The sequence below is a fragment of the Pongo abelii genome, chromosome 6, assembly GCF_028885655.2.
Source record: "Pongo abelii isolate AG06213 chromosome 6, NHGRI_mPonAbe1-v2.0_pri, whole genome shotgun sequence".
In the NCBI taxonomy this organism is placed as follows: domain Eukaryota; kingdom Metazoa; phylum Chordata; class Mammalia; order Primates; family Hominidae; genus Pongo; species Pongo abelii.
Genome location: NC_071991.2, coordinates 51,985,715 through 52,046,169, shown reverse-complemented (window position 1 = coordinate 52,046,169; position 60,455 = coordinate 51,985,715). Strand labels below are relative to the sequence as shown.

Below are 60,455 nucleotides of genomic sequence, written 5' to 3'. Positions count from 1 at the left end.
GACCCGAGATTCAAAGCTAGGCTGCATGATTCAAGTCTATGGTTTTCTTTCTTTCTTTTTTTTTTGAGACGGAGTCTCACTTTGTCACCCAGGCTGGAGTGCAGTGGCGCAATCTCAGCTCACTGCAAACTCCGCCTCCTAGGCTCAAGTGATCCTGCTGCCTCAGCCCCCAGAGTAGCTGGGACTGCAGGTGCACCACCACGCCTAGCTAATTTTTGTATTTTTTGTGGAGACAGGTCTCGCCATGTGGCCCAGTCTGCATTTTCTTTTTTTGAGACAGGGTCTCACTGTGTCGCCCAGGCTGGAGTGCAGTGGTGTGATCGCAGCTCACTGCAGCCTCGAACTCCCGGGCTCAAGTGATCCTTCCACCTCCGCCCCCCAATTGGCTGGGACTACAGGCATGTGCTACCTTACCCAGCTAATTTTTAAAAATTTTTTGTAGAGATAGGATCTTGCTACATTGCCCATGCTGGTCTTGAACTCCTGGCCTCAAGCAACCCTCTGGCCTCAGCCTCCCATAATGCTGGAATTACAGATGTGAGCCTCTATGCCCCGCCCAGAGTCTATGATCTTAACCACTCTGCTTTACTGCCTTCTGTCCTCCTACCAAATTGCTTCCCAGTATCACTTCAAATCTTAGGAACTGCCATATTATCTCAGCAATATAGTTTAAGTAGTATGAGCAGAAAGGAAAAGGGGGTGATTTTTCTTCTCCCTTCTCTCTTTTTATCAGGTAGGAAAAATATTTCTCAGAATCCCAAACAGAGTACCCCTTATGTCTTCTTGGCCAGGATAATGAGATTGTTGTTATGGTCTCCAGTCATTAGTTGGGAGAGAGAGAGGAAAGAGTTCCCCTTTCTCTGAGCACATTCCTTTTTTTTTTTTTTCCTTCAATCTGGACAACATCTTGGTTCTCTCAGCAAGGAAGAAGTAGATGAGACCACCAACCATGTTTCCCACAAAGGCAATCAAACCACGAGACCCACATAGGAAATGGAAGTGTATAAGTAGCAAACTGAGTTTTATCCTCAATCTGCCATTCAGTAGCTATACGATTCTGGCAAGTTATTTAACCTATCTGAACCTGGTCATATTATGCTGAATGAATGAGTAGCTGGGACTACTCCCGGGTTCAAGCAATCCACTCGCCTCAGCCTCCCAAAATGCTGGGATTGCAGGCATAAGCTATCATGCCTGACCAAGAATAACTTATCTTTTATGCTCCCCCACGTAATTTCGTCACATTTTCACAGTTTACTGTTCTTTGTCTAATCCAGAATGGAAGTAACTTACTCTAACTGCTTCTTGGGGTCTTCATTTCTTTATAAGGGTTCCTGCATCATATAAACCTTGTAAAATCACTTTGAATGCTCTTCTCCTATTAATCTATCTTATGTCAACTTAATTCTCAGGCCTAGCCAGGACCCTAAGAGGGTGAAGGTGGAGTTTTCCTGCCCCTATAATATCTTAGCAAAAAAAAAAGTTTAAAACAAAACAAAACAGCACTGGACAGAAGCCTGGCTCTGCCAATTACTAGACCCATGACCTGAGGCAAGTTACCTGACTTAGCCAAACCTCAGTTTCCAGGTCTATAGAATGAAAATAATAATAGTACCTACTTCCTGGGTCTTTTATGAAGTTAAAATGAGGTAACTTGGCAAAGTATTACTTTGTCTAAGGCTTAATTCTTCCTAGCTTTAAGGGGAAATACTCTAATTCTAAAAATCATGAATGTCCTTAGTACGTTATCTAGCAAAATTGTTACTGTGACAATGGCAGAGATCAAATGTACTATTTTTGATACTTGGCCACATATTTTGTCTTTTCAAGGGGAAAACCCTGTATTTCAGGAAAATGTTTTAACGGGCATACTTATTCTTAAGATGAGGGCCTACAGGCTGGATGAGACATGCTCTGCATGAGAAATGGACAGGAATTTCTGAGGTTCTAGTAAAAAAAAGTTAGCTGAGCGGGTAGAGAAAGGGTAGAGAGCAGTGTGGCTGAATTCTAAGAGAAAATGTCTTTGTGGTGGAGACAATGGAAGCACTTTTTAGAAGAGGATTTCTAAGATTCATTTTTAAATTGTTTGCTGGCCAGGCGTGGAGGTTCAAGCCTATAATCCCAGCACTTTGGGAGGCTGAAGTGGGCGGATCACTTGAGGTCAGGAGTTCGAAACTAGCCTAGCCAACATGGTGAAGCTCTGTCTCTACTAAAAATACAAAAATTAGCCGGGCGTGCTGGTAGGTGCCCTTAATCTCAGCTACTCAGAGGCTGAGACACGAGAATCGCTTGAACCCGGGAGACAGAGGTTGCGGTGAGCCAAGATCTTGCCACTGCGCTCCCGCCTGGGTAACATAGTGAGACTCTGTCTCAAAAAACAAAATAAAATAAATTGTTTGCTGTACTATTCTGTGATATAAATACACTCCAATACTGGCCTTCCTGGCCACGATTAAACCGCTAGGTGCACAACTTTGATTCTGTGTCCAAGAGGGTAAAGAGAAGGGACAAAGTCTATCAGTGCAGAGCATGAGAAGGGAAAGCCCTTATTGAAGCACGTAAGGGAGACCTAGGACTCAGCCAGAAACAGGAACTTGAAATCAGAGATCTAAAAGGAAACATGTCCCAGGTATCCAAACAGATATTTACAAGGGATGATGGGCCTCCCAATGTGTATAGAATGGGGGAAAGAGCTAAATTTTATTTAAATCTCAAAGTATAGAATGACCCCAGCTGATACCTGAGTTGGGTTGTGTAAATGTTTTTACATTCCAAGCCATACTTCTCATAAAGCCCATGATCTGACAACCCATGGGTCATTAATTGGTATACAGGAAAGACCTTTGGAACAAGACCTAGGAGAAGTGGATTTTAGTTCAACTCTTAATTAGCTGTGTAATAATGGTGAAATATTCATTGTTTATTCTCTTCTGATCACATGTTCCCAATTTAGAAAGTGGGATGATCACTGAGAAGCCAGCTTTGGGGTCTATGCTACTTCTAGAACACCTCCTTTCAAATTTCTAAAGCTAATTGTGGTAGCTAGCTTTAAAAACGGCCCTTGGTAGTCCAGGCATGGTGGCTCATGCCTGTAATCCCAGCACTTTGGGAGGCTGAGGCAGGTGGATCACTTGAGGTCAGGAGTTTGAGACCAGCCTGGCCAACACGGTGAAATCCCGCCTCTACTAAAAATACTAAAAATACAAAAATTAGCTGGGCATGGTGGTGGGAGCCTGCAATCCCAGCTACTTGGGAGGCTGAGGCAGAAGAATCACTTGAACCCGGGAAGTGGGGTTGCAGTGAACTGAGAGTTGCATTGCACTCTAGCCTGGGTGACAGGAGACTCCGTCTCAAAAAAAAAAAAAATGCCCCCCAGTGTATTTTCAGCCTTGTGTAGTCCTCTCCACATTGTCCAGTTTGGTATGTGTGACCAATAGAACAGGGCAGACGTGATGGTGTATCACTTTTGATGTTAGGTTATAAAGACTGTAGCTTCCATCCTGGGAGCATTCTCTCTCTCTCTCTCTCTACCCCCACCTCTCTAGCTCTCGCTCTCATTCTCACTCTGTCTTTCTCTCTGGGGTGTTTTATACCCACCCATCCCCATTCCCTCTCTTTCATCACTTGTACATGGGGAAGCTAGCCCCCATGTCATGAGGACACTCACACAGTCTTTGGAGAGGTGCAAGTGACGAGATCTCTAGTCAACAGCCAATGGTGAACCGAGGCCGACCAACAACTTGAGCGAGTTTGGAAGCTGATTCTCCGGCTGCAGTCAAGCCTTGGGATGACTACCACCTTGTGACAGACCCTGCACCAGAAGCACCCGGGTGATCCACTCCTCAATTCCTAACCCTTAGACAATGTTAGATAATAAATGTTTGTTTTTGTTTGTTTTGAGATAGGGTCTCACTTTGTCACCCAGGCTGGGGTGCAGTGACATGATCATAGCTCACTGCAGCCTTGAACTCCCGGGCTCAAACAGGGTTGAGCCCACCTCAGCTTCCTGAGTAGCTGGGACTATAGGCTCATGCCGCCTGCTAAATTTTGGGATAATTTGCCACATAACGATAGGTAACTGGCTGGGCCTGGTGGCTCACATCTGTAATCCCAGCACTTTGGGAGACTGAGGCAGGCAGATCACTTGAGGCCAGGAGTTTGAGACCAGCCTGGCCAACATGGTGAAACCTCATCTCTACTAAAATACAAAAATTAGCCCAGCTTGGTAGTGTGCTCCTGTGGTCCCCGATACTTGGGAGGCTGAGGTGGGAGGATGGCTTGAGTTTGGAAGGCAGAGGTTGCAGTGAGCCAAGATCACCCCATTGCACTCCAGCCTGGGCAACAGAGCAAGACCATGTCTCAAAAAAAAAAAAAATTAAAACTTAAAAAATAATAGATAACTAATATATTAATGAAATTCAAAGATACTTCACATTTGTTTGAACCTATTAGTAGTTGGCAGTAATATGCAAACAATAATCTATAAATCTAACCATTCAGGTAACAACTATTTACTGAGTTCCTATGTCTTCCTAACACAGGCTATTTTAATTACAGCTGTGATAGGATTATTTTTCTGGCCTTGAGCCAGAATTGTAGAGATCTGGTTGAAATCCTGGTGTTCATAGTTAGAGAGAATTTGGAAAAGCTCCTTAATATCTATGTGCCTGTTTCCTCAACTATAAAATGGTGATAATACAATATTATGATGAATAATCAAGTTCTGAACCTTATTCTTACCTTAAAACATAATTTGAAAGTCAAGGTATAAATAGATTTTTAAAACTTAAAGTATCTTGCCCAGACTATAAACAAGACTATTTGTTATTTTGCTAATTATTTTTCTTTCCTGCAGCCATTGGAAGATCATGGTCCTTAGATGAAATAAATAAATATAGCAATTTAAACAGGGTCAGCTATGTTTTTAATATACTTGCTTCCTCCACTTGCCATTTATTGCTAATTTTTCAATCACATGTGAAATCCCTGATAAGGATCTGCACGTTACAAATATCCACAAATTTCATATTTTCTCTCCTAATTATTAGAAGTTCAGATACAGGCTGGGTGTGGTGGCTCATGCCTGTAATCCCAACACTTTGGGAGCCTGAGGCGGGCGGATCACGAGGTCAGGAGATCGAGACCATCCTGGCTAACACGGTGAAACCCCGTCTCTACTAAAAATACAAAAAAAAAAAATTAGCCGGGCGTGGTGGCGGGCGCCTGTAGTCCCAGCTACTCGGGAGGCTGAGGCAGGAGAATGGTGTGAAACTGGGAGGTGGAGCTTGCAGTGAGCCGAGATCCCGCCACTGCACTCCAGCCTGGGCAACAGAGCGAGACTCTGTCTCAAAAAAAAAAAAAAAAAAAAGAAGTTCAGATACAATTATTATAATAGAAACTTTATTCTACCAAAATATGTGTGTGTATACATGAATACACACATTTTTCAGTGACAGAAAAATAGTGACAATAATATGAAAAAATGATATATAAATTCAGTAAAAACTAGAGAAAGAAAAATCTGAAACTGTGAGGTTATTTATCAAGTAAATGAAGAGAATATCAAGAATCTTCCCAGCACTTCTTTTTTTTCTTTTTTTTGACAGAGTCTCACTCCATCACCCAGGCTGGAGTGCAGTGCCAGTGATCTCAGCTCACTGCAGCCTATGCCTCCCAAGTTCAAGTGATTCTCCTGCCTCAGCCTTCCAAGCTGGGACCACAGGCACACGCCACCATGCCCGGCTAATTTTTTGTATTTTTATAGAGATGGAAGGGGTTCTTACCATGTTGCCCAGGCTGGTCTCAAACTCCTGAGTAAAGGCAATCCACCCACCTCGGCCTCCCAAAGTGCTAGGATTACAGGTGTGAACCACCACGTCCGGCCAGCACTTCTGATCTATAAATACAACTGTCCTCAACCAACAGTTTACTTCATTTATTGTAATACATTCATAATTCAAAGATGTGATTGCTACTGAAAAGTATTTTTCAGGGGAGGGGTTGGGAAGGGGAAAAAATTATTTTTCAGAGGAAGTTATTGGCTGGGTGAGGTGGCTGACACCTGAAATCTCAATGCTTTGGGAGGCCAAGGCAGGTGGACTGCCTGAGTTTGAGACCAGCCTGGACAACATGGTGAAGCACCATCTCTACAAAAGACACAAAAAATTAGCCAGGCATAGTGTTGCGTGCCTGCAGTCCCAGCTACTCGGGAGGGTGATGTGGGAGGATCATGGAGCCCAGGAGGTCAAGGCTGCAGTGAGTTGTGATTGTGCCGCTGTACTCCAGCCTGGGTAACAGAGCAAGACTTAATCTCGAAAAAAAAAAAAAAGTTATTTACTGTGAAGAGGGGCAGAATATGCCACACCAAAATATGCCACTTTAGTATAAGGATTATTTTGAGCTACTTGAAAAACAGCAGATGCAAGAAGGGCACCCTGATCTCTTTTCTTCCCGAAAACAGGAAATAAGAACTCCCACAAGAAAGATGCCCTCCTTGTACCAGGAGAAAAGAAGCATTCTTCAATGGGACATCATAGCTGAGAGAATTCAGTAGAAATGACCTTGTTAAAATAATTATTATTTTGGCGGGTGCCTGTAACCCCAGCTACTCGAGAAGCTGAGGCAGGAGAATTGCTTCAATCTGGGAGTCGGAGGTTGCAGTGAGCCAAGATCGCGCCACTGCACTCCAGCCTGGGCGACAGAGCAAGATTCCATCTCGGAAAAAAAAAAAAAAAAAAAAAAAAAAAAAATATATATATATATATATATATAAAATTTGTAGCATCCACACATAATTTAGTCACTTTTCCACAACTGCCTCTCGTTATTCAACTTAATATAAAAGCATTTAGATTTCGCCACTTCTCTGGGTGTTCATTTCGTTATGAGGGCTCTAAATGATTCAGGGCAGGTGAGCCCCAAAATTCGGGCTTAACCCAGGAAGTTTCTTGGCTTCACCCAGCAAAGAATTCAAAAGTGAGCTGGCGGTGTTAGACAGCAACATTTATTGAAGCGGCGGTGCACAGCAGCAGCAGAAGCACTGCTCCTTGTGAAGTGGGGCTATCCAGCAGGCTGTGTGCCCAGAGTAGCAGCTCAAAGGCAGGTCTGTAGTCATGTTCATATCTGCTTGTAATTATATGCAAATTAAGGGGTGAATTATGCGGAAGTTTCTAGGAAAAGTAACGCAGACGTTTCTAGGAAAACAACCCCGGTGGTAGGGTCATTACCAGGAAAGGGGTGGCAACGTCTGGGTGTTGCCATGGCAATGGTAAACTCACATGGCACATTGGTGGGCGTGTCTTATGGAAAGCAGTTTCCTCAATCTGGTCCCCTTTTTGAGCCTTGCCTTTGGAATCCCACCTCCTACCTCACCGTGTCATGTAAAACATATAAATTTGTATGCTTTTCTCGTTATTTTTTTTTATTTACGGCAATTTATCAGGCTCAGCCAAAAACCCTCAGGGTAGAGGTAAACTTTTGCATCCCCTTTTCTGAAACAGAAAAACTGGCATTCGTATCAGATAGGCAGATAGGTTCATTCTATCTGCGAGATGATAATTTTTTTTTTTTTTTGAGGCGGAGTCTTGCTCTGTCGCCTAGGCTGGAGTGCAGTGGCGCGATCTCGACTCGCTGCAAGCTCCGCCTCCCGGGCTCACGCCATTCTCCTGCCTCAGCCTCCCGAGTAGCTGGGACTACAGGCACCTGCCACCACGCCCGGAGAATTTTTTGTATTTTTAGTGGAGACGGGGTTTCACCGTGTTAGCCAGGATGGTCTCGATCTCCTGACCTCGTGATCCACCCGCCTCGGCCTCCCAAAGTGCTGGGATATATATTAGCCGGGCGTAGTGGCGGGCGCCTGTAGTCCCAGCTATTCGGGAGGCTGAGGCAGGAGAATGGTGTGAACCCGGGAGGTGGAGGTTGCAGTGAGCCGAGATCACGCCACTGCACTCCAGCCTGGGTGACAGAAGGAGACTTCGTCTCAAAAAAAAAAAAAAAAAAGAATCTTGGATCTGATTTTGGGCTGGATGTTGTGCCTCATGCCTGTAATTGGGAGGCTGAGTTGGGCAGATGACTTGAGCCCACGAGTTGAAGACCAGCCTGGGCAACATGGTGAAACCCTATCTCTACAAAAAAACACAAAAGTTAGCTGGGTGTGGTGGTGCATGCCTGTGGTCCCAGCTACTCAGTAGGCTGAGGTGGGAGGATCACTTGAGCCCAGGGAGGTCAGGGCTGCGGTTACACCACTGCACTCCAGACTGAGTGAGACTCTGTCTCAAAAAAAAAAAAAAGAATCTTGGATCTGATGTTGATACACACGAAAAGGGTGAAAGCAAATGTTCCCCAAGACAGTACAGAGATGTAGAATAATTCTTAGACCTTAGGTTACTGTTAAAAGTTCCACCATGTATGGGTGGATCTTTCATGTGAAACTTTGAAAACTAATATGAAAGCCACTCATATAATGTAGTTCTATTGCTGAACATGAAATTCTATTAAAATTGAGATTTTTACGTCCTGAAGCTCTGGTTCTGATTGCTCACTCCGAACAAGTTTTCTTTAGTACACCTATTGGATATATTGCTTTACCTGGTTGAACATCTACATTAAAAAAATGTTTTACAGGCCAGGGGTGGTGGCCCACGCCTGTAATCCCAGCACTTTGGGAGGCCGAGGCAGGCAGATCACCTCAGGTCGAGAGTTTGAGACCAGCCTGACCAACACGGAGAAACCCTGTTTCTACTAAAGTTACAAAAAAATTAGCTGGACGTGGTGGCACATGCCTGTAATCCCAGCTACTGGGGAGGCTGAGGCAGGAGAATCGCTTGAACCTGTGAGGTGGAGGTTGCGGTGAGCTGAGATCGTGCCATCACACTCTAGGCTGGGAAACAACAGTGAAACTCCGTCTCAAAAAAAAAAAAAAAAAAAAAATTGGAAGTTTAACAGGCGAAAGAAAAAGCTCTCTGCACAGAGAGGGGTCCCGGAGAAAATGGGTTGCTACTGCCGCAATGAAATGCAGAAGGTGTTTTTGTTTGTTTGTTTGTTTTTTGAGATGGAGTCTCGCCCTGTTGCTCAGGCTGGAGTGCAATGGTGCGATCTCAGCTCACTGCAACCTCCGCCTCCTGGATTCAAATGATTCTCCTGCCTCAGCCTCCCCAGTAGCTGGGATTACAGGCGCCTGCCACCATGCCCAGCTATTTTTTGTATTTTCAGTAGAGACGAGGTTTCATCATGTTGACCAGGCTGGTCTCCAACTCCTGACCTCGTGATACGCCCATCTCGGCCTCCCAGAGTGTTGGGATTACAGGTGTGAGCCGCCATGACCGGCTGAAATGCAGAAGGTTCTATAGATGAGCTTGAGGAGGTGGTGTCTGATTTACATAGGGCATGAAAGATTGATCTGACCAGGTGTGTTATTTGCATAGCACACGAAGCTGGCTGCCCCACCCTAATCTTTTATTATGCAGATGGGTTTTCTACCTGGCTGGCACCATGTTGCCTGTTCCTTCACTGTATACGTGGTGACAAAGAAAAGGGAAGATGAAGCCTCCATGTTGAACATGCCTGGGCCTCAATTAGCCCTTTTCTATTGGCACACCTGTGCAAGTGTCCAGCTTGCTTATCATGGATTACATGGGATTTTGTAAGTTATCCCAGTGACTTTACTACTACAATGTCCCAGTTTAGAGGTGAGTACTGGAAGCTTAGCTCATCCAGTCAGAGAGCAAGTGGCACGAAAGAGTCTTGGTGTTGAGTATCCCTGCCACCCTCCAAGCCCTTGTGCTGGGCTGTTAAAGAGCAGTCCCTTAACTCAGAGGCCGTTTCTGCCCTGCAGTGATCATAAAGACTAACTAAATTCAGGCAAAATGTCAAGATAAGGCCTTTAGCTTCATTATAAAATGGAAACTAAAGATACATTGATAGTAATTCTCTGTATAACTTATCTTGCATCTATTACATGAGATATTTCAGAAAATGTTTTGATTTCCGTTATTTCCTAGGAAACATTGCTGAGTTGCACCTAAAGGAAGACTTCACTAATGCCAATGTCATGTTAGGAAGATCTTTCTTCATTTCAACTAACAAAGCTCTAGTACACCAGCGAACAAGTTAAATAATGGGATATATAAAATCTTTTCAACTAGAAGTTTGTTTGTTTTTGAGATGAAGTTTCACTCTTTCACCCAAGCTGGAGTGCAGTGGTGTGATCTCAGCTCACTGCAACCTCCACCTCCCGGGTTCAAGTAGCTGGGACTGAGTAGCTGGGACTACAGGGGTGCACCACCAGACCCAGCTAATTTTTGTATTTTTAGTAGAGACAGGGTTTTACTATGTTGGCCAGGCTGGTCCCGAACTCCTGACCTGGTGATCTGCCTGCCTTGGCCTCCCAAAGTGCTGGAATTACAGGTGTGAGTTACCGCGCCCGGCCTCAATTAGAAGTTTTAAAATAGTAAATGGAATTGCATGTCTGTGTGATTCTTAAGCCATTTTATCTTCTCGCCCAAAGTGACTCTATCACTGATACCAAATCAATACCCATCATGCATGTTGCCATATGTACTTCTGCCTCACCTCCAGGGAGGCTTAGCTAAGGGGAAATGATGGGGTCAAATCAAGCCGAGGGATGAATTGTAGACAGATGGGAACTGCCCTGGGGATGGGGTCTATGTCCTATTCATTTTTACAAATAAAGACCTGACACGTAACACTGATAATAACACTGACAGATGTGGGCAGCAGTGATTTGGAGTATCATATGTTTTTCCCCTTCAACCATTGTACACTCTAGAAACAAAGAAATGTTTGTTTAGTAAACACAACTTCTTTATACTCAGAACCTAGGACTTAGTCAATTGACACAATCATCTTCCAAAAAATACTAGAGGTTAAGTTGGTGACTAGGTGCCAAAAAGGTGTAGTGTGGTTGAGGGGTATACCAAGGTTATCTGAAAGAACTTGCCATTGTTGGATTCATGGTGTTATATATGTGGGAGAGGACAGAGGTGCCTCCAAGAACTCCCTGGGTGGTAGACTGAAAAGGATGGTGGTGCACATGGATGGGTCCCCTGCATGTCACCTCTAAATTAAGCTGTGATGAAGACGTCCCTGCTACGCTATAACTCACTGTCCTAACCAAGCACCTTAAAATAGGGTTTGAGGAGATGGTGAGAAGTGATAACAGTGTTGCCAGATGACATCCCAAAGGCAAGCAGAAGATAAGAGCTTTTCCAAAGCTGCTCTCCTGAGAAGGCCTCACTTTTTGCCTAAGTAGTACCTACCTCAGTACTTGGTTTAGAGACTCCAGGAAACCCTCTCTAACCCAAGGCTAGATTAGGGGAACCTGCTATGATCCTATAGCACCTGTTATTACACTTTGATAACCTATTCCAGGACATGACTCTGGAGACTCACGGCCTCAATTCTGTCCTCAACCAGACTGCATCTGTTCCTTAGCACCGTGGTTATTGTAGTCCCTGTGGCATCCCCATGGAGTAGTTAGTGTGGAGCCTGGTGCAGAGTATACACCCAGGTACTTGTAGAATGAATCATGTAGTCTTAACCTTAGAGGACTCATCTGGCCTTGTCCCTGTTTCCACCAGCATTCCACACCAAACAGAACACGATGTACAGAGGCTGAGATTAGGAACGAGTTGGCCAGAATCACAGAAGGTTGGAGTAGGAAGACCATAGTGAGGTTCTTGTGAAGGCTTCCTGATTATAGGTGCCCAACATCCTTGCTTCTGTTGTAGGATCTGGAAAGGCATTCCACTTTCTATTAAAACCATCCAATTCCTACTTCCTTAGATTACATAGCAAGATGAAAGGGAGTGGATTTTCCTTAACGTGTTTGTGTGAAGACATTGAATCTGATTGCCTTTTTAACACTTGTACAATAGCAGTACAAGTACTGTGGAAAAAACTGACTCAATGTTAGTAGTACTTAGTAGTTACTTCAATGGACTGGGGCTGTCTTTACAGTAGGAAGATGTCAGGACTCTAGAAGGTTGGAAAAATTGACAGTAGGTGGATAAGAAGCACAAAAATAGAATGGGGCCAATCAGTGGATACTTCTGCTTTGTATTTCTGCCCATAGTTGGACCTTTGTCCTAGAGGCTAGATGAAAAGTCTGGTTATGTTTGGAAGCTGTTGGACTCCTGGGGCAGGTAGCATGTGTGGTGACAAGACTCTGAGATGGAGATTGTGGGAAAATTCACATTGGTGTTCTTGGGAATAACATCTCAGAGGGCAAAGGGAATGTGATTGGGCAGAAGGAGAAGTTGGGCTCTGAGACAGTCACAACAAAGGCCTCAGCCATTCCCACCTAGGGCTTTCTTGCCAGTAACAGGGACTACAGGCATGTGCCAACACACCTGGCCAATTTTTCTTTTATTTATTGTAGAGATGGGCTCTCGCTATATTGCCCAGCCTGGTGTCAAAACTTGTGGCCTCAAATAGTTGATTATTTTAGATTCATCTTGTAAGTGGTATCATAGAGTATTTGGCCTTTCGTGTCTGGCTTATCTCACTTTGTATAATGTCCTTTGGGTTCATCCATGTTGTCATAAATGGCTAGATTTGCTTCTATTTTAAGGTAAAGGATATTCCATTATACATGGATAGACCACATTTTCTTTCTCCATTCACTCATCATGGATGTGTAGTTTGCTTGCATGTCATTGCTACTGTGAATAAAGCTGCACTGAACCTGAGCACAAATATCTCTTCAAGATTGATTTCAATTCCTTCTGATATATACCCAGAAGTGGGATTGCTGGATCATATGGTAATTCTAGTTTTAATTTGTTGAGAAACTTCTATACTGTTTTCCACAGTGTTCACACCACTTTACTTTCCCATCAACAGTGTCTAAGGGCTCTTTCCTCACGTCCTAACCAACATTTGTTATCTTTTAGGTTTTCTTTTTTTTCTTTTTTTGTTTTTTTGAGACCTAGTCTCACTCTGTCGCCCAGGCTGGAGTGCAGTGGTGCCATCTCGGCTCACTGCAAGCTCCGCCTCCCGGGTTCACGCCATTCTCCTGCCTCAGCCTCCTGAGTAGCTGGGACTACAGGTGCCCGCCACCACACCCGGCTAATTTTATGTATCTTTAGTAGAGACAGGGTTTCACCGTGTCAGCCAGGATGGTCTCGATCTTCTGACCTCGTGATCCGCCTGCCTGGGCCTCCCAAAGGGCCAGGATTACAGGCGTAAGCCACCGTGCCCAGCCTGGATTTTTTTTTTAAACAGTCATCCTAACAGGTATGAGGTGATATTTCCTTATAATTTTGATTTGCATTTGCCTAATGATTACTGCTGTTGAGCACATCTGCATATACCTGCTGGTCATTCTTCTTAGGAATCAATGTCTATTCAGTTCTTTGCCTATTTTTTTTTTTTTTTTTTTTTGAGACGGACTCTCACTCTGTCACCCAGGCTGGAGTGCAGTGGTGCGATCTCAGCTCACTGCAACCTCTGCCTCCTGGGTTCAAGCAATTCTCCTGCCTCAGCCTCCTAAGCATCTGGAACTACAAGGCGCACGCCACCATGCCCGGCTAATTTTTGTATTCTTAGTAGAGATGGGGTTTCACTATGATCAGGCTGATCTCAAACTCCTAACCTCAGGCCAGGCCTCCCAAAATGCTGGGATTACAGGTGTGAGGCACTGCATCCGGCTCTTTGCCTATTTTTTAAATTTTATTTTTTGAGACAGGGTCTTGGTCTGTTGCCTCAGCTGGAGTGCAGTGGTGCAATCATGGCTCTTACTGCAGCCTCGAACTCCTGGCCTTTTGCCTATTTTTATAATAAATGGATCATCTGGTTGTTTGCTATTGAGTTGTAGGAGTTTATTGTATTTTGTAGATATTAACCCATGATTAGATTTATGGTTTGCAAACATTTTCTCCCTTTCCACGTATTGCCTTTTTGTTTTGTTGATATTTCTTTTGCTGTGCAGAAGCTTTTTAGCTTGATGCAATCCCACTTATCTATTTGTGCTTTTGTTACCTGTGCCTTCAATGTCATATCCAAGAAGCCACTGCCAGGCCAATGTAGTCTTTTCCCTGTTTTCTCCTACAAGTTTTACAGTTTCAGATTTTAGTTTAAGTCCTTAAGCCATTTTGAGTGGATTTTTGTGTATAGTGTAAGACAAGGGACCAATTTTATTCTTTTGCATGTGCATATTCAAAGGTAATTTTAGTTGCTACCACTGGAGGATGTACTAGTAGCATCAAGTGGTTACAAGCCAGGGATGCTGCACAATACCCTACAATGCACAGAATCGAACCCTACCACTTAGAATTATTCAGTCCCTAAAATAAATGAGTCCAAGGTTGACAAAACTGCTGTCAAGGAGAGAAAAGTGCTAGATAGAAACATGGGATCAAGGGAGGATTTTATTTTTTTCAGAGACAGGGTCTCACTCTGTTGCCCAGGCTGGAGTGCAGCAGTGCCATCATAGCTCACTGTAACTTCAAACTTCTGGGCTCAAATGGTCCTCCTGCCTTGGCCTACAAAAGTGCTGGGATTACAGGCATGAGCCACTGTGCGTGGCCTCAGGATACTTTTTTTCTTTTAAAGGGAGACTTGAGCTTGTTTAAATGCTGCTGGATATGGAAATGGGCCACTTTATATACTGTAAGAGAATGGGTAAATTGGTAGACTCTTTTGGAGGGTAATTTGGTAGAATCTGTCAAACTTAAAATATGTAATTCCATTATTAGGGAACTATTCTATTGAAATACTTGCATACGTACATTAAGATATTTACTCAAGGCCAGGTGCAGTGGCTGACACCTGTAATCCCAGCACTTTGGGAGGCCGAGGTGGGCGGATCACAAGGTCAGGAGATCGAGACCATCCTGGCTAACACGGTGAAACTCCGTCTCTACTAAAAATACAAAAAATTAGCCAGGTGTGGTGGCGGGTGCCTGTAGTCCCAGCTACTTGGGAGGCTGAGGCAGAAGAATGGCGTGAACCTGGGAAGTGGAGCTTGCAGTGAGCCGAGATCGTGCCACTGCCCTCCAGCCTGAGTGACAGAACGAGACTCCGTCTTAAAAAAAAAAAAAAAAACCAAAGATATTTACTCAAAAATTTTTATTTTCAGTCTTCTTTGTAGGAATGAGAAATGGGAAACAATTGCATTCTGATAAATAGATTAATGGTTAAACAAATCATGGCACATTCAAGCCAAGGAATTTTGTAGCCATTCAAAGCTTGTAGTGAGCAGTAAGATTGCCAACATATGGTGAGTGAAATGAAGTCACAGAACAGTATTACTAGTGATTATCAGTTATGTAAAGCTAACCAAAAACTGTGCATTTACATGTGTGTGTTTGCTAATGCATTTTGATCAGGATCTGGAGCACTGTATCAAAACATCATAAGTAGACTCCCTTTTCACTTTTTATTCTCCAATGGCTCAGAATTGTGAACTCTTTATGGGCATGTATTTTACAATTTTAAAGCAATTGTTTTTTTTTTTGGCGGGGTTTGGAGGAGCAGGGTCTCAACTCTGTTGCCCAGGCTGGAGTGCAGTGGCATAATTTCTGCTCACTGCAACCTCCGCCTCCCAGGTTCAAGTGATTCTCCTGCCTCAGACTCCCGAGTAGCTGGGATTACAACAGGTATGTATCACCATGCCCAGCTAATTTTTGTATTTTTGGTAGAGATGGGGTTTCACCATGTTGGCCAGGCTGGTCTCAAACTCTTGACCTCAAGTGATCCACCTACCTCCACCTCCCAGTGTTGAGATTACAGGCATGAGCCCAAACAATTTTTAAATACTGGGGCTAGATCACAATAGAAAGGAACAGTTTGAAGACGTGAGTGACATGGGATAAAGGAGGAGGAAGTTCCCTGAGGATTAGATGATGGTGACAGCAGTAGCAGCAGAAGCAGGTAACATTTAGAGTTGAGATGTGCCACACCCTGCTCTAAATGCTTTATGCATATCAAGTCCCCTTATTCTCACTAGAAGTCTGGGAGGTAGACATGATTAGTCAAGGACATGGAGGCACAGAGAGGTGGAGCAACTCCACAGCTAGCAAAGCTGGGACTCAAAGCCAGGCAGTCTGGATGCAGGGCCAGTGCTCCAGCCACTGCCCCCTACTGCTGGCTGACAGTGGAGTCGAGAGCACAGGTGATGGACTGGCCTGAGAGGAGGAGGGAAAGCTCATTAAACCTCTGGATCAGTTTGTTGCTGCATTAACACCTTCCCACAAATATAAAAGCTCAAAACCACCATCACTGATTACCTCACGGTGGTGTAGGTCAGAAGCCTGAGCAGGCTCAACTGGGTTCTTGATCTTGCATCTCACAAACCCCAACCCAAGATGTCAGCAGAGGTGGGCTTCCATCTGGAGGCTCTGGGGAAGAATATGCATCCAGAATCATTGAGGGTGGCAGAATTCAGATCTTTTCAGCTGTAGGACTGAGAGCTCCATTTCCTTGCTGGCTGTTAGTCAGGAACCTTTGATGAGAGTTTGCTTCATCCCTCACCATGTGGCCCCTTCAACTCTAAAACCAGTAATGATGTGTGGAATCTTTCACAGGCTTGGACTCTCTGACCTCCTCTTTGGTTAACAGCCAGGGACAACTCGAGTTCCAAAGGGTTCTCATGATTTGGTTAGGAACACCCAGATGGTCTCCCTTTCCTTGTACTGGTAACACAATCTAGTCATAGCAGTAAAGTGCATCCTATTAACAGTCCTGAAGATTAGTGGGAGAAATCATGATGCCATTTTAGCCTGGGTAATTTATAAAGAAAAGACACTTGCCTGGCTCAAGGTTCTGCAGACAGTACAAGAAGTGTGGTGCTGGAATATCTTTCTGGTGAGGCCTCAAGAAGTTTACAGTCACGGTGGAAGGCAATGAGGAGCCAGCATATCACATGGTGACAGCAACAGCCAGAGCAAAAGAGGGAGGGAGAGGTGCCACTCCCACTTAAACAACCAGATCTGGTGTGAACTGACTCATCACCAAGGGGATGGCACTAACCCATTCATGAGGGATCCACCCCCATCATCCAGACACCTCTCACCAGGCCTCATCTCCAACACTGGGGATTACATTTCATCATGAGATTTGGAGCAGACAAACATACAAACCATATCAGTAGGATGTCTGACACTCATCATACGATGTCTGAGTGAAGGGAGGTTTGAGGGCTTATTTTGTCTCCCTGGATAGGAATGGAAAATGTGTATCTGAAAGAGATGTCTGAAAAAGAAAGTTTAAGTGGGTGACTAGCACACTTTTGGTTTGCTAGTGGGCTTTTTGAGCTCACTTCTCATTTGAGTTTGGAGATGGATTTGTAGGGGCTCTGGGATTTTTCCCCTGTAGTCTGTCTATAGGAGCACAGCGGAAGATTTTGATTGATGCTTCTTTGGGGAAAGCTGGACAAAAGGATCACAGATCAGGGGAGATGACAGGCCAAAGTGATATTCCTTGGAATCTAGGCTAGAAAAAGAGGAGAAAACACAGAATGAGGGAAAAGGGACAATTCACTTGCAAGGGCTACAGGGGTGGATGGCTGGATTCCAGTTAAAGCAGGAAATGGAAGAAGGCTTCAGTAAGAGGGTAGAGATCTAGAGCACAGGTTCTCCAAGTGGGGTCCCCAAATCAACAGTGTCAGCATCACTTGTTAGCAAGGCAGATTCCCAGGTTCACCTCAGACCTAGGGAATGGAAAATTCTGGAAGTTTGTGAGTCGAGGACAGGAATCTGCATCTTAAGCTTGCTAGTTGATGTGGATATCTTGGAGGTTTGAGAATCATTGATGCAGCATCTTTTGTGTTGTATAAGAATGCTTTTATCATGAATGGAATTGCGGAGGGACAGTAGCCAATTCCTGGAAGAAGAGGACCGGCTGTACCTGGGTGAGAAATGCTGAGCATATGGCAGAGGACAGATGGCCTGTGTTCTGCGTGCTGAGGAATGATGACAAGGATAAGTGTAAGGCAAGGCTGAATCCATTGGCCTTACAGTTTTCAGAAATAGTAAGTCCTGGCCATTCTAATCTCAACCGATTATTTTCCTGAGGTGGTATTCCAAGGCCAAGAACAGGAGCACTGGCTGATGAGACTTGAAGAAGGGTCAGTCTGGGCCTGGCTTGGCTGTTCCTTAAAGAAGTGCAATCCAAACTCCATGAAAAGTGGCAGAAAATGGGAGTGAGTTTCTGGGACCCTGACTGAGTGCCTAAAGCAGCAAGAGACCAGTGCTAGCCACAGAAGGACACACTTGCCTATGAGCAAGATCCAGCTTCACTTTGGCTCAGCAAAGGATAGACTTCCTCTCCTCCAGCTGCAGACACACCCTGGCCTCCTGAGATGCCTCTACTGTGGCCTAGTTTCAGCTACAAGAGCACGGGTGGGCTGTGGTCAGGCAACCGGAAGAGGAAGAAAGGGAGGGATGGATTTTGGGATGTGGATACCTGACCTAGTACAGAAATCCCCCTATATTCCTAAATCTTTTCTGAGTCAGTCACTCTGTGAAAATCATGGGACTTTGGCAGTAGAAAGCAAGTGAAGTAGAATGCAGACACAGAAGATTTTTTATTGTTGTTTTAAGAACTCCCTAGCCCCCAAATCAACAAATCATGTCAGGTAAATATAAATATTTTAGCCAAGCAGTGGCTCTCGCCTGTAATCCCAATGCTTTGGGAGGCCAAGGTGGAAGGATCACCTAAGGCCAGGTGTTCAAGTCTACACTGTGGAGGGCACAAGCTGTGGGAGGGCCTGAAAGACACTCCTCAGAGATTCTCCCAGTCCTGCCACCCTGCGGGAGACACTTCAAAGGAATCGTAAACTCATGTGACCAGCAGGGAGGACAACACCGAAGAAACTTTCCTGCCTAAAATCAGCTGCCGTCCAGAGCTAGCACCTGGAAGGAGACACTCCCTCTCCTGGGGTCACATCTTCACTGGAAGGTGGGTGGGAACTCACTGCTGTGACCCACATATCCTCCTCTCTCAGCATCTCTACCCTGCTACTTTCTCTGACTGCATCTTCCTCTGTTCCTTGGCCACAGTGTTTGATTCTTGAGAAGAGAATGTTGAATAAATCATGTCCTTGTCACTCTGAGTCAGAACTCTCATTTGACTTGGAAGATTCATGCTTCTGTTTTTTTCTTCTTTTTCTTTTCTTTCTTCCTTTTCTTATGCTTTTCTTTCCTCTTCTTTTTCTTGTGTTTCTGTTTACCTTCAGAGGAACTGGAGCTGCTCCCATCTTCATCTGAGGTAGAATCCTCCAGTAACTGTTTTACCTACTGTATCCTAAACATTCAAGATTGATCAAAGAACAGTGAGTTTTTGCTTTAATTTAAAAGTTTCTTAAATAAATTTGTCATTCAAAAGCAGTATGGAAGGATCATGAATAACTACATCACAAAGACAGTACTTATTTTTATTTTTACCTGTTTTCTCCATTCTTCTTCACCTGAATGCCTGTTTTTATGTGTCTGTAACCAGTGTACAAGCCATTTTTGTATTATTTTCCTTGTCCTAGTCATTTCTGTAGGTTCTCACAGTACTTACAATTATAAATTCTAACAGACGCATACTTTACTAAACCATTCCCCAACTGCTCAGTTTCCTAACAGATAATCTACATCCTCAACAATTGTAATTTAATGTAACCAGTTTGAAAAAACAAACTCTCCCAATTTTTCACTCTCTAATCTTGTCTAGGTATAATTTTTAACAAAAGCTCAGATCCTTAAGACGTTAGAGGAGATAAACTGAATTACATCAAAGTACCAATTGTACCATGCAAGTAGACAGCACAACATGGGTTGCTAATATCAACTGCAGTGGTCAGAGAACTGGACCAAGCCGACAGCTTTAAGCTAGCCCAAGGAGGAGGAGGCTGGCCTGCTCATTCCCCAACACTGGTCTTGTCAGCCATGACTCCTACCCAATAAATATTTCACAATTGAAATACCATGTTTACTATATCACTCTCCTAGTGCTAGAAGGTTTTTTTCCAACTTTATAGAAGTTAAAACTTTAAATAGATATTATCACCAGGACAACCTCACCTTACATCCTTTTCATGTTGTTTATTGTCTCGTATGATGTCATACATGAAATCCTCATGTGCCTTAAGGGACAGAGAAGGTTAAGGTTTGGTTAGGCTTCATGGACCATTAGTTAAATAAAATTAAACCCCTATGTTACAGAAAACAGTTTTTTTTTCTTTTACTGTTTGATGTAGCCATACGCTCAACATGTTTTAATCCTTTTAAGGGTCATATCACTGATAACTCATTAAGGCTACAAAAAGAATTTCCCAATGAGAAAATACACGAAATAATATTCTTCATGAGGAAATAACTGCATAAACTGGAAGAGTCATACTATAAAACAGTACTCAAGTTTAGAAATACTGAGGTAATTCTCTTTGTTCTATTGGGTTAGACCAAAAGATAGTATTAAGCGAAACAAATGAGTTGCAAAATGATACATAGGAATGATCATTTATAAGTACTCAAAAATACGTGTTACATACCCCAAGGAAGTCTGGAAATATACACATCAAGCTATTTGCTGCAAACTCACTCTCAGGAGGGAGGCAAGATTGGACTTGGTGGTAAAAGCCTTACTATGAGGTCTTCATTTTGCTTAATAAGGCAAATAAACTGTATTCTTGTATTCTATAATTGAAAGTAACTTAAAATTCACAATTATGGGCTGGGTGCGGTGGCTCACACCTGTAATCCCAGCACTTTGGGAGGCCGAGGCAGGTGGATCACGAGGTCAGCAGTTCGAGACCAGCCTGACCAACATGGTGAAACCCCGTCTCTACTAAAAACATAAAAATTAGCCAGGTGTGGTGGTGGGCACCTATAATCCCAGCTACCTGGGAGGCTGAGGCAGGAGAATTGCTTGAAACCAAAAGGCGGATGCTGCAGTGAGCCAAGATCATGCCACTGCACTCTAGCCTGGGCAACAAGAGAGAAACTCTGTCTCAAAATAAAATAAAATAAAATAAAATAATCATAATTATGAACATTATGCTTATAGAGTTGTATAAATTGATGTTCTGTTATATCCTTAGGGTAAATTTTTAGAAGTTGAATTTCTAAGTCAAAAAGAAGTACATTAAATTTTTGAGATTTATCAACAAGCTTTGTTTTATACTATCTGTAAAAACTGACATTTCACCTAAAAGTGCTTGATCTAGAATAATTATTTTTCAGATTAAGACAAAAACACAAAACTTTAAATGCCTTAAAATGTTAAAAGAATGTCTGTTGACTTCAGTTTCATATATAGCTGGCCCTCATATCCTGAAGAGTTACATGTCCACAGATTCAACCAAGGATTGAAAATATTTGGGAAAAAAAAAAAAAAAAGGATGGTTGTGTCTGTATTACACATGTTCAGACTCTTTTTTCTTGTCATTATTCCCTAAACAATACAGTTTAACAACAATTTACTTTTTATTCAGTATTATAGGTAATCTAGAGACGATTAAAATATACAGGAGTATGTCCCCAGCTTATATGCTATTCTACTTTCTTTTATTTGACAAAATCTCACTCTATCACCCAGGCTGGAGTGCAGTGGGATGATCTTGGCTCACTGCAACCTCTGCCTCTCAGGTTCAAGCGATTCTCATGCCCCAGCCTCCCAAGTAGCTGGGATTGCAGGCATGTGCTACCATGCCTGGCTAATTTTTGTATTTTTATTTTTTTGAGACAGAGTCACACTCTGTCACCTAGGCTGCAGTGCAGTGGCATGATCTCAGCTCACTGCAACCTCCACCTCCTGGATTCAAGTGATTCTCCTGCCTCAGCCATCCAAGTAGCTGGGATTGCAGGTGCCCACCACCATGCCTGGCTAATTTTTGTATTTTTAGTAGAGACAGGGTTTCACCACGTTGGCTAGGCTGGTCTTGAACTCCTGACCTCAGGTGATCTGCCCACCTCAGACTCCCAAAGTGCTGAGACTACAGTAGTGAGCCACCATGCCCAGCCTAATTTTTGTATACTTAGTAGAGCTGGGGTTTCACCATGTTGGCCAGGCTAGTCTCAAACTCCTGACCTCAGGTGATCCACCTGCCTAGGCCTCCTAAACTGCTGGGATTACAGGCATGAGCCACTGCACCCAGCCTATACCATTTTATATGAGGGACTTTGAGCACCTGTGGATTTTGGTATCCCAGGGAATACTGGGATCCAATTCCCCATGGATACCAAGGGACAAGTGTATGCTGATCACTCCAGTAGATCCACAAGGCAGCATATTTCACTTGGCAGAAGTAGTTACTGAACAGTGAATTAACACCTCTGGGAGGTGACTCTATGTTAAAGCGGGAAATGATAGATAGATGATGCTAATGATAGATCTGTCTAACTGTCATTTAAGAGGAAATATACACAATTCTAGCTTATAATAGACAGACATCTACTCTTTAAAGGCTGGAAAACTAGGCCAGGCGCGGTGGCTCACGCCTGTAATCCCAGCACTTTGGGAGGCTGAGGCGGGTGGATCACGAGGTCAGGAGATCGAGACCATGGTGAAATCCCGTCTCTACTAAAAATACAAAAAATTAGCTGGGCATGGTGGTGGGTGCCTGTAGTCCCAGCTACTTGGGAGGCTGCGGCAGGAGAATGGCGTGAACCCAGAAGGCAGAGTTTGCAGTGAGCCAAGATGGCACCGCTGCACTCCAGCCTGGGTGACAGAGTGAGACTCTGTCTCAAAAAAAAAAAAAAAAAAAAAAAAAGACTGGGAAACTAAAACTCTGATTTTAGTTATGAGACATGACTTTTTATATAATAAATTTTTAAAAGGGGAGTTGAATAGGGAACAATGTCTTCTTCAGAAAAAGAATCACTGTCCCAATGTATAAGCAAAGAACACTTTTATAAATGTTAGTTTTTTTCTTAAAGAGCTAAATTTGTCTCACAAATGCAATTTAACAGAGGTATAGTTAACAGCAGACGCTTTGGCCAAAAGGCTTCTGGGAATGTAATTTATGTGAACATTCAGTTCGCTGGTGGCTACTGGATTAATTAATATTCACCATCTCTGATTAAGGTAAAATGACATTGTATGGTTTTACTTACTACTCTGAACTGTTCTAACTTTTGGTTGTCTTTGATAAAGAAAGGGCATTCTTTGTAGCCTGTTCGGTGACCATACCGTTTGCAATGCCAACCTAAAAGCAAAGAAAAGGGGAAATATTTCTGTAAGATAAGAGTGTTTCACCTTAGTGAGATAAAGAATCAGTAGATTATATTAAAGTTTTTATTCATTAAACTCCAGTTCTAAAAGAAAATGCAATCATGGATGAACCGTGTAAGGTCCCAGAAAAGACAGGTAAACTAATTGCTTACCCAGGCATCCTTTAATCTTGTGCTTTAGGAATTAATTTTCCAACACCAAGAAATTATGAAGCAATCCAATGAAAAGTACTGCAAAAGGTCAATTTTTTTTAGTGTGTCTCACTGTATTTTTCAAAGTAAATATCTTCTATTAATCAAGTGGCTCTGAATCTCATTTATAAATTTAGTCACTAGAACAAATAGCTTCTTTCTCAGGTTGAGTCGACATCTGTTCACATCCCTCACTTTTAAGTAAACAAAATCACAAGTTCTTTTAAAATATTAATGCCATCAGAACCCTACTGCAACTTTACTTGCAGAAGAGGGAAACTGTGCTATTTAAAGAGGTTAACTATTAGAAGCAACAGAAGGTCCTGATGAGGAACTGGGAGGAGAATAACAACAGAATGTATATACAAGCTCCAAGGCAACAAATTCCAGTCTTCATGGAATTTCAGTGAGTGGACCTGGCATCAGGCATTGACCTCTGAGAAAAAGGAAGTGGTGAGCAAAGCAAGAATGGATGAGATCCTTGTTACTTCTCTCACCTGTTCATATCCTCTCAGCACCATCTGGATGTGGTGTAAATCAGGAAATTGTATGGGAATGGTGAATGAGACCCTGTGTTTGAGTATCAAGCAATTCTAAGCAACTAGGTTGGGAAGCATGAAGAGGGATTTAGGTAAGTTCAGCCAAGTTTGCTCTATGCTGGCAACTACAGAAAATACGTAGTGACAGGGCAAGAAAGTTTTTCTCTTTTTATTTTTATTTGAAGATTGAATGCAGGAAACCACTGAAAAAAATAAAGTTTGTGGATTTTCTTTCTTTCTTTCTTTTTTTTTTTTTTGAGACAGAGTCTCGCTCTGTTGCCCAGGCTGGAGTGTAGTGGCGCGATCTCGGCTCACTGCAATCTCCGCCTCCTGGGTTCAAGCAATTCTTCTGCCTCAGCCTCCCGAGTGGCTGGGATTACAGATGCATGCCACCAAACCCAGCTAATTTTTTATATTTTTGGTAGAGACAGGGTTTCGTCATGTTGGCCAGGCTGGTTTTGAATTCCTGACCTTGTGATCAGCCCACCTCAGCCTTCCAAAGTGCTGGGATTACAGGCGTGAGCCACTGTGCCTGGCCTAAGTTTGTGGATTTCTATTGATTGCCTGTGAGCTATCCCTATCCTTATCTCCCTCACCATTTCAGGTTTGGGGAAGAAGGACTACACTCTTTCAAACTAATATCTGCCTTTATGGCAAAGCTGAAGGAATGTGAAATGCCATGGAACAAGCATTGATGTATAGATATCCAGAAGATATCATTTCCGCTCAAAATCCTCTTATGGAAAGGTGATCCCAGCTATTCAAAGTGTGGTCCATGGACCAGCAAATTCAACAATATGAGGAAGGTTGTTAGAAAAGCAGGGTATAGGACCCAACCCAGAAATATTGAATATCTAGTATTCAGTATTTTGGATATTCAAATACTGGATATTCAGTATTTCTGGGTTGGGCCTGATACGGACATATAACCTGAATTTTAAAAGATTTACTGGTTATTTGTAGAAATATCAAAGTGGGAGAACCACTTTTCTAATTAATACTAAAATTGGTAAAATCAAAACCGTGCGCATAGGTTTGTAATTACCTTAACAGTAATTACATTACATGCAAATGGATTAAACACTTCAATCAAAAGGCAGAGATTTATAGAATGGATAAAAATGTTATCTGCCAGGTGCAGTGGCTCATGCCTGTAATCCTAACACTTTGGGAGGCCAAGGCAGGAGGACTGCTTGAGCCCAGGAGTTTGAGAATAGCCTAGGCAACAAGGTGAGACCCTGTCTGTACAAAAAATTTTTAAAAATTAGCCAGGCATGGTGGCAAGCACCTGTGGTTCCAGCTACTCAGAAGGCTGAGGTGGGAGGATTGCTTGAGCCTGGGAGGTCTAGGCTGCAGTGCGCTGTGATTGTGCCACTGCACTCCACCCTGAGCAGCAGAGAGGCCCTGTCTCAAAAAAAAAGGAAAAATGCTATCCAAGCACTAGATATCAGTGACACACTGTAGATTTAAAGACACAATTAGGTTGGCAGTAAAAGGATGGAAAGGAATATATGATGCAAACAGTAACCCAAAGGGAACTAAAGCTGCTCCAATAATTTCAGACAAAATACACCCCAAGATAAAAACTGTTACCAGAGACAAAGAAGGACATTTTGTATTGATAAAAAGGTCAATCCATCAAGAAGATACAACATTTATAAGTATGTATGCAACCTAGCAAAAGAGTACCAGATAGTTGAGACACAAACTGACAGAATTGAAGGGGAAAACAGAACAATGTAACAATAATAGAGATTTCAATACTCCCCATTCAATAATGTATAAAACAACCAGAGAAAAGATCAGCAATGAATTACAAGACTTAAGCAACAATATAAATCAACTGAACCTAACAGATATTTATAAAACACTCTACCACCCAACAATAGAGTAAACACTTTTTGAAGTCAACATGGAACATTATCCAGAGACCCTATATTAGGCCATAAAACAAGAATTAATATAATTAAAAGGATTTAAACCATACAAAGTATATTCTCCAACTAGGATGGACTCAAATTACACAGCAACAATATAAGGAAATTTGAAGAATCCAGTACATAGAAACTGAATAACACATGCGTAACCAATCCAGGAGTCAAACGGGATGTTAGAAAATTAAAACACAACAGGCCATCGTGGTGGCTCATGCCTGTAATCCCAGCACTTTGGGAGGCCAAGGCGGGTGGATCACCTGAGATTGAGAGTTTGAGACCAGACTGACCAAAATGAAGAAACCCCGCCTCTACTAAAAGTACAAAATTAGCCAGGCATAGTGGCGCATGCCTGTAATCCCAGCCACTTGGGAAGACTGAGGCAAGAGAATCGCTTGAACCTGGGAGGCAGAGGTTGCGGTGAGCCGAGATTTCGCCATTGTACTCCAGCCTGGGCAACAAGAGTAAAACTCCGTCTCAAAAAAAAAAAAAAAAAAAAAAGAAAAGAAAAGAAAATTAAAACACAACATACCAAAATTCACACAATGCCGATAAAGTAGTGGTTAAAAGAAAATTTATAGCTTCTAATTCTTACAATAGAAGAAAGGTCTCAATCAATAATCTAGGTTTTTATCATAAAAATTAGGAAAAAGAAGAGTAACCGGACCAAAGATAAGCAGAAAAAGGAAATAATAAATGATGCCATTGCAGGACCTCAAAAAACATGCTAAATGAAAAGAGTCGGATCACTTATATATGTCCAGAAAAGCCAAATTCACTAAGAGAGTAGACTAATCGTTGCCTAGGGCTATCAATGGGGATGAACTGGAAATGGGTTGAGAGATCTTGGGCGGGGGAGGCATGAAAATGTTCTAACACTTATTTATGATGATGGTTGCACACACTTGGTAGTTACTAAAAATCACTGCATTATACATTTATTTGAGGGTGATTTTGAGTGATCCAAAATAAACCACAAAAAACCTTTTTTAAAAAGCCATAAACACAGAAGGACTGGGAAACCATAAGAGTCACATATGAAAAAACGTGGGATGTTATAATGCAGATAGATGAATACTAAAAGAATAGCAGATCCTAGAAAACTGAAGTCTAAGGCAGCAGAGGGTAGAATCTGAGAACCGACTCAGTTTCTACTTGCAGAACCTCCAAAGCTCAGCAATTGGCAGCACCAGATACTTCTGGAGGTGAAGGGGCAGTTAAAATAAGGAGGATTGGTTAAATGTCCATAGGCAATTCTCCTTGGTCTGGGCAGAAGTTCGTTTAGCATGTGGAAAAGGTATAACAGAGGTTCTCTGGCCACGGAGACGTCAGGTGGGTCTCAAGGAAGTTGCCGCAACAGACATAGAGGATCATACGAATGAATGGAAAACCAATGATAGATTTCCCAGACTCCCTCCACTCAGCTCCCAGAACACTCACAGCATGGCTTTCCCTTCCACATGGGAGCCTTCTCTGGGAAAATATAAGCCACCCAAAGAAGAAAAACCAATAGATAACTGAACTCAGTTGTTCCCCAACCAATTACCTAGAAAATCACCCTGCAGTGGGGGATCAACAAGCCCTACTCAGGCACTTAGGGCTACCAATCAACTTTTCATCTTTCACTAAAAAACAAGAATACTGTGGCAGCCACCCTCTAAAATGACCCTAATTAATAATCGCTGATCCCTAAAAAGAACACCCTTGTGTAGTCCCTGCTACCCTGAATAGGGCTAAGCTGGTGTAAGCTAGGATAGTGCCTATCTGAAGAATAGAACTGCAGACACAGAGGTGAGAAAAGAATTTTTAAAATTCTTAAAATTGAGAGACCTGCATTCCAGATTGAAAGGGCTCACCACTGTGAAATTTTAGAACACCAGGAATGAGAAGATGCTATAAACTTCCAGAGAAGAAAAATAAAAAACAAAGCAATGATAAAAGGCCTTAGGAAAAGATCAAAAATTGGAATTACTTTGGACTTCCCAATAGCTATTCTAGAAAATCAAGAAAATGAAGCAATGCCTTCAAAATCTAAAGCAACCTAACTTTTAACTTAGAATTTGATATCCTGGCAAATTAAAAAATATAAAATGAAAATTCTAGGGGCCGGGCATGGTGACTCATGCCTGTAATCCCAGCACTTTGGGAGGCTGACGTGGGTGGATTGCTTGAGCCCAGGAGTTCGAGACCAGCCTGGGCAACATGGCAAAACCCTGTTTCTACAAAAAATACAAAAATTAGGTGGCTGCAGTGGTGCACACCGGTAGCCCAGCTACTCGGGAGGCTGAGACAGGAGAATCGCTTGAACCCGGGAGGCAGAGGTTGCAGTGAGCCGGATCACGCCATTGCACTCCAGCCTAGGCAACAACAGTGAAACTCCGTCTCAAAAAAAAGAAAAAAAAAAATTAGCCAGGCATGGTGGCGCATGCCTGTAATCCCAGCTACGTGGGAGGCTGAGAAATGGGATGATCACTTGAGCCCAGGAGGTCGAGGCTGCAGTAAACCAAGATGGTACCACTGCACTCCAGGCTAGGCAACAGAGCAAGACCCTGTCTCAAGAAAAAATAAAAAAATAAAAAATTCTACCTCCTATAAACCCATCTGGAAGGAAATTGCCCTAGGATTCATTACACCATAAGAACAGAATATAGTAACAAAGAACACTCCAGATATAGGAAAATGGGTGATCCAACACAGGAGAGAGGCTAAAGGAACCTGCAGAATGATGGTGTCTTAGTCAACTTGGGCTAACATAACAATGCTGTGTGCCGGGTGGCCTAAACAACAGAAATTGATTTTCTCAGCTCTGGAGGGTTGGAATCTGAGCTCAGGGTCCCAGCAAGGTAGGTCTGTGGTGAGAGCTTTCTTCCTAACTTGAGATGGCAGCCCTCTTACTTTGTCTTCACATGGCACAAGCGGGTGGGGATAGGACAGGAGAGAGCAAGAGTGAGAGCGAGAATGCGTGTACGAGCCTGGGCCTGCACAAGAGAGAGTGATCTCTAGTACTTCTTCTTTGAAAGGGCACCAATCATATCATGAGGGCCCTAACCTCATGATCTCATTTAACTTTAATTAACTCACAAGGCCCCATCTCCAAATGTCATCACATTAGAGATGAGGGCTTCATCATTCGAATTATGGGGAGACCCAAACATTCAGTCCATCATATCTTGGTAAAGGGAGATGCCTGGATGATAAGCATGGGAGTAGCCACCTTCAGTAAGATGAAATGGACAGAACATCTCAAGTATATGCATTGAAGGTCTTAAGTTTGAAGCTTGGAAAAATGTTGAGGTTGAATTACAGATCAGTACATGGAAAGCAAAAACAATAATAATAACAACAAAAGCTCAAAAACAATAAAAACAGGACACATTTTGAGCGGACACATTTTGCAAGATACAGCTCACCTCTGGTCATAATCATAGTAAATACCAAAGAATTATTTAACTAAGTTTATGATATAATAATTACTGGGAAAATGAGATACAGAAGGGTACACATGTATGGTGAGAGCAGGAGAGAGAACTACATACTCATCTTCCACTGTACAGAGGCAACAGAAAATAACCAAACTTGAAAAATCATGGAGCAACAATGCAACTATGACATTAAGATGTGGAGATAAACATCAAAACAACCAACTAAAAAAGCTCGACTCTTTGGAAGAGTGATTTTTTTTTTTCTTTGAGATGGAGTCTTACTCTGTCACCAGGCTGGAGTGCAATGGCATGATCTCAGCTCACTGTAACCTCCGACTCCCTGGTTCAAGCGATTCTCCTGCCTCAGCCTCCCGAGTACCTGGGAATACAGGCACGCGCCACCATGCCCAGCTAATTTTTGTATTTTTAGTAGAGACGGGGTTTCACCACGTTGGCCAGGATGGTCTCGATCTCCTGACCTCATGATCCACCGCCTCGGCCTCCCAGTGGAAGAGTAATTTCATATGCTCTCGAATGTGTTAACTGCTACGGAGGGGCAGGGCACAGAGAGTTCTACCTGTGTAGATCCATCCTCCCATGGTAGCTTCTCTCGGTTATATGGACAAAGCACCACTGATAGAGAGTGCCCAACAGAGGCAAGACCCAAAAAGACCCGTCCTCTAATGCATCCCTCACTCCCATGGCATTTCCACCACAGAAAGTCCTTTCTATTCCAGGAGTAACACCGAAGAGTGTACTCTCAAGGCAGTGACAGTCCTGAGCAAAGAATGCTGGACTTGGAATCAGGAACCCTAGAGTCAAAGTTTTGCTCTACGTCTTCCCAGGGACCACTTACTGACATACACACATCTGTTTCCTCATCTAGAAGACAGAGAACTTCTGCCTTGGCTCTAAGAGGGCTGTGGTGAGAACAAGTTAAATAAAAGAAGTAAACGCGCTTTGTAAGTTGCGGCATGTAAGTTGCATGGATTAGGGAAACTCTCCCACACTCACACTGCATAACTTTTGACTTCTTTCCCCAGTGGCATCCAAAGTCCTTTAGTTGATGCATGAACCAGAAATTCCCTGGCGTGTTCATTGCCTGGTACATCTGGTATGCAATCTTCTGGCTTAGCCTCATCTTCCTAAACGAAGGGAACAAGGTGTAAACAGCATGGCAAGAGAGCACTGGGATTCTCTCCTGCTTCCCTTGGAGTCACTCTCGCCTGGCTTTTTCCTGAGTTGTGGGTGCCCATGTCATCTTAATTACCCCTCAAAACTAGAAAGAAAGACAGTTACACTTGATTGAAAAAACAGGAAACAAATGTACCAGAAGAACTATACCAAAAACAATGTAGCTGTTCTTAGAGAAAAGTTACTGGTGAAGCAGAAAAATCTGTCCTTATATAGCAATGACTGGTGAGCTCCAAATTTTGATGTAAATTAGATTCTAAGGTTTTTTAAAAAAAGGTTTCACTACCTCAAAATGTAGAATGAAGCAAGATGTATGAATTAAAGTAAATCAGGCTTCCTGGAATAATAGAAATGGCATATTATGCTACAATAACTTATTATACCCTGAAGGCCCCTATCATGTTTTACAGTCGCATGCATGCTGTAATTTTTTCAAGTTTCCATGAATATTAAATTTCAATAGAAGGATGGTTTTTAAGAATCTTTTTTTTTTTTTTTTTTTTTTTTGACACAGTCTTGCTCTGTCATCCAGGCTGGAGTGCAGTGGTGCAATGTCGGCCCATTGCAACCTCTACCTCCCAGGTTCAAGAGATTCTTGTGCCTTGGCCTCCTGAGTAGCTGGGATTACAGATGTGCACAACCATGTCCAGCTAATTTTTTTGTATGTGTGTATTTTTAATAGAGACAGTTTTTTGCCATGTTGCCCAGGCTGATTTCGAACTCCTGACCTCAGGTGGTCCACCTGCCTCAGCCTCCCAAAGTGCTGGGATTATAGGCATGTGCCACTGTGCTTGGCGAAGAATCTTTCTTCATTGAGAGTTACGAAACAGCAATTTTTCTTGGCTGTGGCCTGCCACTCTAAGTCTCCCTCGTGCGCACACACCCTGGCGCCATAGCCAGGGAGCTGCAGGAAGGATGCCTGCACCGGGGAGCTGGACTGGATGAGCTGTCGGGTCTCCTCGGAGTTGACTGCTCTCTGAGCTGCTGATACTCAAGAAACCAACACAGGATGGACTGAGGGACTGAGCCAAGTAAGGCTGACAAGAAAAGGAGGCAGCTGAGCCTAAAGGTGTCGTTACCCAGTCAGAGACAAGGGGGCCACGGCCAAGGAACCCATGTGGGCCTGCACTGGTTCCTCAGGGAAGGGAAACACAGCTGATGAAATTTCCACAAAGGCAGAGGCTTGTGACAACACTAAAAATTATGACCCCTCAGTCATCTGCAGGAAAGAAACAGGCTTTTCATAAAAGGGTATTTAAATGTCATGCAACCATTTTTCATAACGAGTTACTGAGTGTGTAAGTATGTCTAGTGGAATAACCAAGAGTACAAACTTCACACTAACCTTGATAAGCCCAGGAGGACGATTTTCGTAACTGGAAAACAAAAAACAAAACCATCAACCATTTTAATGGGAACGTAACATACTTTTATAAACAAAAGGCAGCAGCCAGGTCAGAATAAAAAGGAGATTCTTAGAGAAAATTCAAAACTACATTTTACTATATCTAAAACAGTTAATAAAATATGCTCAGCATTCCGGATCACATATAAATAAACTGATGAGATAACACATCCTGCAGAGATCCAGAAGTTATGTTCATTGAAATAACTGATGTCTCTCAGCAAAATGATCTTGTCTGGAGGAGAAAGGAAAGCAAGAGGTTGCAGGGAGAGTATGAGGTGAGAAGACCGTGGGTCCTCTGGTTCCAAAACACCACTGTGTTTTTCTCAGGTTACTGACCTAGCATAACATCCATGTACTCAACAATGAACAGGCTCCTGGGGGAAAGGAGTGCAATCTGTTCCAACACAGTGTGGGTGGCACAGCGGAGGATGCACAGAGCTGCGTGGACAGGCCTGTCCCAGAGGCACCTTCACCCACGGGCCTGCAACGCCAGCTCCAATTCCGCCCGCCCACCCGTCTGCCCTCCAGGTTTACAGATGTTGACGCCAGGACACAGCAACCCAAAAATGACTGCCGAGCACCAGAATATGCCACCCTAAAATATGTTTCATTGGCATATTAATTATTTCAAGCTGATTACTTTGAGAAACTGCAGACAAGGAATAGCCCTGAAAAGCTGCCATTTTGTAAGAGAAATTTACATCGATTATATAAAGGAAATTTACATTAGTAATAAAGGAGTTTGTATAAGGAAAAGAGCTGCTCCCAGACAAATTTTATTACATGAAAGACTTTTATCTACATAAAAATGCAAACTTTATTCACCATATGTTTCCTCCCCCATCCTCCCATAATTTATTTCTACCCCTCCTCCAGAAGCCCCAATCCCCTGTTCCTTTCTGCAGCTGAGGATGCTATATAAGGTTCCTCTGGTGCTTCTTTGAGTCTCATATTTTTGTGGGACTCCCATGCATAGACATGTAATTAAGATTTGTTTTCCTCCTGTTAATCCGTCTTATGTTCATTTAATTAGTAGCCTAGCCAAAGAATTTAGAAGGGTGTAGGGAAGCCATTTTTCCTTCCCCCGCACAGACAGGTATTACCTGGGAAGAGCAGAACGCTTCTCCTCCCTGTGCTAGGTGGCACCTGCCACAAAAGACGGGCCAGGACTTCCTTATTTCCATCCAGGGACTGAACCCGAGGGAGACCCAGAATGCTGAGCACACAAAGTCTGTATCTGGAACAGGCGGCGAGATGTGAAGGAAATTCTGCAGGCGAGGTGTTCATGCACTCAAAGAGCAACTCGGGCTCTTAGAGGGATTTGCACCTCCCCCAAAAAAGTAACATAAATATTTGTAGCTCAGATCTGTGCCTTAACCCTCTAAACCTACAAGTAAGTACTCATTTCCATACTTCAGAATGGCTGCAAAGTATAGGAACGCTTAATGATTTAATGTTCTCTTCATCCTGACCCATTCCTTATGAACTGATTTTAGAGACCCTTTTGGAACAGAGTAAATACGGGGGAGGGAGGGATTAGGGAGAACAGACTAAGGAAAAAGTGAAATGCTTTCCCTTCCATTCGCCTCCAAGGTGTCAGAGAAAAGGACTTTGCCAGAGTACAGATGAGAAATGGCACAGGTCGCTACAGCAAGAAAGATTTCCCTTTGGCTTCATCTGTGGACACCGTCAAAGGACTCCTCTCACCCTCACTATCACTGATCCATGGAATAGGAGACCCTACTCCATGAAGATTACATAGTAAACAACTGGGTAGTAGTGGAATTAGCTTTTTAGGTATGATACAGTGCTTTTCCAAAGTAAATACTTAAAATATCTTCTAATGGAAAGCTGTGGTATATCATAAGCAAGAATAATGGTAAGATGATACAGACCACCTGCAGCCATCCTTTAGAGGTGTTAATACTATGCCTTGGCCGCTCATGCCTGTCATCCCAACACTTTGGGAAGCTGAGGCAAGAGGATCACTTGAGGCTAGGAGTTTGCCATCAGCCTGGGCAACATAGTAAGACCTCATCTCTACAAAACAAAAAATTAAAAAAGGCCGGGTGCGGTGGCTTATGCCTGTAATCCCAGCACTTTGGGAGGCCGAGACGGGAGGACCACGAGGTCAGGAGATCGAGACCATCCTGGCTAACACGGTGAAACCCCGTCTCTACCAAAAATACAAAAAAATTAGCTGGGCGCAGTGGCAGGCGCCTGTAGTCCCAGCTACTCGGGAGGCTGAGGCAGGAGAATGGCATGAACCCGGGAGGTGGAGCTTGCAGTGAGCCAAGATCGCACCACTGCATTCCAGCCTGGGCGACAGAGCAAGACTCTGTCTCAAAAAATAATAAATAAATACATAATTAAATAAAAATTAAAAAATATTATGCCTTATGCACAGAGGCCTAAGAGAGTTTGGAAGGGAGGTGGTAAAGTCTATGAAAATATCCAATAATCCAACAAATAACCATTTTTGCCACAGGAGCTGAACAAACAACATATGGCCAAACTAAGTTCCAAATTCCTGAAAAATATGTAACTATTTTGCCTAGATGGAAAAGGAATGTGATAGAACTGTACATTCTGAATTCTATTATTATTTGCAATGGCGTTTCCTAAATAATCCATTTTACAACGTTCCCACCAGTTTAAGGGGGGCTGATGCTTTTTTCCCCAGGGCTAAACAAGTCATTAGTTTATGTAGCATGTTAAGATATTTCCAAAGTTTAAAATAATATTCATGTAAATTTGTTTGGGTATATACCCAAAGGACTATAAATCATGCTACCATAAAGACACATGCACACATATGTTTATTGCGGCACTATTCACAATAGCAAAGACTTGGAACCAACCCAAATGTCCAACGATGATAGACTGGATTAAGAAAATGTGGCACATATACACCATGGAATACTATGCAGCCATAAAAAATGATGAGTTCATGTCCTTTGTAGGGACATGGATGAAATTGGAAATCATCATTCTCCGTAAACTATCGCAAGAACAAAAAACCAAACACCGCATATTCTCACTCATAGGTGGGAACTGAACAATGAGAACACATGGACACAGGAAGGGGATCATCACACTCTGGGGACTGTTGTGGGGTGGGGGGAGCGGGGAGGGATAGCATTGGGAGATATACCTAATGCTAGATGACGAGTTAGTGGGTACAGTGCACCAGCATGGCACATGTATACATATGTAACTAACCTGCACATTATGCACATGAACCCTAAAACCTAAAGTATAATAATAATAATAATAATAATACAATAATAATAATAATAATATTCAGCCAGGCATTGTGGCTCACACCTGTAATCCCAGCACTTTGGGAGGCTGAGGTGGGTGGATCACTTGAGGTCAGGAGTTCAAGATCTGCCTGGCCAACATGGGGAAACCCCATCTCTACTAAACATACAAAAATTAGCTGGGTATGGTGGCGCACACCTGTAGTCCTAGCTACTCGGGAGGCTGAGGCAGGAGAATCGCTTGAAGCCAAGAGATGGAGGTTGCAGTGAGCTGAGGTCACACCATTGCATTCCAGCCTGGGCCAACAGAGTGAGACCATCTCAAAAAAAAAAAAAAAAAAAAAAAAAGTTAAGCAAATGAAAAAAACTCAGGCTCTTATTAACTACTTTAAAAATACAAAATAAATCATAGGCCATTATTTGATGCAAAAGTGAATGATATTGCATAGTAATACTTATGTTAACATTAACTACTAATTTAGCAAAAATTATTATAATATGGCTACATAGGAAGGATGGCAACAAGGGTAGTAAAACAACTAAAATCTTACTTACTCTGCCCTCAGTTGAATAGCTGTAGGAGACCAGAATATGCTACCTCAAAGTACACCTTTTTGGCTAAGGATCATTTTGAGAAACAGCAGACACAGGGGAAGCTCTGAAAAGAGAGCAGAAGTCACCCTTTTGTAAGAGAAATGTTCATCTATAAAGGAAATCTCCATTTCAGGTGAGACCCTTTTTTTTTTTTTGAGATGGGGTCTTTCTCTGTCACCCAGGCTAGAGTGCAGTGGCTTGATCTCTGCTCACTGCAACCTCTGCCTCCCGGTTCAAGTGATTCTCCTGCCTCAGCCTCCTGAGTAGCTGGGATTACAGATGTGTGCCACCACACCCAGATAATTTTTTTTGTTTTTAGTAGAGACAGGGTTTCAACATGTTGCTCAGGCTGGTCTCGAACTCCTGACCTTGTGATCTGCCCACCGCGGCCTCTCAAAGTGCTGGGATTACAGGCATGAGCCACCGCTGCTGGCCACAGGTGAGACCCTTTCTATATAAGAAAGAGAAAAATGTCTTTCAATCACAAGAGAATGCTAACAACGGGGAAAGCACAGACGCAAACCTGCATAACAAACCTTACCTTTATTTATCATACTTTTCTTGGTCACTATCCCATAGCTCAGTTCCCCCATATCTTTCTTTCTTTGATTTAGCTGAACATGATATTTAAGCCTGAATCCAAAACCACTTCTTCGAGATTTTTCATTCCACTGCGTATCTCCCATGTATATAGAACATATACATGGTAATAAACTTCTGCTTGTTTTTTTCTGTTTGTTTGTTTGAGAGAGAGTTTTGCCCTCATTTCCAGGCTGGAGTGCAATGCACCACAACCTCCACCTCCCGGGTTCAAGTGATTCTCCTGCCACAGCCTCTCAAGTAGCTGAAACTACAGGCGCACACCACCACGCCTGGTTAATTTTTGTATTTTTGGTAGAGACGGGGGTTTCACCATGTTGTCCAGGATGGTCTCGATCTCTTGACCTAGTGATCTGCCCGCCTCAGCCTCCCAAACTGCTGGGATTACAGGCATGAACCACTGCGCCCAGCCTTTTTTTTTTTTTTTTTTTAAGATGGAGTTTCACTCTCATTGCCCAGGCTGGAGTGCAATGGCACAATCTTAGCTCACCGCAACCTCCGCCTCCCAGGTTCAGGCGATTCTCCCGCCTCAGCTTCCTGAGTAGCTGAGATTATAGGCATGTGCCACCAGGCCCGGCTAATTTTGTATTTTTAGTAGAGACAGGGTTTCTTCCATGTTGGTCAGGCTGCTCAAACTTCTGACCTCAGGTGATCCACCCGCTTCAGTCTCCCAAAGTGCTGGGAGTACAGGCGGGAGCCACTGTGTCTGGCAATGCTTGTTTTTTTATTATTAATCTTCTGTTACAGGGGCCCTGGACCTTAGAAGAGTGGAAGGAAAAAAAATTTTCCCCTTAAATAGATAATGTCCATTATGGAATCAAAAAAGGCAATATACGGCTGGGCACGGGGGCTCATGCCTGTAATCCTAGCACTTGGGAGGCCAGGCTGGGAGGAATCCTTAAGTCCAAAACCAGCCTGGGCAACACAGCTAGACCCTCCTTCTAAAAAACCAGGAAGGAAGGGAGGAAGGGAGGAAGGGAGGGAGGGAGGGAGGGAGGAAGGGAGGGAGACAGGGAGGGAAAGAAAGGCAAGAAACATGATTTTAAAATAAACAGTTACAGCCTTGCACAGTGGCTCACACCTGTAATCCCAGCACTTTGGGAGGCCGAGGCCGGTGGATCACGAGGTCAGGAGATCAAGACCATCCTGGCTAACACGGTGAAACCCCGTCTCTACTAAAAATACAAAAAATTAGCTGGGCATGGTGATGGGTGCCTGTAGTCCCAGCTACTCGGGAGGCTGAGGCAGGAGAATGTCCGCTTGCAGTGAGCTGAAATGGCGCCACTGCACTCCAGCCTGGGTGACAGAGCTAGACTCCGTCTCAAAAAATAATAATAAAATAATAATAATAACAAAATAAAATAAGCAGTTACGTCCCAGATGAAAAAAACTAAGTTTCCTCACAGAAGTCTCGATGGTGAGAGGGGTGCAGAGAATATATAGGGTAACTGGAGTCTCAAACCACTATTTTTTTAAATTAGCCTTTTCTTGTGAGTTCACTTGGGTCAAGAAAAAAAAAAGCCTTTGGTACTATTTGATTAAACAGCTTAAATTACATGAAGTATTACTCTGGAATGAATAACATTTGATTTAAAAGCAAACAAGTCTCCGAACTAGCCAAAGGAAACATATTGACGGTCCAGTCAGTTGTAAATCTCTGAAACTAGAAAATCCCAGTGCTCTGAGAATCTTAGCCCATTTTATGCTGATATAACAGAATACCTGAGACTGGGCAATTTACAAGGAATGGAGATTTATTTCTTACAGTTCTGGAGGCTAGAAAGTCCAAGGTCAAGGGGCTAGCATCTGGCAAGGGATTTCTTCGCTTCCTCATCCCATAGCAGAAGGCAGAAGAGCAAGAGAGAGCATGGGTGGTGAAGCACAGCAAACTCATGTTTTTATCAGAAACCCACTCCAGCAATAACTAATCCACTCCTGAGATAACAGCGCCTATCCACTTATAAGGGCAGAGCCGGCTGGGTGCGGGGGCTTACACCTGTAATCCCACAAATTTGGGAGGCCGAGGCGGGTGGCTCATGAGGTCAAGAGATGGAGACCATCCTGGCCAACATGGTGAAACCCTGTCTCTACTAAAAATACAAAAATCAGCTGAGCGTGGTGGTGTGCGCCTGTAGTCCCAGCCACTTGGGAGGCTGAGGCAGGAAAATTGCTTGAACCTGGGAGGCGGAAGTTGCAGTGAGCCAAGATCACACCACTGCACTCCAGTCTGGCGACAGAGTGAGACTCCATCTCAAAAAACAAACAAAAAGGGCAGAGCCCGCCTGACATAATCATATCTTAAAAGTCCTATCTCTCAACACTGTTACATTGGGTATCGTTTCAATAAATGAACTTTTTGAGACAAGAGTTTCACTCTGTTGCCCAGTCTGAAGTGCAGGCCTGATCACAGTTCATTGCAGCCTCAACCTCTCAGGCTCAAGTGATCCTTCTACCTCAGCCTACAGAGTAGCTGGGACTATAGGTGCACACCACCATACCCAGCTAATCTTATTTTTATTGTAGAGATGGGTCCTCAATATGTTGGCCAGGCTGGTCTCAAATTCCTGGGCTCAAGCAATCCGCCCACCCAGGCCTCTCAAAGTGCTGGGATTACAGGCATGAGCCACTATGCCCAGCTCTCCAACACATCAACTTCGAGGACACATTAAAACCATGGCAGAAGTAAACGTCTGGTTTTGCTAGTTTATAGGTCTATATTACTTAGCTGGTGAGGTTCCACTTTATCATTTGCAAAAGTAGGTTATAATCTCTCTGCTGTCTAGGAGCTACAAAATAAACACATAGTATTAACCACTGTGTGGCATCCTACAGCTAAATATACTGAGCGTCGGGCAGGGCCAGGCCCTGCCTGCAGTTATGCTAGAGAAAGATCTTTAAACATGTCTTCCATGGGAGAACAAGAGCACCACCCGGTGACTTGAAAAGGCCAAAATGCCCAGTAATGTGGATGCCCACAATGCAGGGTCTCCATCCTGAAACCACTGCCCTGTTAAGGTGAAAAGTCATTCAGCTCTTGGGCCACCAAAAAGTAGGCCAGACTCCACCAAAAAAATGCATTTTGTATGCAATCTCCCAGAAGTCTGATTATAAAGGATTTTAACTCCTTGAGGACCTTTCCTTACATGACCCATATAGCATAGGTAACAAAAAGTGCCTGTGACAGAAACAAAGTGTTGACTGAGTGAACATCACACTATGTCAACCCAAAGAAAAAACAGAAGGCAAAATTAATGTCAGTAGAGTTCATCTGAGCCAAATTTGAGGACTGCAAGCTGGGAGTATCTATTTAAGTTGCCTGAATATACACTCCTGGGTTGCAGCCCTCAAACTTGGCCCAAAATAAACTCTATACTTACATTAATTTAGCTTCAGTTTTTTCGTTTGGGTCAACATATGTGGCGTAGTTGGCAGAATAGGTCCCTCCCTCTACCACTGCCCAGTGTTTCTCTCTGAAAGCGGCACTTGGTACCAACATGAACTCCCATCTCTGACTTTCCTAAGGTCAGGGGATCAGGATTTTTATCTGCCAACACATGGGTCTTAAGTCGCCAATTTACTTTGGTTTGGGGCCAAGGTCTTGTTGCATTGTGACCTTTCGTTATGGAAATTGTGCTTGTTTCACCCTGGACCAACCTCTCTTGGAGTCCCTTTTCCTAATTTATGAGAGTGAATACTTCCCTCTGAAGATTAAAGGCACTTGTTCCCTCTGGCCCATTAGGGAACTCTAAATAATTAGAGACTTGGCGAGGTGCCAGGACTTTGTCCGTAACATTCAGTGGCCTTACAGGGTTTCCTCTGTGAGAACATCTGTACCCTCTCACTCTGCCAGTGAGTGTGCATAAAGGCTGGTCATCTTGCATTTGTGATTCCTCTGTGACCCTCAGGGGATTCATAGTTTCTGAGACACATAAGAGAGGAGACCTGACTCGCTGGTGACACACTGAAGTGATATACTCACAAGCGGCACATTTAGGCCCAAAACACTGCTCAGAGTCATGAATGATTCAGGTCTCTAAATTATGGGTAACAAATCATCTGGGTCTGAGGACTCCCCAAGGAGGCACCCTCCCTCGGAGACACCAGCTGGTTTTATGTGCAATACCTGCCGAGTTTCATCTTATAAGTATTCGCACACATTGGCCCACATGACTCGAGAGGACCCCAAATTATGACGGCCAATATGGGGGTCCTTTGAAATGCCTAAAGTAATTCAATTTTCTGCACAATTGGGAAAAGCTGGGTTTAGAACCAGACAAATTAAATGGGAAATCTCCTTTCTGTTTGTCCTGGCTGAAATCTGCTCATAAGAGATATAAAAAAAATTTTTTAAAGAGCTGTGTGGTCGGCCAGGCGCAGTGGCTCACGCCTGTAATCCCAGCACTTTGGGAGGCCGAGTTGGGTGGATCACGAGGTCAGGAGTTCGAGACCAGCCTGATCAACATGGTGAAACCCCATCTCTACCAAAGATACAAAAATTAGTCAACTGTGGTGGCGCATGCCTGTAATCCCAGCTACTCTGGAGGCTGAGGCAGGAGAATCACTGGAAGCCGGGAGGCGGAGGTTGCAGTGAGCCAAAATCGTGCCACTGCACTCCAGCCTGGGTGACAGAGTGAGACTCCATCTCAAAAAAAAAAAAAGCTCTGTGGTCAGAGTCAGCTGCTTAATTAAAGGCTGATATTTAGGCTATAATTTTTTTTTTTTTTTTGAGAACTAAAAAAGGCCTTTCTGCTTTTTCTCTTTTCGACCTTATTCCTGATAATATTTTTCAGTCAACTGAAACTCCTTTTAAAAAAATGTTGGAGGCCACTGTTTGCTTCCTACCTTGTTGGCATGATTTTGGTTGAGAAAAATGTAAAACTTCATTGGCCTTTTAGGAAGCTGAAAATCTCCCAAACTGGCCCCTCTAATACTTAACTCTTTCATTTCCTTCCACTTCTGCTCCTTCTCCCTTTTGCCATCTTTGGTAACACATAGGAGACTTCTGGCACTTCTGAGACCCCTTGAGGACACGGAAAAAGGGGCCATGCCCACCCTTTTTTGGGGTCTTCAGTCTTTCTCATGGAATCTAAGAGTCATGAGTAGGCTTCTCTCAGGTCTATGGCTCTGCTCTATTTTGCACGGAGTTTCTGGATCTCTTTGGCTTTTGGAGTATGAGGTATTACTTTGTATTGTGGGGGAGAACTTGACATTTGCATGTGTGATGGCTGGCAAGTCACTGGCAAAAGCTGCAGTTTTGGAAGTGGCTGATAGCTGTTGCAGTGAATGGTCACTACTGAAGGAGGCAACTTGTTCCTTTGCCTGTTTAGATTAAAAAGGTATGCTTTGAACACTTGAAGACTCCTGTGGGAGAGGGGCTGATTGCAGAGTGGATTGATGGAGTCAGGTCACCCACCAGCCTCTGTGAAATGTCCTTGTCTTGAGGAAAACTGTGGAAAGAATTCACACTGGTTCGGTGGTATTTCCCTCTTCTTGGGGACCTGGGATTCAATGTAAAAGTAGAATCCTTGAATTTTAAAGATCTGAATGTTCTGCCTTTCAGCTGTGCCTGCTTTTCACATATTTAAATATTAGGCCCCGAAAACTGCAACTTCTTTAACCGTCCTATTCATTAAGAGGCTCCATCCTGAAGTCAGAAATCTCATTAAGAAACAATCTATCTGGCTCTCGCCTGTAATCCTAGCACTTTGGGAGGCCAAGACAGGCAGATCACTTGAGAATGGGAGTTCGAGACCAGCCTGGCCAACATGGCGAAACCCTCTCTCTACTAAAAATACAAAAATTAGCTCGGTGTGGTAGCAGGTGCCTGTAATCTCAGCTACTCAAGAGGCTGAGGCACGAGAATCTCTTTTTTTTTTTTTTTTTTTTGAGACGGAGTCTCGCTCTGCCACCCAGGCTGGAGTGCAGTGGCGCCATCTCGGCTCACTGCAAGCTCCGCCTCCCGGGTTCATGCCATTCTCCTGCCTCAGCCTCCCAAGTAGCTGGGACTACAGGTGTCCGCCACCACGCCCGGCTAATTTTTTGTATTTTTAGTAGAGACGGGATTTCACCACGTTAGCCAGGATGGTCTCAATCTCCTGACCTCGTGATCCACCGGCCTCGGCCTCCCAAAGTGCTGGGATTACAGGCGTGAGCCACCGCGCCCGGCAGAGAATCTCTTGAACCCGGGAGGCAGAAGTTGCAGTGAGCTGAGATAGCGCCACTGCACTCCAGCCTGGGCAAAAGAGGGAGACTCTGCCTCAAAAAAAAAAAAAAGAAGAAGAAGAAGGAACAATCTATTAAACTAAATCAGTTGCCAAAATGCAACTTCCTGACATTTAGCTGGCTACTTTGAAACTCTGTTTAAAAAAAAAAAAAGTCTTGCTCTGTTGCCCAGGCTGGAGTGCAGTGGCAGGATCTCAACTCAACACAACCTCCGCCTCCAGGTTCAAGAGATTCTCGTGCCTCAGCCTACTCAGTAGCTGGGATTACAGGCGTGCGCCACCAAGCCTGTCTAATTTTTATATTTTTAGTAGAGACAGGGTTTTGTCATGTTGGCCGGGCTGGTCTTCAGCTCCCGACCTCAAGTGATCTGCCCACCTCAGCCTCCCAAAGTGCTGGGATTAAAGGCGTGAGCCACCGGCGCCCAGCCTGAAACTCTTTATAAAAGAAATCTACCACCGGGCACAGTGGCTCAAGCCTGTAATCCCAGCACTTTGGGAGGCCAAGGCGGGTGGATCACCTGAGGTCACGAGTTCGAGGTCAGCCTGGCCAACATGGTGAAATCCCATCTCTACTAAAAATACAAAAAAATTAGCTGGGTGTGGTGGCACACACCTGTAACCCCAGCTACTTGGGAGGCTGAGGCAGGAGAATCATTTGCACCTGGGAGGCGGAGGTTGCAGTGAGTCGAGATTGTGTCAATACACTCCAGCCTGGGTGACTGAGGGACACTCCGTCACAAAAAAAATAAATAAATAAATAAGAAAAAGAAAGAAAAAGAAAAAGAAATCTACATCTATTAAAAGAAAAGAACCTCCATTTGTAAGGGCATCTCCCTCGGTGGACCTAAACCACTAGAAAATTTCAGGATGGGGAAGACATTGGCTTAAAGTTTACCTAACAAACGGTACGGTACCTCTGTTTAAAATACTTTTCCTGGTAATTTTAACCAGTTTTTAACCTATGCCTTTCTTTGTCTCAGCAAATAATTCTGTTTAGGTACAAGTTCTGTGTCTTTTAGATGTAAATTTTTTACTTTGTTTCATCTAATAGGCTTTTGAAAGTGCAAACTTAGGGTTGCCTAGCTACTAATAACTTAGGGTAGTGGAAAAGATAATCAAGAGACTGATCCTCTAAAGCGGACGATCACTAAGTGGAGGATCACTAAGTAGACGATCTAAGTGGATGATCACTTTAGACGATCATCTAAAGTGGACATAGACTATTAGAAAACTGGCTAATGAAGAATCTTATAAAAGATAAAAGATCTGCTTCTGTTTGTCTGTATGCCTATGTTTATATGTGTTACAGGCATGTGATATTTCATTACCAAAATATATGAAAAAGCTCAAATTAATTGGCACCAAAATATGCCACCCTGACATATTGATGACTCTGAGCTAAAAGAAACTGAGAACCAGCCAACACAGGAAAACTTCACCTCGCCGGCAACTGCTCCCCTTTTGTAAAGAGAAATTTACATCTTTAAAGGAAATTTCCATGAGTAAACGTATCTGTATCAGAAAGAGAGCTGCCTGGAGACAGCTTTTATCACCTGGGAGCCTAACAAAGCAACCTTTATTCATCGTACATTTTGACCCTTCCATAATTTGTCTCCACCACGCCCCAAAAGGCCCACGCTCCTATTCCCTGGCCCTTCTTTCAGTCTCCCACTTCTGCGGCCCTCCAGTGCATGGGTATGTAAAAATAGTTTTTCTCTTGTTAATCTGTCTTATGACAATTTAATCTGTGGCCCAGCTAAAGAACCTAGAAGGGTAGAAGGAAGCCATATTTCCCTACCCCACCTTTGAGTCTTCTTTACACCACACTCTCCCGGGTCATCTGGACCCTCCTTGAACTGGAGCCACGGGAGCGCAAGGCCTCCCAAGTCAGAGCCCGAATTCCACGTGGTGCCAAGCGGCAGCTGGCTCCCTGAATGCCCACCCTGGACCCTGGTGTAAAAAAAAAAAAAAAAAAAAAATTCCCTCCAACCTGGAAAGAACAAGTCCGCCTTTGTTCTACCTGGCAGCGCCGTGGCCAGTCCCCGCCGCCCATTCTCTCTTCTTCCCGGCCTCGCCACACCAACACTGCAGGACCCGTGTCCTCGTCCCTTCTCCATAGCAGAGGATGAAAAGAACGGGGTTTCTCCATGTCGCAGTGGCCCAGGGAACTCAGGGGTGGAGCGCGGGGGCAGCGTGCTCGGTTGAACTTGCCTCTTCGGTTCACAAATGTCAAGCGAGCGCCAACAACTCTTGGCTCGCCCAAAAGAGGCGACGCCCACACCAAAGCCGGGGCGAGGAGGGCAAGCCGCTGCCGCCTCCCCGGGCCGAGGCCCTCCTCCACCCGCGCCGCGGCCTCCAGGGCCCCTCCGTGGCCGGGCGGGCCTCGCTCCCCACCCAGTGAGGACTAGAAGTCCCGTCGCAGGCACTAGGTTCCTCACAGGCCCGCACCCCTGTCTGCTCCTGGGGGCTTGGAGGACCCGGCCCAGCGCCCACCACGGCGCCCGGCGCCCCGGTTCCCAGAAGACGGGCGGCGCGCGGACTGCGGCTCAGACGGCCGCTCGAGACTCACAAGGACTCCAGGTGCTTGAGCTGCTGCAGCTGCTGGGCGTCGTGCCGCCGCCGCTTCTGCTCCCAGGCCCGCTGCAGCTCCTGATCCGGCGGCTCTTGCGGCCACCACGCGCCCTCAGGCCCCGCATCCTCGCGCCCCGGCCAGGACGACATCGCGGCACCTGCGGAGCGGCTCTGGCTGCGGCCAAGAGGGCACTTCCTCCGCGCGGCGTCCCTTCCCGCCGTCGCCCCGCGACTCGCCCGGGAGGGGACCCGAAGTCCCGGTCTCGGCCGCCAGATCCCCGCCTCCCCGCGGCCAGCCCCAAGTCGGTGCGCAGAGCGCCACAGCCCAGCCGCCAGCCCCACGCTGCCGGTGGGCGGGGAGCGCCCCCTGGCGGCGGCTGGAACCGAGGCGGGGCGGGGCCCTGGTTGGGAGCCTGGGGGAGCTTCCAGGAGCTTCAGGGTTCCCACCGGGCCACACTCATCTCCCTGCCCCTTTGAGGTTCCCGACCAAGGCAAGGGGTCTTGTGCAAGTCATGTTTGTAGATCCCCAGTGACCAGACACACGGGAGCTGCTCATTACATAGTAGTAGGATTCAGCCATTTTTGGAAGAAAGCAATACTCTGCATATAAATTCTCCAATTTTCAGATCATATGATCCGTGCTTAAAACATAGTCAATGTATATTGTATTTAGCAAGGTATAGGTTCTGGAGATGAAAATAAAAGCTACCATACACAGCACTTGTTATGTACCAATCAGCTAAACCCTTAATAAGAATGTCTTTAATCTTAAACTTAAGTGTTATTACCACCCTCATAGTGATCTACACATTCAGTGCAATCCCTGGCAAAATCCCACTGACTTTTATTTTTGCAGAAATAGAAAAGCCAATCCTAAAATTGGTATGGAATCTAAACGGACACCTTCCCTGGGCCTCTTACTTGTTTTGCAGCAAGTAGGTGCAAGTAGGTTAATGTGGCATATTACTTTTATTGATTTGTGTGTGTTGAACCATCGTTGCATTCCAGGAATCAATTCCATTTGGTCATAGTGCATTACCCTGTTAATAAGGTATTCAACCTGTTTTCCTACCATTTTGTTGAGAATTTTTGCATTAATATTGATAAGTGATTTGGGGGTGTAGTTTTCTTATAATGTCTTTGGCTTTGTATCAGGGTAATGCTAGCATCAAAATTAGTTAGGAAGTTTTCCTTTCTCTTTAATTTTTTTGGAAAAGATTGAAAAGAATTGGTGTTAGTTCTTTCTTTTTTTTTTTTTTTTTTTATTTAAGACAGAGTCTCGCTCTGTTGCCCAGGCTGGAGTGCAGTGGCGCGATCTCGGCTCACTGCAAGCTCTGCCCCCTGGGTTCACACCATTCTCTTGCCTCAGCCTCCTGAGTAGCTGAGACCACAGGCGCCCACCACCGCGCCCAGCCAATTTTTTGTATTTTTAGTAGAGACGGGGTTCACTGTTGTCTCGATCTCCTGACCTTGTGATCCACCTGTCTTGTCCTCCCAAAGTGCTGGGATTACAGGCGTGAGCCACTGCGCTCAGCCGAATTGGTGTTAGTTCTTTAAATGTTTGGTAGAATTCACCAGTGAAGCAATTAGGTCCAGAGCTTTTCTTTGGTGGTAGATTTTATTTTTTATTTATTTTTAGAGACTTGCTAAAGTGGCTCACGCCTGTAATCCCAACACTTTGGGAGGCCGAGGCAGGCAGATCACCTGAGGTCAGGAGTTCGAGACCAGCCTGACCAACATGGAGAAACCCCGTCTCCACTAAAAATGCAAAAAATTAGCCAGGCGTAGTGGCACATGCCTGTAATTTCCAGCCACTCGGGAGGCTGAGGTAGGAGAATCACTTGAACTCGGGAGGCAGAGGTTGCGGTGAGCCAAGATTGCACCATTGCACTCCAGCCTGGGCAACAAGAGTGAAACTCCATCTAAAAAAAGAAAGGAAGAAAGAAAAAAGGCAATAACTACAGTTACAATCCATTGTTACAATACTAGGTTTTATGATCACCCGACTATTTATCTTTATTAAGATCCTTATTTCTTCATATAGCTTCTACTTACTGTCTAGTGTTCTTTTATTTCTTCTTTTTTAAAATTTATTTTTGTCTTGTTTTTCTGAGAAAATATCACTCTGTCACCCAGGTTGGAGTGCAGTGGCTCAATCTTGGCTCACTGCAACCTCCACCCCCAGGGTTCAAGCGATTCTTGTGCCTCAGCCTCCCAAGTAGCTGGAATTACAGGCATATGCCACCACGCCCAGCTAATTTTTGTATTTTAAGTAGAGACGGGGTTTCACCACATTGGCCAGGCTGTTCTCGAACTCCTGACCTGAAGAGATCCACCTACCTCGGCCTCCCAAAGTGCTGGGAATACAAGCATGAGCCACCATGCCTAGCCTAGTGTTCTTTTATTTCAGCCTGTGGAACTCCCTTGAGCATTTCTTTCAGGGCTTGTCTAGTGGTAATAAACTTCTTTGGCTTTTGTTTATCTTGAAATGTCTCAATTTGTCCCTAATTTTTGAAGGACAGACTTGCTCGATATAGGACGTATGGTTGATGGTTTTTTCTTTTAGCAATTTGAATATATTAGCCATGTGCCTTCTGGCCTCTAAAGTCTCTGATGAGAAATCTGCACATAATCTAATTATGGATCCCTTGTCAGATGAGTTGCTTCTCTCTTTCTGCTTTAAAGATACTCTCTTTGTCTTTGTCTTTCAAAAGTTTGACTATAATGTGTCTTGTTGTGAGTCTCTTTGAGTTCATCTTAATTGGAATTTGTTGAATTCTTGGATTTTTATATTCATGGATTTCATCAAATTTGAGAAGTTTTGGCCATTATTTATTTAAATAGTCTCTGTGCCCCTTTCTATTTCTTTCCTCATTCCTGGACTCCCATGATGCATAAATTGGTTCACTTCATAATGTCTCATTGGTCCCTTAGGCTCTGTTCACTTTTCCTTCCCTTTTAAGTTAATTTTTGTTGTTGTTGTTGTTAGAAATGAAGTCTCACTATGTTGCCCAGGCCGATCCTCAAGCAATCCTCCTGCCTCCTGAGTAACTGGAATTACAGTGTATTACAGGGATAGATCATGGCCAATTGAATGGAGATAGTCCATAAGAGCTGGCCAATTTTATGATTATTGGAAGACTTGCATCAGGATAAATAGCTGCTTTTTTTCCCTTTTAGAACATGATTCTTCTTGGATAATACGTTCACATTAATTTTCTATGAAGTGCCACTCTTTCTGAAATTCTTTTATGATTCAATATACACCAACAGCATTCTCTATTTTCCCATCTTCTATGCCATGTTTCTATGTTGTTTGAGGTATGCAGAAATCCATTTCACATGCACTCATATACAGACCACAAATTTAGTGGAGACAGTATCACTGAACAGCAACACCATTGCATAAGTGTCTTTGTTGTTGTTGTAGACAGGGGATCTCACTATGTTGCCCAGACTGGTCTCAAACTCTTGACCTCAGGTGATCCTCCTACCTTGGTCTCCCAAAGCAATGGAATTACATGAGCCACCATGCCTGGTCACATAAGTGTCTTTTTATTCTTCCATACACATAATTATTTTTGAACCAGTGAGAAATGTATCTGGCTTCTTCAGGCAAACAAAGCTTTAATTAAAAAAAAAAAAAACTCCTGGAATGTCATCAGCCAGAAGGAATAACAATGCAGGAAAATGATGTGGTTTTGTTGTTGTTGTTTGATTTTTTGTTGTTGTTGTAGTTTGTTTTTTTCTTTTTTGAGATGGAGTCTCACTCTGTTGCCCAGGCTGGAATGCAGTGGCATGATCTTGGCTCACTGCAATCTCCGCCTCCCAGGTTCAAGCGATTCTCCTGCCTCAGCTGGGATTACAGACGTGTACCACCACAACTGGCTAATTTTTGTGTTTTTAGTAGAGACAGGGTTTCACCATGTTGACCAGGCTGATCTTGAACTCCTGACACCAGGTTATCTGCCCACCTCGGCCTCCCACAGTGCTGGCATCACAGATGTAAGCCACCATGCCTGGCTTTTTTTTTTTTTTTTTTTTTTTGAGACAGAGTCTCACTCTGTTACCCAGGTTGGAGTACAGTAGCACAATCTCAGCTCACTGCAACCTCTGCCTCCTGGCTTCAAGTGGTTCTCATGCCTCAGCCTCCTGAGTAGCTAGTACTACAGGCACACACCACAACTCCTGGCTAATTTTTGTATTTTTAATAGAGATGGGGTTTTGCCATGTTGGCTAGGCTGGTCTCCAACTCCTGACCTCAATTGATCTGCCTACCTCGGCCTCCCAAAGTGCTGGGATTATAGGTGTGAGCCACAGCACCTGGCCCTCTTTTTATATTTTTATATTTTCTATATGTTTTATATTTTTATATTCCTTAAAAAGGTGTTCAATTAGATAGCAATTTTAGCTATGCCAAGGCTGGAGTGCAAAGGCACAATCGCACCTCATTCCAGCTTTGAATGTCTGGGCTCAAGCAATCCTCCTTTCTCAGCCTCCCCAAGTGCTAGGATTATAGGCATGAACCCTTTTATTTAATTCCTTTAGGGTAAAAGAAAAGAAAGAAATTGTCCAGCCATAATCAGTGACCTTAGAGTCAGCAAGCAAGTAGTCTAAAAATGTTAAGATGTAATTTTGTGCTGAAACTAATTGAGTCAGGTTTCTCTCACTTGCAACTGAAAGAGTTTTGACTGATTCAAATATTTGCCTTGTTAGATATATAACAACAGTGATTTATTTTCTCACCAAGAAGACCCAGGGATCAATATTTCCACTTAAGCAACTATGAGTCAAGGCTCTTTTGAAAATTGCAATGGAACAAAATCCAAATCAAACTGTTTTAAGGAAAAAAAAAAAGGAATTTATTGGCTCACATATGTGAAATGTCCACAGGTGAAGCTTCAGGAATGACTGTATCTAGGTGCTGAAATTATACAGTCAGCACTTTCTCCCTCTCTCAGTCTCAACTTCCTTTGTATTGATTTATTCTCATGTAGGTTCTCTCATTGTAGTGGCAAAGATGGACACTAGAAGGCATAGATGGCCACCAATTTAGCAGCTTCCACTGAAAGAAATCTTACTTCCAAAAAACTTAAACTACACTCATTGACTCAGCAAGCATCATGTAGCTCTGAAGGAAAAAAATCACTGTGGTCAGAGAGATGTGGTGCTCTTTATAGCAGCAGTAGGCAGACAAATGCCTAGGCAGATAGGGGCGGGTCCCTGGAGAAACCCCACCTCCAAGCTGAAGACAGTGTAAAACCTGAAAGCCAAGCAACAAGTCAAATCCACGGATGAGATTGAGAACCTGTCTTCCCATTTGACATGCTTTCCTCTGATTGATTCTCCACCCTTCACCTATTTTACATATACCTACCCTTTCCTAATTGGTTTTCTACACTGCCATACCCACCTTTGAAGGGTGCCTTTGCTTTAGCCTTTCTTTGCATACTCACAAACCAATCAGCATGCACTTCCCTATTCTGAGCTCATAAAAGCCCCAGACAGCCACACTGAGAGAGAAACCAACCGACGGGGGAGGGGGGTGAGCGGGAGACCACCTCTGCATCCCCTCTCTGCTGAGAGCTATTCCATTTCTCAATAAAGTTCTTCTCCACCCTCCTCACCCTTCAATTGTCAGTGTATCCTCATTCTTCTTGGACATGGGACAGGAGCTTAGGAACCACTGAATGTGTGTACATGCTATAACACAGGAAAGCTGGGTCACACCTGGCCCAGCCACGGACTGAGCCAATGCGCAAGCCAGACTTGGCTCAGGCAGACTGAGTAGGCAGGGCACCTCCTGCAGCAGGTAGCATGCCTGAGCAAGGCCCAAGGTGGCAGTGGCACTGGCTGGAGGTCCCTGGCTGGCAAAATGACTGAGAAAAATCCTGCATCACTCTGGCCTAGCCTAGGTTACATGCCTGCCATAATTACCAGGGGTAGAATCAGCTTTACCCCAGTCATGTAGACTGACAGTGGGGAAGGGGTAGTTCTGGAAACCAAAATCAATATGCTATGACTGAAACAGAGAGAGACAGAGAGAGAGAGACAGAGACAGAGAGACAGAGAGAGAGAGAAAGACAGGGGATGCTGGGATGCTGGGTAGGAAATGTGCAGTTCAATAATCTGACAGGATCCCCCAATACCACCTCCTGGGCTGCATTCTAGTCATCTCTTCTTGATAATTATGTTCACCTAAAAGAAAGAAGCTGAGGCAAAATTAATATAAGTTAGAGAGTTTATTTGGGCCAAGCTTGAGGATTGCAACCTGGGAGCATAGATTCAAGTTGTCCTGCATATGCACTCTGATTAGCAGCAGTTGAAAGTGGATTTTTTTTTTTTTTTTTTTTTGAGACAAGATCTCGCTCTGTTGTCCAGGCTGGTGTGCAATGGTGTGATCATGGTTCACTGCAGTCTCAAACCTCCTGGGCTCAAGCAATTCTCCTGCCTCAGTCTCCCATGTAGCTGGGACCACAGGTATGTGCCACCATTCCCGGCTAATTTTTTAATATTTTGTAGAGATGGAGTCCCCCTATTTTGCTGGCCTCAAACTCCTGACCTCAAAGAATCCTCCTGCCTTAGCCTCCCAAAGTACTGGGATTACAGGCGGAAGCCCCCACAACCAGCCAAAAGTGGATTTTCGAAAGTAAAAAGGCAGGGGCAGGTAGTAGGCTGATACAAAGTTGTTTGTCAGGAATTCTCACTGGCTTACAAAATTAACATTGATTAGTGATTAGCTATACATTGTTAAACTATAGGGTGTGGGTTATAGTGTCCTGTGTGACATTATTAGGTTAATTTATTGCTACTTGTTGCAAGAGCAAGTAGTTTCTTTTTTCTTTTCTTTTTTTTTTTTTTTTTTTTGAGATGGCATCTTGCTCAAAAGAAAAAGAAATTTATTACTCACATTTTGAAGCTTTTGGGGAGAGCAGGTCAGGTGCCTCAGCCCGTCCAAAAATGGCTTCGACAAAGCAAAAGCAAGTGGCCCTGGGACTACTGCAGTTAGGGGTGGAACCTGGGTGAGCATTCCTGCACAAGGGCCTAGGTTTTGTGTGGCTTGAACTTCCCCCTACAGTGCCAAGGGAAGGAGTGCGTGGGCTTTCTATTGGCTCACTCACATGTGGGGCAGAGGGAACCATGGAAGTGGAGCTTGAAAGTTTTCAGTGGTAGAACACCAAAAATGCAGTCAGATTCTTCATTATATGGGGTCACCTCTCAAATCCAGCCCAGTTTTCTGATACCAAGAGATTCGATGCAATAATATCCCGTCCATTAACCAATGGATGGTTATGGAATTCTTTCCCTGGTAATTATAACTTTAAAGCATTTTTTTAACCCATCATCCTTTAGTTTATGCCTGTTTAATCTGGAAGGATGTGCAGGCACAGTCCATTTCCAGAGAGAGAGTAAAGTGATTGTTAGCCAACCATAAACACATACGGAGGCACCCTTCACTTTGTACTGTGGCACCTAGCCCACGCAAGTGAGGAACACCTCTGTTTGTACTCTCTCGCTGTCGTATTCTCCTGTCCTTGAGCCCCTCGGTTTGTTTTTTAGTTTGTTCTTCTGCCCGTCCTAAGATACCAGATTCATTCTTGAGGCCAGCCAGGCGGCCTTGGTGTTGACCCAATAGTGGTGGGGCAGTTGCACCTGATCCTTAGCCTGTGTTACTGGACAGGTGTCAAACCTTTAAAGTAAAAACAAAATCCTAAACCCTGGCTGGGCCTTCTGCCTCATGCCTATAATGCTAGCAATTTGAGAGGTTGAAGTGGAAGGATCTCTTGAGCCCAGGAGTTGGAGACCAGCCTAGGCAACATAGTGAGATCTTATCTCTACTAACAATTTTTTTTTAAAAAATTAGCTGGGTATTAACTTTGAAGTTTACTGCTTTTGGTCAAAATACACTCTTCAGCTAATGCGCTCTTCCAGCTGGTTGTCTTGTTGCCTGCCCTGTGTTGTAAAATGAGGGTCCCTTACTGCATTATCAAGGCAAAGGCAAGACTGGGACGTCTAGTCCACCGGAAGACCTGCACCACTGTCGCCTTCACACAGGTGAACTCAGAAGACAAAGGCACTTTGGCTAAGCTGGTGGAAGCTATCAGGACCAATTACAATGACAGACATGATGAGATCTGCCATCGCTGGGGCGGCAATGTCCTGGGTCCCAAGTCTGTGGCTCGCATCACCAAGCTTGAAAAGGCAAAGGCTAAAGAACTTGCCACTAAACTGGGTTAAATGTACACAGTTGAGCTTTTTGTACATAAAAATAATTAAAATAATACAAATTTTACTTAAAAAAAATTAGTTGGGCATGGTGGTGCACGCCTTTAGTCCCAGCTTCTTGGGAGGCTGAGGTGGGAGGATCACTTGAGCCCAGGAGGTTTGAGACTGCAGTGAGCCATGATCACACCACTGCACTCCAGCCTGGACAACAGAGTGAGACCTTGTCTCAAAAAAAAAAAAAATTCCCAACCCCCATCAAGTAACTGAACGGACCAAATCTTGGCCAAGTGGACCTCAGAGTAAGTTTGAAAACTAAGTTCTTGGCTGGGCATGGTGACTCACACCTGGAATCCCAGCATTTTCGGAGGCCAAGGCAGGAAGATCTCTTGAGGCCAGGAATTCAAGACCAGCCTGGGCAACATAGTGAGACCTCATCTTTACAAAAAAATTTTTTTAATTAGCTGGGCTAGCTGGGCGTGGTGGCTCACGCCTATAATCCCAGCACTTTGGGAGGCTGAGGTGGGCAGATCGCGACGTCAAGAGGTTGAGACCATCCTGGCCAACACAGTGAAACCGCATCTCTACTAAAAATACAAAAATTAGCCAGGCGTGGTGGTGCACGCCTGTAGTCCCAGCTACTCGGGAGGCTGAGGCAGGAGAATCGCTTGAACCCAGGAGTTGGAGGTTGCAGTGAGCCAAGATCGCGCCACTGCACTCCAGCCAGGTGACAGAGCAAGACTCCATCTCAAAAATAAATAAATAAATAAATTAGCTGGGCTTGGTGGTGTACACCTGTATCCCAGCTGTTTGGGAGGCTGAGGTGGGAAGATCACTTGACCCTGAGAGGTCAGGTCTGCAGTGAGCCACGATTATGCCACTGCACTCCAGCCTGGGCAGACAGGATGCAGACCAGGCACACCTCCTTATACGCCCTCCCTCACTAACTATGATTAAACTTTTTCCCTAAGGGCTTAGAAGAAACCAGCTCTTTCAAAAGATTCCACTGCTGATGTCAACCAATGGGGATGCTGCCCCTTCTTTTTTGACCTGTTAAGAGACCCAGTAGGGTTTTCACCTCCTCTGCTTCACATTTTGACATCAGAGGGCCAAAAATCCCACCTTCAGATCATGCCAACCTGGCCATTCTTTTATTCACGGAACCCATGAAGGGGCATGAAGCTCGGTGTTTTTCCTTTCATAAATATTCATGACTCCTCCTATGGCTTATTGAATATGTATAGTTGGCCGCACTGTCCAGCATACATTCCTGTTCCCTTTGTCCCTCCCTCAAAGTGTCTGTTTCTGGCTTCTGGCAGGAGGCTGTGCTTCGCAGCCTGTCAGAATGGCCACCTGCAAAGCTGCAACCCTTTCTGAGAAATAAAGCTCTCCTTTGCAGATTTATGAACTGCCTCATTCTTCAGTTGACAATGTATACCAATGAAAAGATGGATGAAGACATAGATAGTGGTGGCTCATGCCTGTAATCCCAGCACTTTGGGAGGCCAAGGTTTCAGGATCGCGTGAGCCCAGGAGTTCAAGACCAGCCTGGGCAACATAATGAGACACCATCTCTACAAAAAATGCAAAAATTAGCTGAGCATGGTGGCACGAACCTGTAGTCCTAGCTACCTGGGATGCTGAGGTGGGAGGGTCACTTGAGCCCAGGAAGTCACAGCTGCAGTGAGCCATGATCGCACCACTGCACTCCAGCCTGAGCAACAGTGTGAGACCCTGTTTTTTATTTATTTATTTTTATTTATTTATTTTTTAAAGACATAGATAGGTAGCTAGAGTAATACAGAGATGAAAGGGAGAGTATTCACACGCTTCTTAAAATAGAAATTACTAAATTTTATTTTACTTAAAGTTAACAGAAAATGACATATTTGTGAAATTAAAGAATTTTTTTTTTTACTACTAGAGATATTAATTCCCAAAAGAGTCATTTAACATTAAGAAAAATGATTATGGTTATAAAAACTACTAAATGGGCATATTTCACAGCACACACACAGACATACACACACAGCCACACACACACAACTCTAAGAGTGATTCTGTGTTTTCTAGGGGAGAAAATATAATTTATTTTCTTTCCCTCATAGGTTCTTAGGTGAAATAGCCTCCTAAAAATAAAAGTCAGCAGAAGTTTGGCTGGGCACTGTGGCTCATGTCTGTAATCCTAGCAATTTGGGAGGCTGAGACGGGTGAATCACCTGAGGTCAGGAGTTTGAGACCAGACTGGACAACATGGTGAAACCCCATCTCTACTAAAAATACAGAAAGTAGCCAGGTGTGGTGGCAGGTGCCTGTAATCCTAGCTACTCAAGAGGCTGAGGCAGGAGAATCGCTTGGACCTGGGAGGCAGAGGTTGCAGTGAGCCAAGATCGTGCCTCTGCACTCCAGACTGGGCAACAGAGCAAGACTCCATCTCAAAAAAAAAAAAGTGTATTGAGTCATTGCTGTACCCATCATGCAGGAAAGGCTTCTCAGTTCAAATGGATTTCTTTCTCAAGGCAGTGGCTTAGGGGCCTTGCTTAAATAGTATTTTAACAAAGACTCATAAATCCTATAGTGACAAGAGAGCATCTTCAGGTTTCCAAAAGGTGGGAAAATGTCGGAAGGTAAATCTATGGGAAGAGTAAAGTCTATGGCGCTTTTGTCTATGAGCTTATAAGCAAACCCTGCAAATCCTATCTTTAGGTGGGAAAGGCAGAGAGGAGGCAGCACGACCTTTTGTCTTTGTAAATTGCTGTCCTGCCATCAGGCAAGCAGAGGGAAGGGTAGAGTGTCCCCTGCCCTTTAATCTTCTTCAGCTCCACAATCCCTAGTATATTACAGAAGAATATTTTGGTTTCTTTCAGTTTTAACCACATACTTCCATTTTGAAAGCATCCATTGATATCCTGATCCATGGTAAAACTTTCTCTTTGGTAGACTGCTGCAGATATCCAATTCCAAGAATGTCTGTGAGGGCATCATCACTGTTACACTCTCTCCCACTACACCCTTTTGCTGACCTCTTTATTATTATTGCTTAGAATTCTTTTCCTTTTTTGGCTTACGGCTGTGATGTGGCTGGAAGGTGCACTCTCTTAGAAGAGGAGAAGGATAGCTTGGGATTTAAGTCTCATAAGGCCAGTATCATACATATTGTATTAGTCTATTCTCATGCTGCTATGAAGAAATACCCAAGACTGGGCAATTTATAAAGGAAAGAAGTTTAATTGGCTCACAGTTCCACAGGGCTAGGGAGGCCTCAGGAAACTTACAATCATGGGAGAAAGGGAAGCAAACATGTCCTTCTTCACATGGAGGCAGCAAGGAGAAGTGCTGAGCAATGAGGGGAAAGCCCCTTATAAAACCATCAGATCTGGTGAGAACTCACTCACTATCATCAGAACAGCATGGAGGTAAAAACCCTCATGATTCAATTACCTCCCACCAGGTCCCTCCCACCACACGTGGGGATTATGGGAACTACAATTCAAGATGAGATTTGGGTGGGGACACAGCCAAAGCATATCACCAAACCATATCATATTCAGCAGGTTTGAGGGAAATGCTATACATATTTATAAGGGGATTGGGTAAACACATATGTCACATACATCCCACATTTACTTTGAGACTGAGTTTTAGCATTAAAACGAGATGGAATTTGGCTCTTTACAACAAAAAGTGAACTACAGGATACACAGACAGTTTGTGCAAATCCTCTATAAGCTGCTGAAACTGGCCAAAGGCCTGCAGTAGCTTATCAGAAAAGAATGTTTGTGAGGCCCGTCCTTTGTCCAATCAGAGTTGTAGTGGTCTGGGTTGTAAATCAGGATTGATAGCTCCTATTGTTAGGGAGTTTAGCCAAAGGAATTTAGACATTTGCCATGCCAGCCAGGCCCTGAACCCTCTGCCCGTAGGTAACTTCATTTCCTGAAGCTTTGAGTGCAACCTAGTTGATAAAGTGGTGTCTATTTTGGTCTCTCAGATCACACACTTTCTTTTTCTTTTCTTTCCTTTTTTTTTTTTTTTTTTTTTTTTGAGATTACTCAGGGATTACAGGCCTAAGCCACCACACCTGGCTTCAGATCATACTTTCTTCCATGCCATTAATTTGCTTTCAGCCTTGTTTAGTCTGTTTCTTGTTGCATCTAGTTAATTTATTACATTTGTAATGTGGAGAAATATGAGTCAGTACAAAGAAGTAAGAAAGTAAGAAAAAGTAGAAATCAAAACCAAAAAAGCAGAACAAAGAGAAAGTTCAAAATGATGACTATCTTCTGTCTGTGTAGAAAAGACTGTGAAGTAGGGCACACCTCCATAAGAGAAGTCACAGGGAGCCACATCTACCCACCCATATTTATGTCCTTTGACTTGCTTTTTTCTTCTTCTTTTATGTTTATTCCTCCTCCGCAAATAAGTCACTGCACTCAGGAGAGAGACCGTTGGATAGAAGGGGGGAACAGGTGTTATTCCTCTGGTGATCTTGGACATCAGATTATTTTTTTGCACCCTACAAAACTATAAAGTGAAGTTTTGGCAGTTCCTCAGAAAGTTACCAGTGGAATTTCTTTCTTTCTTTTTTTTTTTTTTTAAACAAGTTTATTTAAACAACAAGACGTTTGACTTGAAGGGAAAACTATCTAGGATTCTTTTTTGTTTTAGAGTAATTTATCCCTACTTAAAGACAGATTGCCCTACATGTAACAGCTATGTACAAAAAAGTTATAAAATTGTCCTTGGTTTTACAATGATAAATGAAAAACATTAAAATTCTGCAATTGAACAAGGTATGCAAGGATTTTTATGTTGTTGTTGTTGTTAAAACAGTGAGAGCAAAATAACTTACTGGAATATAAAGATAAGAGCTGAATGAGCATGCCACTAATGGAGAAAGGGGGTATTTTCACAGAATCAGTATCTTTCCCCATCCCGTCTCCACTTGATGTCAATCAAAACATACCATTGGCTGTTTAGTTTAAAAAAAAATGCAATATGCTTGTGCACATATACCAGCTACTTTATGTACAATAAAGGAATGGGGAAGGGGGAAATGAAAGAATAGAGAAAACTATATGGTAGTAGTCAGGATGTAGTGGAACCAAATTGCAGTTTTCTAATTGAGAATGTAATCATGGTCTTTAAAGAACAGAGTTCTGGAGTAAAGAACCAGGTTCCCTTTTCAGTAGACACCTCCCCGTCTGCTGTTGGAACACATCAATTGTATCTTCAGCCTCCATTTCCAGCTGTGCAGGTGTGTCTGTTTCATTGATTGGTTGCCCGTCTAATCGGAATCTGATCTGCCCGATTGACAATCCCTGTTGTTCACAATAGGCTTTCATTAATTTACTAAGTGGTGTATGCCTCTTAATCTTAAACTGCACCACAGAACCATCCTGCCCCGCCACCTTCAAATTAATATGATCGTTATTCTCAGACTTGACTCCTTCCTTGGGCTTTGCGTCGGCCATGGCGAGCGCTGGAGTCTCCTCAGCTGCAGCTTCACAAAAGAGGTACCAGGTCCGCACCAAACGAGCACACAAGCAGCACCAGGAGCGGCAGAAGAAGGAGGCAGCAGTGGACGAGGATAGAGCTACCAGTGGGGTTTCATATGATCCAGAAATTCCATTCCTAGATAGTGTCAGTTCTTTTTTTTTTTTTTTTTGAGATGGAGTCTAGCTCTGTTGCTCAGGCTGGAGTGCAGTTGTGGGATCTTAGCTGATGGTAACCTCGCCTCTCAGGTTCTAACAATTCTCCTGCCTCAGCCTCCCAAGTAGCTGAGACTGCAGGTGTGTGCCACCACAGCCGTCTAATTTTTGTATTTTTAATAGAGAAGGGGTTTCACCATGTTGGCCAGGCTGGTCTTTAACTCCTGATCTCAGGAGATCCACCTGCCTCAGCCTCCCAAAGTGCTGGGATTACAGGTGTGAGCCGCTGCGCCCGGCCCCATACTGTCAGTTCTCATTATATGTAGTAATTATGTTATAAAGTCCCAGCAAATACTGAACTAGCAAACACTGAACCATTGCTTTTAGGAGAAATTCTGGGTTAGGTTTCTGCAAGGCTTTGGTCACAATATTCTCTCAACTGATCAATACATAATCTTGTTTTATGTGTGTTTCTGTTTAAAGACAGTTTATTGGCTGGCTGGCGCCTGTAATCCCAGCAGTTTGGGAGGCTGAGGCGGGCAGATCACGAGGTCAGGAGATCGAAACCATCCTGGGTAACACGGTGAAACCCCGTCTCTACTAAAAATACAAAAAATTAGCTGGGTGTGGTGGCGGGCGCCTGTAGTCCCAGCTACTCGGGAGGCTGAGGCAGGAGAATGGCATGAACCCGGGAGGCAGAGCTTGCAGTAAGCCGAGATCCTGCCACTGCACTCCAGCCTGGGTGACAGAGCCAGACTCCGTCTCAAAAAAAAAGTTTATTTAGGCTAACAGCTCTCGGGCCTGAGTGAAGCTTATCTAACACATATTTTTTCTCATCATCAGGGTTCGCTTGTTCTTAAGAACACAAGACAGCCCTTCAGCACTATGCTTAGGGCCACTTAGAAGAGCAAAATCACCAATAAAAAGCACAAAAATGCAAAAATCATGGCACTAAATGTACTGTGAAAAGCACACTTGTGTACAGTATGAGAGCTGAAACAAAGGCAGATCTTTCTTGACCTCGGCTGAAAATATGGACCATTTTTTTCTTTTTTCTTTTTTAAAAAATTGAGGTATAATTTTAAAGTGAAATGCATAGATCTTAACTGAGTATTTTGATGAGTTTTTTTCCTTTTGTTTTTTTTTTTTTTAGAGACAGGGTTTCACTGTATCACCCAGGCTGGTCTTGAACTGCTGGGCTCAAACAATCCTCCTGCCTCAGCCTCTTCAGTAGCTGGGACTACAGACACAAGACACTATCCCTGGCTCCACAAACTTTCCTACTCAATTATTTTTTTCATACAAATATCCACAAAATGTAAAAATGCCAGATGTGGCCAGGAATGGTGGCTCACTCCTGTAATCCCAGCACTTTGAGAGGCCAAGACTGGCGGATCACGAGATCAGGAGATTGAGACCATCCTGGCCAACATGGTGAAATCCCGTCTCTACTAAAAATACAAAAAGTT

At 43.8% G+C, this 60,455-nt stretch overlaps 2 protein-coding genes and 1 pseudogene across 2 annotated transcripts; 1 reads left to right on the top strand and 2 right to left on the bottom strand.

Moving 5' to 3' along the window:
* Nucleotides 1–15,072: 15,072 nt before the first annotated feature.
* On the bottom strand, nt 15,073–45,443 carry LOC100436905 (retinitis pigmentosa 9 protein-like; annotated as a pseudogene).
* Nucleotides 45,444–53,053: 7,610 nt separating this feature from the next.
* On the top strand, nt 53,054–53,353 carry LOC100436523 (large ribosomal subunit protein eL8-like). The gene has a single exon (XM_054559338.1). The coding sequence runs from the start codon at nt 53,081–53,083 to the stop codon at nt 53,351–53,353; it is 273 nt and encodes a 90-aa protein (XP_054415313.1). The 5' UTR covers nt 53,054–53,080.
* A 4,792-nt stretch (nt 53,354–58,145) lies between these two features.
* On the bottom strand, nt 58,146–58,913 carry LOC100936665 (small ubiquitin-related modifier 2-like). The gene has a single exon (XM_054560767.2). It carries the CDS (start codon nt 58,807–58,809, stop codon nt 58,480–58,482), a length of 330 nt encoding a protein of 109 aa, XP_054416742.1. The 5' UTR covers nt 58,810–58,913; the 3' UTR covers nt 58,146–58,479.
* Between the last annotated feature and the right edge of the window lie 1,542 nt (nt 58,914–60,455).

What these genes read in the sequence shown, in the direction of transcription:
- LOC100436523 (XM_054559338.1), top strand. Translation starts at nt 53,081, where the DNA reads ATGAGGGTCCCTTACTGCATTATCAAGGCAAAGGCAAGACTGGGACGT.
- LOC100936665 (XM_054560767.2), bottom strand. Translation starts at nt 58,809, where the DNA reads ATGGCCGACGCAAAGCCCAAGGAAGGAGTCAAGTCTGAGAATAACGAT.